Source organism: Phascolarctos cinereus, unplaced genomic scaffold (assembly GCF_003287225.1).
Source record: "Phascolarctos cinereus isolate Bilbo 61053 unplaced genomic scaffold, phaCin_HiC Scaffold_3;HRSCAF=262, whole genome shotgun sequence".
NCBI classification, from domain to species: Eukaryota; Metazoa; Chordata; class Mammalia; order Diprotodontia; family Phascolarctidae; genus Phascolarctos; species Phascolarctos cinereus.
Window position 1 is genome coordinate 42,571,238 of NW_027555736.1, and position 72,089 is coordinate 42,643,326.

Sequence of the window (72,089 nt, forward strand, 5' to 3'; positions counted from 1 at the left end):
TATAACAACATATACTCCTCACAGCTAAATGTGATTCAGGCTGGCTGTTATTAAGGCCAACCTCAAGCAAAGACAAAATGTAGAGCAAGTGTAAAGGACAAGGATCAAACATGACAAATGAAATTGTCATGAATCCTCTGCATTCTCCACCTTCCTCCTCCCTGCTCCCTACAAGCAGCATTCAGGGAATTACAGGGTTCAGGTTCAGACATGGTGGCCACAACATTGAAACTGGATATTATTCAATAAGCTCTATTGCCCTGTGCTCTTTGAGTTACTGAAAAATATGTGCTGTTTACTTGTAGGACCACAGACTTTTCATTGGCTATTTACCTCCACTCCCACTTCACAAAAACAAGTCAGGCATTTTAAGCTTGAGTTTTTGAAGTGGTACCTCTTCTAGCTGTGGCCAGATTGCTGCAATGGACCCCTGGGCAGTCACCACTCTCACCCTTGTGGTTTGTGTCTCTTTCTTGGTCATTTTATCACTGTGGAGAAAAGATTATAAAGGAAGAAAGCTGCCTCCTGGGCCAGCTCCTCTCCCCCTCATTGGAAATTTGCTTCAGCTAGACATGAAGGACTTCTCTACATCTCTCTGCAAGGTAAGGGGACTAAATCTTGTGGTTGGACTCCATTAAGTGGAGCCCTCTAGTAATGACATCTCGTGGCTTATTCTAGGATGTTTGGGGATTAGAAACAAAGATCCCAAAAAGGTTTTCATGACATAATGAGAGATAGTAGTGGCATGATGGCTGGAGCACTAGACCCAGAGTCAGGATGACGTTGCCTTAAAGAATAAGTCAGACAGTTTTTTAAAGAGTATAAATTGTAGACAAAACTGAATACTGACTATGTATGTATGTCTGCATGTATATGTGTGTGTATGTTCATGATTATACTTAAGTCTTTGCAAGTATCTACAGGTTATCTCCAAGAATGAGAGTGTATTCCAAAAATAAGCTCAACTTTGAAAAATTTTGTTTCCAGACATAAAAAAAAAAGCATGGGAAACATGGGAGAAATAGGGATTAGTATTATCAAGCATATTAATTGCACTAGGATATGATAAATACAAATATAAATTTTATTTGTATACTTATTTAAATGCTTATGCCTGTAAATAATACAATAGAACTTTACATGCTTGTTCTACTCTACTTTCTGCCATGAGGCTGTGTTGCTATTGCTTTTAATTGTTTTAGTTGAGGGACCAGGAGGAAAAGAGGATGATAAACTATGGGAAATCCAGCCCTTGTGCCCCCACCACTCATCTTAAACCATTATATCTGAAGCCTGACCAGGTGGTCAAGGAGGTTCAGTACTAATAGCTTTGAAATCAACGAATTACAGAATCTTAGAGTTGGGGGTGCTTAATCTCAGAGGCTATCTAGGCCAACCCACTTTTATCACATAGTCATATAGTCAGAGTAGGAAAGATGTTATAGACCAGGTGTTCTTAACCTGCTGTCTATCGATTTTCATGGGTTAATTGATAGATTTCCAGGGATCCATGAACTTGAAAAGGAAAGAAAACACATCATTTCTATGATGCAATTTGCTATTTCCATCTATCACAAATTTTAAAAATACATTATTCTGAGAAGAGGTTGGTAGGTTTCATCAGATTGTCAGTGGGGTCCATGACACAAAAAGGTTGAAATCCTCTATTAAACAGGTATTAGCACTAGATTTGGAGTCAGAAAATTTGGATTCATATCTTAGATCTGATATTTAAAAATCTGTGTGACCTTGGGCAAGTAATGGAAAGTCTTTATGGTTCAATTCCTTCATGTCCAGAATTGGGATGCTGGACAAGATAATCTCAAATTTCCTTCAAGATACCAAATGAAGAGGAAACTCATTACTTCCTGCGGGATGGTCCATTCTCCTTTAAGATAGATCTAATTGAGAAGAATTTTTTTTCTATCTATCCTGCTGAAAACTGCCTTTTTTCAGCCTCCAACCCAATGTTCTTCCTTCTGGTTTCTGTGGCCTAGAAAAATAAGTCCAGTCCCTACGACATTTGATAGCCCTTCAAAGAACTGGTTATCATATTCCTCTTAAATCTGTTCTTTGAGGCTAAAAATCCTTATTTCCTTCAATTAATCTTTGCACAGCTTGATATTTGAGTCTCCTTATTACTTTAGCTAATCTCTCAATACATGCCAGCTTATGAATGTCCATCCTTAATTTCAACACTCAGAATTGAACACACTTAATCCAAATGTAATCTGACCAGAACAGAGTATAGCAGGACAATCACCTTCCTTAACCAGGATATTTTGCTTCTTTTAATGTCATTTAGTAGTCAACTCTGATTTAAGGCACAGAGAATTGTTACAGAAGTCAGAAAGACCTGAATTCAAATCCTGCCTCTGACACTTAACTGGCTATGTGGCCCTGGGCAGGTAACTTAATCTCTCAGTAACCCAGGCAACTCTTTACAACTGCAAAGTGCAGAAAAGGTACCAATCTACATTGGTAAAGAGTTTCCTTACTGGGAGTTTCTATAGCAGTGAAATCTCAAATCTTTCCCTCCTCCTTTAAAGTATAAAATAAATCAAAAGCACAATGATCTTAATGCTTCTTAAATATACCAATGAAGCTGTGTTCTCATTGATTTAGGCATTTCCCTCAATTGTGTAGGTTGCAACTTTGAAATGTCTTCTCATTCTATGCAAATTCTGTCTGTGTTCTCCTACTCATTAGCCATAGTGTGTCTACCCATGCTAGCAGCCTTCCTCTAGGTCAAGGGCTTTTAACCTGGGTCCCACTGACTTCTTGATTTCAGCAGATTCAACTTGGGTAAGAAAAATATTTTGATAACTATAATTTAATATAATTGGCTTGGTTTATAATTCTACATATTTTATTTTACTAATTTTAAAACATTCACCTCAGGAAAAGGGAACATAGGCTTACTTCATCAGACTGCCAAGGTAATCTATGACAGAGAAGGTTAAGAACTACTGCTCTAAGACTACTTATATTTCACAGTTATTAGTGTAGTACTTTGGAAATCCCTATATTATCCTTTGCTCTATGACTGAACTGCTTTTTTTCTCATCAAGTGTCCTAAATAATATTCTTTGCCATTTTTATGATTAAATAATCACTGGAAATATCCTGAACTCCACTTTTGTCCCACATGCCATTTCTGCTTTAACCTTTGACTCATTGACAATTTTGATTCTTCCAAGGTTGTGAAACTGAAATATTTGTACAAATACACACATTACTCCAAGGAGTATATTTATTTTTAAACATATTTTGCTAAATATAAAATCATATTTTTCAGCAAAGCGCTTTATAACCTGGCCCCCTTCTACCTCACCAGTCTTTGTATACCCAATTCCCTATCTATTTCCTCCATTAAGTACCCAGTGAGTCAATGACATTGGCCTCCTTGCTGTTCTTTGCACAAGACTTCCCTTTCCATACCCCAGGCATCTTCACTGACTAGTCTCCTTACCTAGAAAACTCTCCTTCCTCATCTCTACTTCATGGCTTTCTTGAAGACCCATCTAAAATCCCATTTTCTATTAAAAATCTTTCTCTAAATTCCCCCAACTTAATGCTAGTATTATTTATTTATTATTTCTAATTTATCATATGTATATGTAGATGCATATATAAATATGTATTGTTTTTTCCAATGTTGTTTTCATGTTGTGTCTCCCCCCCCTCATTAGACTGTGAGTGACTTGAAAGCAAGGATTGTCTTTTGCCTTTTTTTTAAAAAATCCCCAGCACATATGGCAATGGTTAGTATGTAGTGGTACTTAATAAATGCTTATTGTTTGACTTGTGGATTACAAAATTCTGGGTCTATCTCACTGCCCATATGCAGGGCTTCTACAAGTTATTTGTACCAAATGTGATAACTCAATGGAACATATGTTGAACCATGTCTTTGTCTGTACAATAAATATTTATTATTAATTTAATTTTTCTTCTATGAATCATTAGGCTAACATCTTGAATAATCATGTATCATACAGAGGTGGCTTTCTAGTGTTCTAGGTTTGATTCAATCAGTGAAATGCCATTAACAAACAGGAGCATCTAGAATTTACAGTGAATCAGTTCCATTTGAATTTAACCTAGAAGTCCTGGGCTTCTATTCAAATGGAAAATCCCAAAAACCAATGGAGAGCATATTTCTCCTTGATGTATGTTTTTTGTCATGAATAATCAAAAGGGAATTGAGCCAATATATTGCTGTATGTGAATTTATAAAGAAATCTTACTTGATCTTAATGTGTGGGTGAGCAAATCCTTACTGTTGTTATTCTTCCCAACGACCTCCCCACCCAACTAGAAGGCAGAGTGAATCAAGTACTGGGGCTGGAGTGAGGAAGACTGGAGTTCAAATCTGGCATCAGAAAAGGATTAACTGTGTGACCTTGGTCAAGTCACTTAATCTTTTTTCCTTCGTTCCCTCAACTGTAAAATCCTATAATAATAGTATCTCTTTCCCAGGGCTGATGTGAAAATAAAGTGAGATACTATTTGCAAAGTGTTTAGCGCAGTTCCTGACACATAATAAGCACTATATAACTGCTAGCAATTATTGTTATTCCCATTAATATCTCTGTAGTCATCATCAATATTATTTTCATGATTCTGCTCACTTTATTTTGTATCACATCTGCTTCTATGGCCTTTCACTATTTATTAAGCATTACTGTTTACCTTCCTCCGCTGTTCTCTTCTATATTGTATTACCACTTACTTTGTATTCTAAACTTCTATTTTCCTATCTGTATATGCAGCAAAAATGTCATGCTTATGGGCTAAGCTGGTATCTCGGCTCTTTGGCTTTGGGGGATCTGCTTTACACCAGTTAAACTTGCATGGAATGTATATATTCAAGGTTAATATCTTTGCCTCTGTCCATTTCCTGTTTTTACAGGCTTGTGGTTTTTTTTTTTTATCATTTTTTATATATTTGAAACTTTAACAGGTTTTACTGTTACAAGCTGTGTCTATTTCTCATTAAACTGCCAAATGATGTTGACTGGTACTGAAATGATTTTATGACCTCATTGCACACATATAGCTTATTCTAAAAATTTCCCATATTGGCAGCTGGACATCTATTACAATGTAGTAAATAAAATTTTTATATAGTTTAGTATTCATTAAATCCATTGCCTTCCTACACTTTTCTTAATAAAATACTCATGATGCATTGGCATGAAGAAGTTTTAACTTTCTTTTATTTTCCTTTACCATCTTCCTTTGTCCCAACCTAGGCATTAAACTCACCAGGTACAAAAATATGTCTTATCATGGTTTGAATGGCCTTGTCACTTTCTTTATGGACTTCTCTACCTATTCTTCTTCTGCAACAGAAAATAATATCTGCAGTTACCCATGCGGCACTAGTTTTACTCTAGCATTAGCATTGCATGATAAGATAATTAAGTATTCCATTTAATTAGCTTCCTTATTGCCTTTGGAAACACAATGAACCTAACTCTGCCAATTTTCTTGCTTTGCTTCCTAAGGAAAACCTGTAGGCCATCATTTCATTCACTTAAAACTTCATCTTCTTGTTTGTTCACTTTAAGAATGTTAATATCAGTATGTCACTGTTCTTCCAGTAGCATAACAGTTAGACAAATATCTCTCATCAAGGACCAACCAAAATTTCATGTTTATAGATGGTCTATATGATTTTACCATGCTTTTTCCCCTTTTCCATTACGACTCTTGCCATTGCTAGTGAAACAAAAGTAGGCCAAAGGAGAATGAAATCCATTTTGATGCTTTTCTTCTTATGGGTTGTCAAAGTCAAAGAATTTATTTCCAAGTACTCACCTTCCCAGTAATGAACTTCTCTGTGTTTAACTGAGTTGGTGCATTAACATCAAAATAAATCTGTTTCTGGAGAGATACTCAGAGACTCTTCTTCATACCAGAAACTGTAGAGCTTACATTCTGTACAACAGGGTTACCTCCATATTACCATGAGACATCAGAGTAGGACTTAGTGGAACATCTACCCATAACGGTCAGATAAGATTTTTTGAGGTTAAACGTATTACACTTTATAAATATTAGTTTATTTTTTCTGATTTCACCTATTCCTGAGGGAGATTTGATTTTTGTGGAGCCAAACTCCAGCAGAGCAGCTGATGGAAAATGAACAGTTAAGGTAGAAAGTTCCATGAAGTATAAATGTTATCTCTACTATACAATCCTAAATTTCTTCACAGCAAGAACTATACAATCCAATATTTCCAGAGATCTGTGAGCTCATTGGGGGAATTGCCTCCACCCACACAGATCACCACTCATTAAGGCCTTAAGTAATACTTTAGCATGCCTGTTGCACCCTCAACATTTTTTTCCCTAGTGTCCAATCTTCTGGAGATGGGTCCCTCTGAACTCACTTAAGCTGATCTTGAGTGAAGAAATAAACAAGTGAACGAATGAAAATGAGGAAAATGTATTAAGAACTTATTATGTGCACAGAACTGTGCTGAATTGGGAATTCAAATAGAAGCACATAAGACTGTCCCTGCCATCAGTGAGATGTGGGGAGGAGAAAACTAAGAATGGGGATTTAGTGAAGCAGAGGAGAGTGATTCTGTGGCATAGTTTTGAGATTACAAAGAAGTGACATGGAAGCTTGTTTCCAAATAAGATAAGTTGAAAAGATACCTGTCAATGCCCAGAATCCTATGGGCAGAGTTCAGGAAGGGTGATAAGGAGGATGACTGAAGTTCATGGGGCACAGTTTGGAAAATGAAATGTAGACCTCATTCCAGGAATATAATAGAGAACTCTTACCTCTCAGAACCAAAATAGGCCCATGTTTCAGTTCAATTTAACAATTATTAAGCTCCTACAGTGTGTGTAAGATACTGGCTTAGGTATTAAAGATTAGAGAGATAAAGAAAAGAGACAATCCTTTTCCTCCAGCAGTTTGAAACCTAAGGGATGAGGGGCATGTATAACACTGCACAATCATGTAAAAACAAAGTACGTGTAAATTAATTAGAGATGGGATAGAAAGAGATAATGGGGGGAGGAAGAAGGGGGAGAGGGAAAGGCAAAGTGAGGGAGAGAGAAAGAGAGAGGTAAAAATATCATGTATGGAAGATGGATTGGAAAGGGATAGATTTGAGGCAGGGAGACTAATCAGGGCTACCAAAATAGGACAGGTAAGAGGTGATGAAGAGTGAAGAAAGATCCAAGAGTGATTCCAATGTTGTGAACCTAGATGACTGGGAGAATGATATTACCAACAACAAAAAAGAAGATGACAAAAAAGTCAGAGGATGGCTAGGTTTAGGGTTAGATAACCACTTTTAGGATATATTACAGGGGGAATCCCTTTAGCTTATAGGTTGGATTGGGTAGACAATGAGTTCCTTTCCAACTCTCAAATTCTGTGATTCTTGGGGAAAATGTTAATCTCATTTAGACATGTTGAATGAGCTGGCTATAGGATATTTTGGTACAAGTGTCCACCAGGCAGTTAGCAACATAAGACTGAAGTTCAGTAAATAGATTAATGATGGATATGTATCTATTTTTGAATTATACACTTGGAGACAACTGAATCCATGGAAGCTGGTAAGATTGCTCAAGGAAAGAGTATAGGGAAAAGAGAAGAAGGCCCAGTATGGTACAGGATGGCCCAAGGAGAGAAAACTAGACTGGCTCAGAGAGAACAGTGTCAGGGAAGGCAAAAAAAGGAGAGTGTGTTTTAAGAAGGAAGTTTCCCATTGTTTCAAAAACTTGCAGACCAGAAATTGAGCAGGATTAAGCCTGAGAAAATTCTATTGAAGCAATCATAGCTTGAGATAAGTGGTGATGCAATGCAAAGAGTACTGAGCCTGAAGTAAGGAAGACCTGAGTTCAAATCCAGACTTAGCCATTTACTAGCAACTGAACCCTGGTTAAGTCACTTAATCCTTGCTTATCTCAGTTTTCTCAACTGTGTAATGGTTATTATAATAATAGCACCTACCTTGCGGGTTTTTGTGAGGATTTAATGAGAAAACTTTTGTAAAAAGCACTTACTGTAGTATCTTACACACAGTAGGCACTATATAAATATTATTCTCTTCACTCCCTTTAAGTCTTTCCATTCTAGTGGCATCCCCTTAAAAAACCCAAGATCAGCATCATGCCCTGATAAGTCATCTCTATAGGATTACACAGAAAGTACTTGATAAAAATATTTTCAGTGGAGTTGAATCCACTCTAAACCCCTTATTTTACAGAGAAGGAAAAATGAAACCTGGGATGGCGCCACGAATTTAACCAAACTACATGTCTGATTTGCAACAGAACTTGGATTAGAACAAGGGTCCCATGCCTCCTAAGCCAATGCTCTTTCTACTTGATGTAATTTCCTAAATGAAAAAAAAACACTTTTATATAACACTTATTGTGTTCCAAGGACAGTTAAAGGTATGGAGAACAGAAGATCAGGAGAGTTCTTTCAAAGAGATCACTTTATATTTGGAATAGTCAATGCATATATGAAGGTTCAGTTGCAGGGCAAACATAGTCATGTGCTTTACATTTCTTAGCACTTGCTAAGAAGGCCAATCATACCCATTATCAGGTTGAGCACTGTTTCTTGAGTTGCTTCTTATATCTCTTATATCTCTTTTCCCAGCTATCTGAAAAGTATGGCCCTGTGATTACTGTGTATGTTGGGTCTCAGCCAATGGTGATTCTACATGGATACAAGGCACTGAAGGAAGCTCTGATTGATCAGGGAGACATTTTTGGAGGCAGGGGAAAAATACCAATATTTGATGACATTTACAAAGGACATGGTAAGTTTCAGATTCTTCCAGGAAAATTGGTGAAGGTGGAAAGGTAAGAAATAGAAGAACAACTTAACAATGATCTTTAACCTAGCTGGATACAATGATAAAAATCAAAATTCTACTTTAAGCAAAATAGAATTGTCAACTTCATGCTTGGTTCATTCTTTTCCTAGGAATTGTTTTCAGCCATGGAGAAAAGTGGAAACAAATCCGCCGATTTTCCCTGATGACACTGAGGAACTTTGGAATGGGGAAGAGGAGCATTGAGGAGCGTATCCAGGAGGAAGCTCAGTTCCTTTTGGAGGAACTGAGGAAAACAAATGGTTATCATTGAATATTTCTTAGAAGCATGGGTCCTGTAAAGTAACATACCAATTCCAAATCCCTCTGTCACTTTATTTACCAATGTCCATCTCTATGAGTAGGTGGAAACTTTATGGAGGGAAGCAGAGCAGCAGATAAGATTTCTCCCTAGTTTTATCATGTTTCATAAACTGTTTCTGTCCTAAATATAGAGAAGGGAAAAAGTCCAGGAGAGATGCATTATATCAGCATTGAGGGAATGCAATGCCATAATCAGATTAGAAGTCTTTTCCTTGCCATCCTAATGTTGGTTGATTAAAAATATTATCATTAAACTTGTTCTTTACCTTATTTGATTGCTTTATCATTAGGTCAACCCTTTGACCCAACCTTCATCCTTGGATGTGCCCCTTGCAATGTTATCAGCTCCATCCTCTTCCATCAGCGTTTCAACTATGACAATGAGGAATTTCTTTCTATGATGAGGATATTAAATGACAATTTTATTCTACTGAACTCACCAGTGGTTCAGGTAAGGCCAGAGTCATCCTTTAGTGGTGCACTTGGTCATCACATTTTTGCAAAGCAAAGGGGAAGAAGGCTCTTCAGCAATGCCTATTACCAGAAAACTTCCACACAAGCATAAGGTCATGCATGGTGTGAAGTCATTGTCTCTTCAACAAAGTCTTATGCAGGACTATATTAATGGGGCTCTAGAAATACTCATGTCATCCATAAAATTATAATCAGTAGAGGTAAAGGAAGCTTTCAAAAAAGAATCTAAAATTCCTGGTGGTGTTATTGGCAGTGGTGGTGGCAGCAGGAGCAGGATCTCAAGTTCATGTAGCAGTCTAAGGGTTATAAAGCAAATTATGTAAACAAAACCAAGGTTAAGTCAATGTAAGCATAATGACACATTTAACATCACAAGTGAGAGCCCCTTCCAAAAAGACAATGAAAAACTATGCCATATTTAAGATCCTATATTCTCTGCTTTTGCATCTACTTAAAATCCTAACTTACAAGTCAAGAATGACACATTTAGTTTTACCAGTTATCCTGAGAACACAATTAATCCAAAATAAAACATTTAATCACAAAAAATGGTGATAAATCTAGCAGAAGAACATTCATTGCATATATCTGAGGCACACTCATCTACAAAAACATATCATCAGTAGAAAGAATGCATGAATAACAATAGTGCATAAGTAGTAGAAATGTAAGGAACACGTGTCACCAGAGCACACATGTAGGGATTCACATGTAGAGCATATGGACAGTCAGGGAACATGCAGGTAACAAGCTTTTGATGCATCAAAATAATTTGTCTTCTAGCAATGTTGGGCATGTTACTCAATTGACCTTGTTTACTGAATGTGTTTTTCTACTATCTTGTGGCTGACTCTGGGTACATAGTTCCGGGTTCACACAGTACACAGCCGCTGATTGATTTTCTTGTGTAGTCTTTTGTGGCAATTGCTCTGATGGCTCCGTCAGGATCACTTGCCAGCCCTTTCAGTTTCTGTCTGCTAACATGTGCTGACCAGAAAGCCTTTCCTTGAAATGGGCAATAGGAAGTTCTTTTATTACATAGTCAAAATTTGGAGTCACCATCCAAATAAGGGCCTCAAAAAAATTCTAGGCAGAGTGTCTCCAACCTAAAATCTGCTTTTTCTTTGCCAGAGCCAGAACCATAATTCAATATAGCTTTATAGTTATCTCACTTAGGGTTAAAAATTACTGAGACTCTTGAATTAGAGACATAACAAAAGTCATTGTACTCCATCTGCCATTCTTTTACAGTGCGTGTGTGTGTGTGTGTGTGTGTGTGTGTGTGTGTGAAAACCTTGCTGTCTCTTTATTTAACCATATTGTTGATAAGGAAATTGAGACTGAGAGAAGTTATGTAAGAGAAGTTTCCACAAGGACAAATATTGGAGTTGCCTAGAAGGCTCTAGATTTCTGCTCCATTTATTATTATAATACATCATATTGCATCACAACATCTCATCATGTTTATAGCTTTGGCAAATTTATCTCAAAGCAGGGTACTACTCCAGCAGTTCTATAGTGCAGTGAAGCAGCTGTTAACAGGAAACAAGTATTTATTTTATTTTAAAATTGTCCAGTTCATGAAAGGGGTCAAAAAGAAGCTTACTTCAAAGGGAACAAACCCTCCTTTCCCCAGAGAATAAACTTTGCCCATTTTACGTAACACTCTGTCATCAGGGCCAGAAATTGACTTTGTGTCCTGGTAAGCTGAGATTGCATCTTGCCTCTCCGTGTCTGTGTGACTCTGAACAAAGCATTTCATCTGTAAAATGTAGATAAAAATAGCCCCCACTTCACAGGTTTATTGTCAACATCAAAGGAGAAAATATGCATCAAGTGCTTTGAAGACCTTACAATTTTGCATGTATGTTAACTATGAGGTTATCTGATGCTAATCCAGTTTGGATTAGGGAAATCTTGGTGAGTGAACAAGCACATCGGTAGCTTCTCTATAATTTAGGGTCTTAGAGAATTATCTGAGGTCACTGGGAGTGTAAGAGACATGGCCAGGGTCATGCCTCCAACCGTACAGTCCAGAAACAGGAATTCAACCCAGATGTTCCTATCAGAATGGCTCTGTACCAATTATTAATTTTACTTTGTTATGATTGTAATTACTATTCTTCTACTCTATCACCTGAATATGTCTAGTCTTTTTTGTATTGTTTTTTTTTCTAGCTAATTTGTGTTTGTAAAACCTAGCTGTTTTGTCAGGCCCTTCAAAGCCAGAATGCTTTGAATACAAACAAAATGTAATCCTTTTATGCCTGTGTTTCTAGTGTCTTGCATAGTACTGGACGGATACATTCAAAATACTGGATGAATCAATAATTGTTTGGGTTGGACAATGATGTTGACTACATAGGGTAGCCCATGGCTTGTCTACAGATTGTGGCGAACAGCCCTTTCCATAGAATGCACAGGAAGCCTGAGCCTACAGAAAAGAGTACTTCTATAGATGACACTGAACCTTTCCCTCCACATGCAGCCAGATTCACCAGGAAGGGGCTGCAGTGAATTTCCTCCCCCAGTGCCTGGGTCAACCTGTGGCAAAACCCTACTTATCCATCCTGGGAGTATAATATCAGGGATATAGAGGAGGATAGGGATAACAACAGAATCTATGATTTCACCAATGTAGTCAACCCCTAGATGAGGAAATTCATTTAACCAAAGCAGTTCAACAACCTTTTAGCAAATTATAATCTTAGAGTGTTACCTAGAACAGTGTTATAAAACTCAAAGAGCAATGGGGAGCCACTAATTCATACATAAAGATCCCTGTCGGCTGCATATTGACTTAGAAAACTACATATATATGTTCTATCATATTTTGTTTATTTTGTTAAATATTTCCCAATTACATTTTAATCTGGCTGGGCCATTGGCCACTTTTGACCCCTCTGACCTAGAACATTGGGAGATTAAGTGACTTGACCAGGCTCACAAAGCTAGTATGTGTCAAAGGTAGCTCTTGAACCCAGGTTTCTTGGCTTTGAGGTCAACTTTAAAGACACTGCTCTGATATGCTATTTACTTTTTTCCTTACATGTGAAAAGGTGCTGAGCTGAGGACTGGATAGCATCTTGCATATTTCTGCACCACTACTTCAGACGTTTGGTGTCACTTCCCTAAATCATAATAAATGCTTTCTTTTTCCTGATCTCCATTCAAAGTATTCCTCTCTAAATATTTCTAGTTACAAGACTCAATAGCTTTCCAAGCAATTACTATTCTAAACTAGCATGTTGTTATAGGAGATAAGTCCTTTTCCCTTCCAAAGAAACAAATATAATTTTAAACAATTGTAAAATTGTAACTATGTAAACGGTTTTTACACAACAAGAGTAAACTCATATATAATACTTTTCTCTCTCCTCTCTCTCCCTGATATATAATACTTTTATAGCTTTATAATAATTTCCCTTGGCTCTTCCGCTACTTTCCTGGACTTCACAAGATATTTTTTTCAAATATCAATATACTTAAAGAGTTTATTTTGGAGAAAACAAAGAAACACCAAGAGATCCTGGATCCTAACAATCTTAAGAATTACATTGACTGCTTCCTCTACAAAATGAAGCAGGTAATGTACACTTGGGAAATGGTTTATGGGAAATAGTCATTTCTGCTCTCTTAATAATAGATTTTATTGACAAGTTTAGTTTTCTCCTCACAGTTATTCTAGAAATCCTTTTCCTTCCCTAGTTAAGCTTTTACATGAACAGAAGGAAAAGAGACAACCATATGAAGTGATCCTGTCTAACAAAGCAGTCTATCCTTTGTTTCTAGTAAATGAGGTGGGAAATGGTTCATTAGCAATACTCGGTGTGATTAGGAACTATTCAGTTGTGTGTTATTCAGCTCCGTTTCAGTGATCTTTTTGTTGAATTTGCTACAGTAATTGTTTCTATTGTTATTTGGGTTCTGCTCATTTCATTCTTTATCAGCTCATACAAATCTTCTCAATGTTCTCTTACTACCCAGTGATATTCTACTACATTTAGACACTAAAATTTATTAATTCATTCTATCATTTCTCAATTGATAGAATTCATGTTTCTAAACTCTCTGCTTTCATGATCTAATGTCGTGATGACTAGAGAGATAATATATCAATCATATACACATATATGTATATTCTATATGAATATACATATCTAATATTTAAATATGTATGTGTATGCATATGTCCATATGTACATGCACGCATGCATGCATACATACATACATAGTATTTTATCTCTTTGAAGTATATGCCCAGCAGTGGAATTCCTGTAACAAAAGAAATGAACAGTTTAGTAACTTGTATAATTACAAAGTGAATTTCATGATGATTGCAACAATATCCCATTTACCAACAGAGTAGTAATGTTCATGTCTTTCAGGTGAAGTGGCAGTATGAGAGTAGAGAAGTAGGAATAATGTTACTAAGTTAAAATTGACAGACTTTGGCAAGAAATTATACATGGGGATGGGGTTAGGGAGAGAGAGAAATTGAGGATAATTTGGAGGATGGTGATGCCATTCACAGTAATAGAGAAGTTTGTAAGGGAGTAGACTTGAGAGGGTGGGGAGAAAAGATAATGAGTTCAGTTTGGGATATATATGGTTTAAGTCTACAGGGCATAAAATTCCAAATATTCAATAAGCAGTTGGCAGTGCGAGAGTGGAAGTTCAAAAGAAATTTAAGGGCTGGGATAAGTAGATCTGATTCATCACCAAAGACATGACAACTGAATTCATGAGAGCTGATTCACCAAATGAAATAATATACAGAAAGAAGAGGAGAGGAGAGGAGAGAATAGAGCTCCCAGGACAAAGCCCTGTGGAATACCCAAGGTTAGTGTACATAAACTGGATGAAGATGCAGCAAAGGAGTCTGAAAAGTGGTCAGATAAGTAGGAGGAGAACTCAGAGAGAGTACTTATGAAAGCCTAGAGGGGAAAAAAAAGAGTTATCAGGAAGAAGAGGGCAAAGAACGATGTCAAAAGCTGCAGAGAGGTTAAGAAAGATCAATTTTGAGGAAAGCCCATTAGATTTGGCAATTAAGTGATCATCAGTATCTTTGGGAATATAATAACTCCTGTGGGAACAATTTCAGTTGGTAAAGGCCAGAATCCGTAGTATTAATCGACCCACTGGTCACATGTCTTTTCTGCTCATGTTGTTATTTAGTTGTTTTTCAGTTGTGTCTGACTGTTTGTGACCATTTTGGAGTTTTCTTGGCAAAGATACTGGAGTGGCTTCCTATTTCCTTCTCTAGCTCATTTTACAAATGAGGAGGCTGGGGCAAATGGGATTAAGGGAATTTCTCAGGTTTACACAGGCAACAAATGTCTGAGGGCAGATTTAAACTCAGGTAGATAATTCTTTCTAACTCCAGGCTTGGTACTCTATCTACTGCACCACCTAGCTGCCCTTCATTGTAGTACACTTTAGATAAATGGTATCAAACTAAAATAGAAATGGGAGCTGCTAAACCATATATAAAGATCCCTGCAGATCATGTGTGCACTTAGAAAACTACATATCAACATTATGTATGGCCTGCTGTATTTTTATTTATTTTGTTAAATATTTCCCAATTACATTTTAATCTTGTGTGGACCTACACTAGGAAGTGTTATGACTGCACACAGTCTGTGGACTACGTATTGAAACCTCTGCTATAAATCACCTGAAAAGAAATAAGTCTCTATTATTTTATTAATGATCATTTAATTGCTAAATCTAACGAACTTTTCTCAAACCTCATCTTTCTTTAACTCTCTACAGCCTTTGACACTGACGTTTACCCTCTTTTACTTGATACTATCTTCTCTCTTGGTTTATGACATTACTATCCCCAGTAATTCTCCTTATGACCACAACTCACTGTTCTTTGCTGGATCTTAACCCAGGTCATGTGAACTAACCTAGGGTATTCCTCAGGGCTCTGTGCTGGACTTCTTCTCTTTTTTTTCCTCTATACTATTTTATTTGGTGATCTCATTACCTGCCATGGATTCAATCATCTCTTTGTTGATGATTCCCAAATTTATTTATCCCCCCTTAACCTCTCTGATGATCTGTAGCATCACGTCTCCAACTTCCTACTGGACATCTTGAAACAGATGTCTCATAAACATCTTACATTCAGCATATCCAAACCTGAAATCATTATTAAAGAAACCCTCCCTTATTAGTGATGTTCCAATTACCATTAAGAGTGCAGCCATCTTCCCAGTCATGCATGCTTGCAACCTCAATGTCATCTTCAAGTACTCACTCTCACCCCTCATACCTATTCAGTTGCCAAGTCCTATCAATTTTACATTCATAGTGCCTCTCAGATACATCCCCTTCTCTCCTCTGATGCTGTTACCTGTCTTCTGCAGGCCCTCATCAATTCATGGCAGTACTATTATAATAGCCTATTAGATGCTCTCCCTGTCGCAAGTTTCCTCCCCCTCCAATCCATTTTCCACTCAGCTGTCACAATGATCTTCCTGAAGTTCAGGTCGGACCATGTCCAATCCCTATTCAATAAATTCTGAGAGCTGTCTGTTTCCTCCAAAATCAACTATAAAGTCTTTTATTGGACATTTAAAGTCCTTTATAGCCTGCCTCTTCTCCAAGGTTTTGTGTGTTGTTGAACTCTCAAAATACCCATATATATTGTGTAATCCAGTGATACTGGGCTACTTGATCTTCCTCAAACATACAAATAACAAAAAAAATCACCTCCAGCTACACATCCATTACATTTTCATTGGTTGTCCTTTATGCCAGGAATGTTCTCTCTCATTATCTCTTCCTCCTGGCTTCCCTGGCTTCTTTCAAGTTACAGATAGAATTCTACATTCTACAGGAAGTTCTTCCCCTCAATACCTTTGAATTCTATTGCCTTCTCTCTGTTGATTATTTCATATGTGTATATATATATATATATATATATATATATATATATATACATACATACATATATATACATATATAAAATTTGTTTGCACAAAATTGTTTCATATTATCTCTCCCATTAGACTATGAGCTTCTTGAAAGCAAGGATCATCTTTTAGACAATACTCCCTAGTGTTTAGCACAGTGTCTGACACATTATAGCCACTTAATAAATGTTTATTGACTGACTCACAAAATAGATGTGTATTTCATGGAACAGACTGCAGACCTGGCATAAAATTAAGAAGTTTAATGAACTCCATGCTCACTAAAAATAAGATTTTTATGTCACCTAAAGAGTTGATGGGCTCTTAGGGTGCATGAAGAGAGACATAATGTCCCAGACTAGAGAGCTAATAATTCAGGGCAAAAAGCATATCTTATGTGCTTCTTAGGAACTCAAAATGGAAGCTCCAAGAGGAACTCATCAATCAGAAGATGGGGCTCCAGGATCTGGGCTATCTTCCAGGGTGAGAGGAACATAAAGGATAAGGGACCTGTAAGAGTAGGAAGGCTACTAGGGCAGGGAGGAGTACAGTCAGGAGTAGATATGGGTGAAGTACTGAGAGAGTGAGTATGGGGATAACCTGATCACTTCCTCAAAATGGTGACTTAAGAAAAAAATAACTAATCAGAGGTTAGGAATGCAGAGGAAGAGACATCTTCCAGGATCTAAGAAGACAACAGAGGTGGCAGTATCTTCTAGGGTGAGAAGCCTGATTCTGCATAGCAGAATGTCCAGAGATTCAAGAGTAGAGCCAGAGGAAGGACTGAGGGGGTGAGATGTGGTTGTCCTGTTGCCGTGTGCTCTTTCCTGCTCATACCATATCGACCTTATTACGGTCATTTTGTAGCAAATTTGAGAAAGGATATTAGCTAGCTATGGAGCATCCAGAAAAGGTCATTCAGGATGGTTAATGGGTCTGACATTATGTCATATGGGAATTGGTTGAAGGAATCAACAATGCTTCACCTGGAGAATGAAAATTTAAATGGAAGAGTACTTGAAAGAATAACAAGTAGAAGAAAAATTGGCCTTCTACTGCTTATCCTAACAGACAGAATTAGGAGTAAAGGTCAAAAGTTGCAGACAGAATGACAGGCTTGATAAAATTAAAAATTTTGTAAGAACTAGAGTGGACCAAAAGGAGACTAGAATGTCTCAGGAAGTAGTAGGTTTTCTCTTCATTAACAAACAAGGGTTCATTAGCCGTTTTCCAGAGGAGAGTCCTCTTGACTTTGGAATTACTACCCTAATATATCTTGATTAGTGAATAAGTAAACACAATATGAACTACATAGCCAGCCCCAGATATTTCACATTCAATTCAATCATCTTCTTTGACCATCTTGCCATCTGTGCTGCTACTTCATAAGTACTCCCACCCAACTTCCCACGTTTTGCTCTGTTGGGTTCCCTATATAGGCCCTCTGACACCAACTGGATGAGGCTTGATATATTCTAGGTGAGCTTCAAGGAAATATTGACAAGTCAAGACAGTTCCTAAGCCAAAGGCCCACAAACCCAGCTAAAATACCAAAAAGATTCTTTTTCAATTTCTCTACAGATACCTTAGTAAGCATTATTGTGCCAGATCCTTTCCAACATCATAGTAGACTAAGAGCAGGTTCTGATGGGGAAGAGGATAGACAAAGAAGTCTAAAACACTGTTTAATAGGGGCAGAACTGTGACCTGACTAGCAAGAAGCATTATGTATGCTCTCATCTCCTCTAGAAAAGAGTGAATTCCAGAAGTAGCTGGGCAAGGAGGAAGGGAACTAAAGTCAAGATTCTTTCCTCTCAACTGTTGTCTATGGCTGGCTTGATGGCCATTACTTCTGTGAACATGGGTTCTGTAATGCCTATTCCATATGTTAGAACTTCCCTTCTTCACAAGGGAGCAGGACATTGGAGTTACACAACAATCAGCCAATTAGAAGGATTTCTGAGGCTCAGAGCTGCTTGACATACCAGTGATCCTTTGCAAGTAAAGTCTAGCCAAATTTGGAGATGCCTGTAGCTGCTAGAAACCAAACATCTCATAGGCAACTTTGAGCAGCAGCTGCAGAGTCAAGACCTTGCTCAGGACTTTATAAATACCCTGGCTTATTGTATCTACCGATGTTCCTAACCCTTAACCCCACCCCCACTCCCTGCCCCAAACCTCGAGAAACCATAAATATCTCACTCTTTTCTTGCTCCCCTTTGAGCAGCTGTGAACTGTCTCTGTCTCTTTGTGCCCCTGTCTCTCTATCTCCGTCTCTGTTCTCTGTCTGTCTGCCTCTCTCTCTCTCTCTCTCTCTCTCTCTCTCTCTCTCTCTCTCTCGCTCGCTCTCGCTCTCTCGCTCTCCCTCCCTTTCTGTGTGTGTGTCTCTCTCCTGTCCTGCAAAGTTTCTTCTTGCAAGTGCTTCTTCTCAGACAATAAATGCATAAATGCTTTGTTATCAGTGATTGGACTCTGTTTAATTTAGGATCCCTCTTTTGGGACCCAGAGGTCTTTTGTTAATACTTCTTACTGCAATTCTACTTTTTATTCATTCATTTCTTTATCTTTTCATTCATTCATTTGTTCTTTCATTCATTTATTTCTGCCTGACCAATCTGTAGGACCAAAAAAATCTAGAATCTGTGTTTGACCTGGAAAATCTGGCAATAACAGCAATGGATTTATTTGACGCTGGAACAGAAACAACCAGTTCCACCTTGAGATATGGACTGCTTCTCATCATGAAGCACCCAGAAGTACAAGGTAATGAGAAAATCCCCGATGTTCTGATAGTAACACACCCAAGACTCCAGCCTGACTTGCCTAACCCAGATTTATGCAGAAACCAGCCCAACACTTTAGCATTATGATTGAATGACTCTCAAACAAGATTCAGCTTAAAGGATAGAGTCCTGTAAAACAGAATGAGCTGAGTAGAAGGGGAAAGGAGAAATAGGAGAGGATGGGCACAATACTCAGGGCACAGCAGCTGACTCTTTCACTTACCACAATCATCAAATTTTCCACCAAAGCAACTATTTCAATTCTCCATGACCACACGAAATGTTAGATCTTTCCTGGAGCAGATGTCCCTATTAAGTGACAGCTCACATTGCAATGGGACCCTTTTTAAATGTTCCATTCAAAATTGAAAAAGCAGAACAGAACATGTCTGGAATGTGCTTCATTCAGAGGAATTAAGGACATTGAATGTTTTCTTTATGTACCCAATCAGTTAATCAGTGAGCATTTATTACCATGTGTCAGGCATTGTGCTAAATTCCGGGGATATAGAAACAAAGAATGAAATAATCTCTTCTCTCAAAGATTTTATAGAGTAATGGGGGTGTCAAGTGCATGTATATTTGTTTTGGTTGTTTAGTCATTTTCAGTCATGTTCAGCTCTTCATGAGTCTTTTTGGGTTCTCTTAGAAAACATGCTCAAGTGGTTTGCCATTTCCTTTTCTGGCTCATTTTAAAGATGAGGAAACTGAAGCAAACAGGGTTAGGCAACTTGCCCAGGGTCACAAAGCTAGTAAGTGTCTGTGGACAGATTTAAGATGAGGTCTTTCTGACTTCAGGCCTAATGGTCTGTCCACTGCACCATGTATGCGCCCCATATTAGTGTATGGAGAATAATTTTAAGGGGCATAGTGACTGTCCTGAGTCTCTCCTCCCTTTTGTGGCTAAGCTCTTTGAAAAGGCCAACTACAATAGGTGTCCCTACTCCCTTTCTGCTCTTTTGTTCTTAATCCTTTGCAGGCTATCTTCTGAAATATACATCCAATCAAAACTACTCACCCCAAAGTTACTAATGATCTCTTAATTACCAAATCTAATGGCTTTTTTCCAGTCCTCACCCTTACTGAGAAGAAAAAAGGCTGTTTCATTTTTCAACTAAGAAAATTTCTTTCTTTGCATCGTCGGACACCATCAATTACCTTCTTTTCCTTGACACTGTCTTCTCTCTATATTTTCCTGACATTGCTGTCTGCTAGTTCTCCAAATGTCAGGCCTTTGTTGGAACTCCATCTGGGTCTCACTCACTAACCATGGGCATCCCACAAAGCTTTGTCCTGAGCCTTCTCTTCTCCCTTTTTAGTGTTGCATTTGGTGATCTCATCAGTTCCCATGGTTTCAACGATTATCTTTATGCAGATGACTCTCATATATCCTTGTTCAAACCTAACTTGTCTCCAATCTTACAACTCCAATTGCCTATTAAACATTTCAAACTGTATGGCCCATAGACATCTTAAACTCAACATGTCCAAAACTAAAACATTATCTTTCTCCAGTAAGTTTTCTCCTTCCTAACTTCTTCACTTCCCTGTAGCTGTCAAGAGTACTATAATCCTACCAGTCACTCTGGCTCACAATGTAGGTGTTGTCTCCAATTCTATATTCTCTCTTACCCCCTATTACTAATCAATTGTCAAGTACTATTATCTTTATCTTTGTGACATTGCTCATGAACACACCCATTCTCTCCTCTGACACTGACATTAACACTGACACTGCTTTGTTTCAGGGCCTCATCACTTTAAGCCTCCACTATTTCAGTATTCTGTCATTTGTTTCCCTGACATAAGTCCCCAAACCAATCAACCCATTCTTCAGTTGTCCAATTGATCTTTGGACAGCACAAGTCTGACCATGTCACCTCCTTATACAACAAACTTGACTGGTGCCCTATTTCCTCCAGGCTCAAATATAAAAATTATCTGTTTGGCTTCTTAAAGGCCTTTACAACCTGGAAACTTACCAGTCTTCTTCCACTTTACTTCCCTTCATGAACTCCATTATCCAGTGACACCAGCCTCTTTGTTATTCCATGAACAAGAAACTCCATCTATTGAGTCTAGGCATTTTGATGGGCTGTCTTCCCATTCCTGAAACCCTCTCCCTCTTCATTTTTGCTTCCTAGTTTTCCTGGCTTCCTTCAAATCAGCTAAAATCTCACTTCTGTAAGAAACTTTTCCCAATTCTCCTTAACCTTAGTCCCTTCTCTCTGAGGTTACCTCCAATTTATCCGGTATATCTCTTGCTTGTACATAATTGTTTACACATTGTTGCCCCTATAATCTATGAGCTCCTTGAGGGCAGAGATTGTCTTTGGCCTTTATTTGTCACCCCAAGACTTAGCACAGCACCTGGGATATAGTATTTACTTAATAAATGCTAGTTGACCGACTGGCTGACTGCTTAAGTGTAAGTAGAACGCAGAAATTGGGGAGGTTCAGGAAAGACATCATATAAAACTTGAGCTCATCTTGAAAGGAGACATTTTATGAAGCAAAGGGAAACAGGTAGCACATTACAAGTATGAGAATGGCAAAAAAAAGGCAAAAAAGTGATAAGAGATGGAGTACCATTCAAAAGGGAAAAAAGGAACACCAGTTTAGCTGGATTTCAGAATTAAGCAATGAAGCTGATAAGATAAGGGGTTTTTCATGAAGGGCTTTAAAAGCTGAGCAGGGGAGTTTCTGTTTTATCCTAAAGGCAATAAGGAGCCACTAGAGTTTATTAAGTACAGGAATAATATGATCAAATATTTTGACCAAATTTTTGACCACTTAAGGACATTTCAGAGGGAATAATAGTGAGGAATAAAAAATACTCTCATTCTTCCTAGAATTGCTAATTCAATGTTCCCAGTTTTTCAGAAAACACAAAATGGGTCATTGTTTCTGTCAATACAGATAAAATTCATGAAGAAATTGATCGAGTGATTGGACAACATAGAACTCCTTCTATTAAAGACAAACTGGAGATGCCCTATACAGAAGCCGTGATGCATGAGATACAGAGATATGTTAATCTTACCCCTTTCAGTTTGCCCCATCAGGTAACCTGTGACACCCAATTCCAACAGTACTTCATACCTAAGGTAAGAAGGCAGGACATGACAGAAATACCCTAGCTGAGTCTGAATCCCAAACCAACTTGATGTACAAATTTTAGCAAGTTCGTAAAGCGTGAACCCAGCACATGCTCTAATGAGTCTGTGATCTATTGTTAATGACTGGGGGCACTCGGAGATTAAGCAATTTATCCTGGATTACACAGCTAATGTATGCCAGAAAGAAACTTTAACTCAAGATCAATTTCATATCCATTGCATCATTTTGCTCTTTGTTGGTTGGAATACATGAGTAAAGTAGTGGTATAAACTTAATAGCGATAGCAGACAACTTTTCCAACTGAAGTGGTCTTTTCAGTTAAGACAAGATCCATTCGGAGCACATCCCTGGCATCTACATCACCCTACTGAATCTTGCCCACAAACTTCTCATTTGTATATCTACCCCATCACCAAAGTGAGTAATATTTTTCAGTAAATGTGAAATAAATATGCATTCCTTTAATCTTCCTTGATTTTCAAAATATTGATGAAGAAATAACAAAAGCCAATATTTTCTCTATACTCTTTAACACCTACAGAGAGGTAGATAATAGGGCATAGCAGGTGGACAGTCTACCTTGGTGTTAGTAATATCTTTGTTCAAGTTTGTCTCTGATTCATAATGGTTGTGTGGCCATTGGAAAATCAGTTTACTCATTTCCCAGGCAATCCTCAGGTCTTATAAAGTACAGCTAAGGTGATGATGACTATTAGTAATTTCTGCAACAAGTGTTCCCTACACAGATGAAATCATAGATCTAGACTCTTCCCCCCACCATAAAAAAATAATAATAATCGCTTATACTCTACCAATCATTTAACTTTGAAACAGCAACCTGATGCTCACAGTCTTCTCTAGCTATAACTAGCTGTACTCATCATTTTAGGCACAAGCCTGCCTGCATGAGAGTCATGACTAGGTATTTGTCTATGTATTGGGGTTTTGTGAATGGAAAAGATATATTAGCTTGAAGTCATTTCCTGAGAGATCAGATGTCAAAACAGAAACCTAACACTTCATTATGGCCTTTGCTGAGAAGAGCACAGAGAACAGTATAGCACTTGAATTTATGGTCAGAAAATTCAATTGGATAATGTCCTCTTATGCTGAGAAAACACAACAAATTAGACTGCTGGGAAGAAGCCGTATTCCTCATTGCAGAAAGACTAGATAATCAGACAAACTTAAAAAAAAAAAACAAAGCAGAAGACAGCAGCAACCTTACAAATATGATGTATCACAAGTATCTGTTACCCATATAGGTTATTGTTGGATTCCCCAGTAACTAGGGGGTTAGGATCATAGAAGAGCCAAGAATGAATGTTCCAAGAACTATCTAGGATATGCAGATGTATGATTGATGATATATGACCTATAACTAGAGCCCCTGAATTAAAATATGGAAAATTCAGAAGGGGAGCTTTCATGCCACTTGAGAGTTGGGGAAGATTACTGCTCCAATCAGAGGGACATAAGCCTGAATACTATAGAGGAACCAGATATGTAGAACATCATTATTCTAACCAATACTCTAGCAGTTGAATTTCCTAAGGAGCAGAGGCCCTCGACAGAGCTTTACTCCTTAGGAAAATGAGACCATGGATTTTTATCTATTATTTCCACCAGCTTAGAATTAGTGATTATAGGTGAATGAACCTTAGGTTATAAGCTTTCACCATGATGAAAATTAATGGCATTTGAGATTCCTTCAAGACTGAATATGATCTCTGCAAACCCAGAGCTCTGGTTATAAGCCTTTGCTCACACATTTAGAAAATATAAAATCAGTGGGACTTTCCTTAATGTGGAGAAAGTGGAAACAGGTTAGCCCATTTTTCTTACAAGTAAATTAGCAAATATGTATAAATAATATCAGACTAATTAATGACATAAATTAAATGAGAAAATACAAATGTATTTTGCCTGCCCAGTTCCACACAAAAAACCACAAATGTCTGGTCACTAGAAAAATGCTCCAAAAAGAAAAATCCTGCTTCTAATCCCAACTTTTAGAATTCTGTTCACCTAGTTAGTAAACCAGACTAACTAGTAAAGATGGAAATACACAGCTGTTTTACTCTGACCCTGAAACAGAAACCTGTGGGGTTCTGATGTGGAGGACATCAATCAATTGTTCAGTTATCCTGTTTTACATCATCTTTTATTTTTATTTTTGTATTTAAAAATACTATATGTGTGGAGGTAGAGCCACAATGGTGGAGTAAAGGCAGGGATTCCTTCAAACTTCTCAAAATACCTTTAAATAATGACTCTAAACAAATTCTAGAGCAGCAGAACAAACCAAAAGAACGAGTGATACAAATTCCCAGTCCAAGACAGCTTAGAAGGTTGTCAGGAAAGATCTGTTGCACCAGGGTGAGAGAAGAACACAGTCCAGCACAGACTGGGCTCTAGTAAACCAAGAGCAGGCCTCAGGGCAACTGAATCAGTGGCAGCAGTTGTGGTTTCCAGACCTCTCAGCCCACAGACCCTAAAGACAAGCTAGAAGGTCAGTGGGAAAGTTCTATTGCACCTTGGTGAGAGTGGAGCACAGTGCAGCACAGGCCACATCAGTGAAGACCAGGCCCCAGCAAACCAGGAGCAGGCCTTGGGAGCCACTGGATCAGAAGCAGCAGCAGTGGCTGCTTCTGGAGCTCTCAACCCACAGATGATAAAAGGATTAAACACCTGGTTACAAGGCCATTACAGAGGTCTCTTTGCTGGAAGTGGGGGCAGAACTCTGCTGCTTTGCCCATGCTCAGACCCAGGCTGCAGTCCTTGGCACAGTCCCAGGGCAAGGAGGAGCACTAGCACACCAGAGCTTGTGACCACAGTGGAGGGAGGACCCCACTCACAGTGACAGGGCATGAAAGAGTACTTGTAGTACTTCACAGACCAGAGCACAGACCAAGAGAGTAGTAAACACACCTCTCCTTAGATCATACCACCCTGGAAAAACTGAAAACTTACAGGTCCCTAGAAGTACCTTTGAAAACAGCTGCAAAAAATTCCTGAAACTTGGGACAGTGCCCCCTCCACCCTGGAAGCAGAGCCTTACTTTAACAAAGAGTTTAAAGTCAAGTAATAGGCTGGGAAAATAAGCAAATAACAGAAAAAAATTCTGACTATAGAAAGTTACTATGGTGACAAGGAAGATCAAAACCCACACTCAGAAGAAGATAACAAAGTCAAAGCTCCTACATCCAAAACCTTCAAGAAAAAAAAATATGAATTGGTCTCAGGCCATAGAAGAACTCAGAAAGGATTTTGAAAATCAAGTAAGAGGGGTAGAAGAAATGGGAGTGATACAAGAAAACCATGAGAAAAGAGTCAACAGCTTGGTAAAGGAGTAACAAAAACTTGTGAAGAAATAACACCTCAAAAAACAGAGTAGGCCAAATGGTAAAAGAGGTACAAAAAACCTATGATGAGAAGAATGCCTTAAAAAGAAGAATTGGCCAAATAGGAAAAAGAGGCACAAAAATTCATTGAAGAAAAAAATTTCTTAAAAAATAGAATTGGCCAAGTGGAAAGGAGTTACAAAACCTCACTGAAGAAAATAATTCCTTAAAAATTAGAGTGGAGCAAATGGAAGCTAATAACTTTGTGAGAAATCAAGAAACAGTAAAACAAAACCAAAAGAATGAAAAAAGAGAAGACAGTGTGAAACATCTCATTGGAAAAATAAATAACCTGGAAAATAGATCCAGGAGAGGTCATTTAAAAACTATTGGACTACTTGAAAGCCATGATCAAAAAAAAGAACCTAGACATCATCTTTCAAGAAATTATCAAGGAAAACTGCCATGATATTCTAGAACCAGAGGATGAAATAGACATTGAAGGAATCTACCAATCACCTCCACACAGAGATCCCAAAATGAAAACTCCCAGGAATACTGTAGCCAAATTTCAGAGTTCCCAGGTCAAGGAGAAAAAATTGCAAGCTGTCAGAAACAAACAATTCAAGTACCATAGAGCCATAGTCAGGATAATATAAAATTTAGCAGTTTCTACATTAAAGGATTGAAGGGCTTGCAATATGATATTCCAGAGGGCAAAGGAGCTAGGATTACAACCAAGAATCACCTACCCAGCAAAACTGGTTATAAATCTTCAGGGGGGAAAATAGACACTCAATGAAATAGAGAACTTTCTAGCATTCTTGATGAAAAGACCAGTTCTGAATAGAAAATTTGACTTTCAAATACAAGACTCAAGAGCAGCATAAAAAGGTAAACAGAAAAGGGAAAGCATAAGGGACTTAATAAGTTTAAACTGTTTATATTCTTACATGGGAAGATGATACTTATAACTCATTAGAACTTTCTCATTATTAGGGCAGTTATAAAGAGTATACGTAGACAGAGGGCACAAGTGTGAGTTGAATATGAAGAATTCTATCTTAAAATATAAAATTAAGGTATGAGAGAGGAATGTGCTGGGAGAAAAGGAAAGGGAGAGGAAGAATGGGATAAATTATCTCACATAAAAGAGCCAAGAGAAAGATTTTACATTGGAGGGGAAGAAAGAGGAAGTGAAGGGGAGTGAGTGAATCTTACTCTAATCAGAATTGGCTAAAAGAGCAGGTAACATAAATACTCAATTGGTTACAGAAATCTATCTTACCCTACAAGAAAGTAGGCTGGGAAGGTTATAAGAGAAGGGGGAGTGATAGAAGAGAAAGCATATTAGGGGAGGGGTTAGTCAAAATCAAAACACTTCTGAGGAGGGACAGAGTGAAAGGAGAGAGACAATAGAATAAATGAGAGGACAGGATGGAGGGAAATACAGTTATCAAAAGTAACAATGAAAAAATTTTGAAGCAAGTTTCTCTGATAAAGACCTCATTTCTCAAACATATGGAGAACTGAGTCAAATTTATAAAAATAAGAGCCATTCCCCAATTGATAAATGATCAAAAGATGTGAACAGTTTTCAGATGAAACAATCAAAGCTATCCATAGCCATATGAACAAATGCTCTAACTCACTAGTGATTAGAGAAATGCAAATTAAAACAATTCTGATGTACTGCCTCATACTTATTAGATTGGCTAATAGGACAAAAAAAGAAAAAGACAAATGTTGGAGAGGATGTGGGAAAAAATAAGACATTAATGCACTGTTGGTGGAGTTGTGAACTGATTCAACTATTCTGTAGAACAATTTGGAATTATGCCCAAAGGGCTATATAACCATGCATACCCTTTGATCTAGCAATGCCACTACTAGGTCTGTATTCAAAAAGAGATTAAAAAAAACAGAAAGGAAAAGGCCCTATATGTACAAAAATGTTTATAGCAGGTCTTTTCTGGTGGCAAAGAATTGGAAATTGAGGGGATGTCCATCAACTGGGGAACAGGTGAACAAATTGTGGTATGTGATTATGATCAAATACTATTATACTATATAAAATGATGAGCAGGATGCTCTCAGAAAAACCTGGAAAGACATACATGAGCTGATGCAAAGTAAAATGTACTGTATACAAAGTAACAGAAATATTTTAGGATGATCAGCTGTGAATGACTTACCTGTTCTCAGCAATACAATGATCCAAGACAACTCTGAAGAACTTACAATGAAAAATGCTATCCATCCCCAGAGAAAGAACTGATGGTTTCTGAATATAGATTGAAACATACTTTTATTATTTTCTTTATTTTTCTTGAGGGTTTTTTTTTGTCTATGTTTTCTTTCACAACATGACTATTGTGGAAATGTTTTGCCTTACTAAAAAAAATACTATTTGTTATGTATAAGACATCTCTCTTGGCAGGCTAGGAGAAGGGTTATAGAGGGAAGCTATAGTGATGTAAAGTAAAAGACAACAAAAACTATTTTAAAATATTATAAATGAAAGAAAAGATCTTTAAGAGGTGCTCTAGGGTCTATAAATAGATCACAATGTATCAATGAACTTAGATGGAAAATATTATATCTTTATTTCAATAAAATTGATTTCTTCTATGTATTGTATTTTATGGATTTAAAAACAATATTCTGAGGTGTCCATAAACATCACAAGACTGCCAAAGTGGCACAAGACAAATAAACAGATTAAGAACCATTGGTCTTGAGGAAAGAATTGGAAAAGGAATGAGTATAGAGACTTACCCAATCACCAAATTCCCTGAAAATTAAATTAGTCAAGAAAATGAAATGATTCCATGAGTCAACAATAAATACCAGAACAAAATTCAAAGATTAAAAAAAATCACAAAATGTTAGATATCCACCATAAAAAAAAAAGTTAGAAAACAGGTTGAGAAGATATCATCTAAGAGTCAGGAGATGACCTGAAAACTTCAAACATGAAAAGGAGCAGATACTCTATTTCAAGAAATCACATATTAAAACAACTGTGAAAAATGGAAAGTAGTTTGGCAGAAATTATGCTTACATTAGTATCTCATACACCACAATAAGTGAATACATGGGAACAAATGAATATGTGGCATAGATTTATAAGGTTGCATTTTAAATACGTCAGTGGAACAAGGGAAAAGATCACTTATATAGTTATGGAATAAAAAAAATTACGATCAGAAAAGAGATAAACAGAATCATAAGATAAAATGTAGAAAAATTAAAAAGGTTATTTACTAATTTTCATCTCCATGTTGATGACTCCTAGATTTATATAGCCAATCCTCATGTGTTTCCTGAGCTCCATCACACAGCTCCAATTGCCAATTGTCTATTTCAAACTGAATAATCCTTAAACATCTCAAACGCAATTACTCCAAAACTGAGGTCATGTCTACGATAGAAGAGCTTATAAAATTGGGCCACTGAGCTCTACCTTTGTCTTTAATGGTACTCAGTGTACCTGGATAGAAAACCTCGTATGTGCTCTCCCATTTGGGCCTCCTAGACAACTAGGATGAGTTTGGCACATGTGTCCTCACACCCTGTGTGTCATGCTATGTTTACTGTTCAATGTTAAAATCTGTGGTGAATTGTTAACATTTTCTCTCTCTTCATTGAAGGCTTAAAGAATTTGGTCGTCAATACTCAGTCACTAAGCACTTAATAAACATCTGCTATGTTCAAAGCACTGTGCTTAGCACTGGACCAAGATATTAATCCACTAACTACTGTTATTTCTTTATTCCAGGGTACAACCGTGCTCCCATTGCTCTCCTCTGTCTTGTTTGACCCAAAAGAATTCCCTAACCCACATGAATTTGACCCAGGGCACTTCCTGAATAAGGATGGCAGTTTTAGGAAGAGTGACTACTTCATGCCTTTTTCTATAGGTATATTTTCTTCCTCATCTTTACCTGTAAATTTGAAATGAATCTGTCTCTACAACACCTTTCCATTTGGCTGCTCTTCAATGTATTCTAAATAACATTTCTGTTTTCTTTCCACATCTGTCACCGATGCTCACAAACTTCTTTTCTTTCTGTAACCAATATGATTGGGTATTACCCCAGAACACTTCAGCAAACTAGCTTGGTCCTGAAGAGTATTTACTGCTTCCTTTCTTTTGCCTTTATATGTAACCTAGCTCTTACAACAGGGCTGCCACAGAATAGGGGCTGAATACATGCTTATTAGGGAACTAACTGACTCATACCACACTATGGAATTAGAGCACATGAGTGGGAAATAGAAAGAGTTGTATAACACTATTTATTTACTCCTTTGCCTAATGATCATAATTGAATTGAGTTTATCTGATACAAGTTGCCTTATATTTTCTCTCATTACCACTATCTTGACATGTTTATCAGTGCTCATCCTAGATCATTTACCTGTTCATTCATTCATCCAAATAACAAAAATATTATAAAGCACTTCATATAGTATATATAAGATCTATGTGCAGAGGGAGTATGGTGGAGGGAAAGAGTCAGCTTTAACATCAACTTAATTCAGTCCTGCCTCTGATACATCCTAGTTGTGCGACTCTAAGCAAGTCATTTAGACTTTAAGGTGCAAAACAGTTACTTATTTGTAGTGATAGAAGAAATTTTCTTATTAGGGAAATCCTCATACTGATAAAATCATGGATGAAGATCAAAAAATTAAAAATAAAAGCCATTGTTCTTGACAAAGAAATGTATTCAAAGACTAATGAGACAGTCTGTAACTTCTAGGAAATTATAAAATAAGTAGAAGAAAGAAAAAATTATACTAAAAAAAGAACAGCATGAATGCATGAAGACTGTACTAATAATACGTAACAACATAATAGCTATTATACAGTGCTTTAAGTTTCAGAGTGCGCTATCTCATTTGACCTTCTCAACACCCCTGGAAAGATAGGTGCTATAATATTCCCCATTTTACAGATGAGAAAATTGAGGCTGAAAGCAGTTAAATGACTTGTACAGAGTCACACAGCTGGAAAGTGCCTAAGGTCAGATGTAAAATCAGTTTTTCCAGGTTCCAAGTCCACCGTACTAGTTCACTGTGGCACCTAGCTTCCTAATTAGGTACTAACAAGGTGCTATTCTATTGGGGTGTGGGGGAGGTGCTTCAGATAAGATTTTCTGGGAAAGGTGGTATAAAAATGGATTTGTACATGAAGGCCTCTGAAGAGAATCTTGTCTTCTTTCAGGAAAAAGGGCCTGTGTAGGAGAGGGCCTGGCTAAGATGGAATTGTTTTTATTCCTGGTCACCATTCTGCAAAACTTTACCCTCAAGAGTACCATTGATACAAAGGAAATCAACATCAAGCCATGTTCTACTGGACTTTTTACTGTTCCTCCAAAGTTCCAGCTGTGCCTTCTTCCCCGCTAAGGATGAAAAAGTCACCTTTCAAATCCAATCCAAATTCTATTCCTTTCTCGCCAAGATCCTAAATCTTTTATCTCTTGAAATTAACCAATCCTATTGAGGGGAAACGTAATACACTCATCATTGTCTTTTAACTGATTCCAATTCTTATACACATATACAAGGAAAGGCAATAGATTAAAGAACTCCTTGTATACCTTCATGAATGGCATGAAGACACCCTAAGCATCTTCAGGCTCTAAATCATGCTGCATATTTGGAAAGTTTTAGTTCAATAAATCTGATTCACTTGTTTTCACTGGAGCTCACTCTGTGCCATGAGTCATTTTTTTTCTTTAAGAATGCTATCTTGATGTTAAAAGGAGAAGATGGTTTAAGGCTGAAGAGACGTGTCAAGAAAAATTCTTAGATAAGTATCAGTTTACTGTTCAGTAGCAAGCTGGCTTTTCAAAACAGAGATAATAGCAATAACTAGTTGTCACTTGATTCAATACAAAAATTGCGAAGATGATTATCAAGTCAAAAAATATCATCCAAGCAACAGTCCTTGTTGGCAGGAAGTATAAAATTGAATTTCTACAAGAAAACCATTGAGTAAAATCTTGTCTCCTTTAAGGAAAACAGGACTTTCTGAGAGACAGCTTGGCTAAGATGGAAATGTTTTTAGCCCTAGTCACCCTTCTGCAAAACTTTCCCCTCAAGTCTATTTTTGACCTAAAGAAAATCAATAGCATGTTCTACTGGAATTAATGTCCCCAGACTGCAAGAGAACTTAGGAAGCGTAACAGTGGATTCCATTGAAACCCCAACATGTCAAGAGTGAGTCTTGCTACCCAGAAATTATGACTAGTAAGCCAAAGAGAGTGACTTTGTTGTGAAAGACCTGGACATTACTAAAAGTGAAATTCCACTTTATATTCTTCTCTCAAAGGTGTTGAAGCCCCTACAATACTTTTTATTTGCTAAAGGTCAATCATAAGTATTAATGATGCCAATTATTCTGTACTGGGTGATTTAAGACTGGGCTGGAATTGAAGAGAAAACCAAAGGAATCAACTTCTGACTCTTCAATATGGAACATGTGGGAACTTCAAGAGCATCAGAATTTTTAACCAAAAGAAAGAAAATAGTTTTGTGGAAGCAGCTCTGTGAACCTGGGTAAATCACTTACAATCCATTAGCCACAGTGTTCCTTGAAGTGTGGCCAGGGGTGAGAGAGTACAGGCAGGGGTGGGGAACCACATAAGGTTTAAGGGATCATGTACAATCTATTTTGGTTAGAGCATATCCTGTATGTAGGGAAGTAAAAGAAGACAAACACATATGAGATACTAAAGTCAACTTAACAAGATACAAAAATAGGTTCTTATTATTTACCAAAGTCAAGCAAGCATTGATAAAGCTGTCTGGCATCTTTAAGAACTTATTAATCAGCAGCAAATAGAGTACACCCTTTTGTATTACTTCTGCTTGAGGATCACTAAAGAGCAAGTAGTATAAAAGGCCTGAATCAGGCCTGGCCTTCCTATAAACACAGCTTATGGCATAGGCCCTAACAAAGGAATCATTTTATTTAATTACTCCTTTAGGAACCACTTACAACATAAAACATTGGACAGTTTTCCCAAATGTCTGCCACAGAGGATGGAGAATCTTTTCACACACCATTACGAATTCAGGATAAAGCTTGCTTAAATGGAGTTGGTAGCCCTCATTGTGCTATATGTACTTATAGGATGTCCTCAGAGTAGAGATGCTATGACATCTATTTTGATTCACAGTTATATATGCTTTTGTATCTAACTGAGGAAAGAACTCAAAGGTTCAGAAACATAGAGGAGTATTATTCAAAGGTAAATATGAATAATTTTGTCAAGATTTCTACTATAGATACATAGAGAAATAATATGAACTCGACATTTTAAATATTAACATTTATGATATAAAATATTTTCATATGTCAGCAAGCATTTGTTTCAAATTACATTAATTTTTAGGGAATTATAAACATATCTCATCAATAAACACATCTAAATAAACCCAAACAAAAAACCAAAATCAATTTATATCACTGGGTTTTATTTCAGATCTTGATAGCAACAGATAGTTGGAGAGTCAGGGTTTTTTTTTTTCTATTTTCTTGTCTCTCTTTCTCATAACTTTGTTCCTGGAATCAGAGTGAGATATAGAGCCATTATGATGTGTTAGAAAGTTTATACCTTGGGAGTCAGGACATCTGGAATGTGACAGTGAGTTCCTCACTGATTCCTCTAGACAAATCTCTGTCTTTCTGGGCTCAGTTTCCTCAAATGTAAAATGAGGTAGATGAAGTAGATGCTAACCCAGGTTCTTTCCAGTTCCAAATCTATGATCCTATGAACCTAGACAACCCCTCCCCTCAACTGCCATCCAGTAGCCATTTGAAGACCACTAGTGATGGGGAAATCACTACATCGAAAAGCAGCTCCTTCCATTTTCAGAAAGCTTGGTAAGGAAATTTTCTCATATTATGAATAGCATAAAAACAATTTTATAAGTGGGTAGATAATGAAATATCACATAGAATAAATTCACTTGTTTCTTGAAAATAGAAAAACCTCACACAGGGCATTCCATAAAGAATAGAAGCACAACAAAATACTCTGATTTGAGAATATTGTGGACACTTTTTTGCTTATCTTTCAGTATGATGAATTAAGGGGAGGAAAGGAAATATTTTTACACTGAAAACTCCCATAGAAATTTGTCTAAGGAAATGTGGGAAACAAAATATTGCTTCTTTTGCTTCTGCCTTTTCATTGCTTGTTTCATTTTATAATTCTCTTTATATATTTTTTTTAGTATTTCTAATAATAATGCAACTCTAATTTGGCAAACTATGCAAATGTAAATTGCCATAGTCTCTGTTACAAATCATTCACAATTAATATTTTTCACGGAGAGTATTCTGGAGGTTATATATGTTGGGTAGTATATCCTTGGGGTCAAAAGTGTATCAATTTGATATTTTTAAAAAAATCTTATTTAGATAGCAAATTATTTTAAAAGAAACAAAATTGGGAAATACAATTCTTGTTCATTTTATGTCTTGAGTAGTGCTCTTTTACTTGTTTGGTCAGTTTTGTTTTTTCTATTCATAGTCAATTGTAATTGGCACTGTAAATTGTAGAGGCAATAGCAGTTTGATTACTGAGCTGGTCTCTGGATCAGAAAATTGTGTGCCTCTGACATATAGCTCACTGAAGAGCAGAGAAGGTACCAATATGAGGATTGAGGAAATTCTTTCACTGGGAATTCCCTATGCCAATGAAATCAAAGGCCTAATACCATCTATTTAGGGTTGATTTCAACCTGTAGAATGATCATACAAAAAGGAAGAAACAGTTCAAATCATGAGAACTTCAAAAAAGTTTTGATTTAATAAATTAAAGTGAACTTTTACTTGTGTTTTAATTAGTCAGATATTGTTGTTTTTAATTATAAAGTTAGTAAATACAAAAAAAGTATTCAAATACACAAATTTAAAAAAAAATGTTATTGTACATAGTAATGTAGAGAGGCAATGTGGAAAACTGGTTTTATGGTCAGAATGACCTGGGTTTAAATTCTAACACATTTGACTTTGGCTAAGAGTTTCATATTCCACAAAGTGATAAATATTTCCTACCCGTTAAATGCTTATTTGTTTGTTTTCTGTGTACTTCTTTACATATGTCTATTAAATCCGGTTTCTTCAATAGTCTCTTTCACTCTATAACTTCATTCTTCTGTATCTTTTGTTTAAATAACTAAAGTTCCTTAGTTAAAATGTCTCATTCATTGCTTTCTATCCAATTTTTAAAAATCAGTAATTATTCCTTCATAAATTTAGTTGCTATATAATTAGGTGCATACATGTTTACCATTGATATTACCCCATTAGTAATGGAAAAGTTAACCCTAATAGTTTATTTTTCTTAATTCTTATTTTAAGTTAAGCTTTGTCCTCTGTAATGATTGCAGTTGTGATTTTATATATTTACTTGAAGAAAAGTTAATTTTAGTCTTTCCTCAGTATGCATTTTGAAAAATATTACATATATTCCCTGTAGTCAACATTATGTTGGCTTACGGTTTTTGTTAGCATTACATTTTTAACACAGTTAAATTCAATCTATTTATATTTGATAATTTATGTTCTTATAATCACTCTACAGATAGAAATCCACCCCCAATAGTCATAATAGTATTTTCTTCATTAAAGAGTATCAGTCAGCTAGCATTCTGTGAGTGCTTTCCAATGTCATCATATATTATTTCTATAGAAGATTAAAATTGATTGATTTAATTAATGCCTCATTATTATTTTTAATTATTTATTTTTGTCAGAGGAAAATGTAAATTTTTCTATTTTTAATTACTAATTCTTTCACAAATTTCACATACAAAACCATAGAAAAATAAACAAATTGCTGAAAATTCAAAAAACTACTTCTGTATGTTTTGAAAAAAAACTTTATTTCACTCTTTCTTTCAAGTATTTAGAATTTATTACCACTATTCTATTCTTATTTACAACCTTTTTCTCTTTGTTTATTTGTAACATCTATAATCAATTGATTCATATATACATATACATATATATACACATATATATACACACATATATATACACATATATATATATATTCATATATATATAGATATGTATGTGTGTATATATATATATATGTTCCTTTCCTATTTTTTCCTCAAGTCACACTGTATAATTCTGCAGTTAATAAAAACAATTTTTTTTATAACTCCTTCATTAGCTATCAAACTAAAGTGACAACTCAAAATCATAGCTGTAAAGGACATTTTACTAAAGTACCTAATTTGATTGCCCATCTTGTTCTTAAGTCTCAACTATCGACAACCAAATCAAAAGTTACTTCTATTTTGGGCAATTTCTCAATGAATTCCTGAAAGTTATTCTTGCTTTCAATGTTCAACTCTTGTTTTCACAAAAGAATTCTTGTATTTACCAGGATACTAATTTTTTCAACATCTCTAAGTTAGAAGAGACATTAGGGATTACCCAGTTTGACTGAAAGCTTCACAGGATTCCTTTCCCTAAAAAGCCTGATTTGAAGATCTGTAGTTAGAAAGAATCCACATCCCCATTCAGTCCATTCCACTTTTGAATGGTTCTAATTGGTAGCTTTTCTTTACATGGCTTTAGTTTTCTTGAAGACAAACCTGTCTCTTTCCACTTCTAACTTATTTCTTACTTCTTGGCCTCTAGCTCCAAGCAGAAAAAAACTGAAATGCATCTTCCAGAGTCACGCAAATTCTAAAAGAAAAATTGCATTCCTCCTTTTCATGAGCACTAATAATTCCAGTTTTTCTACTGTTCTTCCTGAATACAATGTTGTAGGTGTGCTATGAAGAGTAATAGCATTTCCCTCATCCTCAACACTATGCAGCTTAAGCTTAAGTGAGTGTATTTGGTACTTTTATGATCCTATTGACTCATATTTACATTACAATCCACTAAAATTCCCAAATATTTTTCAGATGAACTCCTACATAGACATGCTTCCCTTATCTTCCATGGAACATAAATTAGAGCAGAAATGAATATTAGAGGTCATCTAGTCAAAACATTCATTTTATAGTGAGGAAAATCAAGGACAGATTTAATGACTTCCCCAAAATTACACAAGTATTTTTGTGGCAGAACTAGGATTTAATTCCAGATCTTCTCATTATCAATCTTATACTTATTCAACAATACAACCCTGAATTTTGTTGGTTTTTTGCATTTTTTAACCTGTCACATTTTTAAATATTTCAACATTTCAGATTCAGTATATCATATTCCAAATTTTATGTCATTTCCCTTTGTTATTGAAGCACCTTGTCTTTTTAGCTATGTGATATTAGATATTAGACACCTTAGCTGTTTATTGGATCTTTTCATTCCTAGTGTAATGTTGAAGCTGGACAAAGATCTGTATGAATGAAATGAACTTGGGGTCCCTCCCTGTTGATGTTCTCTGAATTCTTTTATTTCACTAGCTGTTTTACTTTTCATTACTTCCAAGAAATTTCGTTGTACTTTTTTTTTAAATAGAGAATAGAATGACAGATTTCTTCTTGACAGTTTTTACAGGACCTCATACTTCTGACACTTTTCTTGATTTGTGTTCAAGATCTACTTCATGTCATGGCTTCCATTTTTACTTACATGATTGTTTGGGTGTTTTTTTCATTTTTATTTTTCTGTTTCCCCATAATATATTCATACTTAAACTCAAACATATTGTTTTATTTACATTGTCTATAGATACTTGTAAACAATTAAATCTCATCTCTTAATGATGTTTGGTTGCACATTACTTTCTAGCCACTTCCCTAATGAAGCATAAGTCAACACAGGATTTATATACTGTATGTGTATGGAAGGGTGAGCTACATGGGGGATAATACTGATGCAACTGTACCAAAAAATAAAGGCAACAAAAGATAAGAAAACTATGAAATAAATTCACAACCTGAATTTTTTAAAAAATGGCAATGAACAGTCTCAGACCTGTTCTTACTGTATTTATTAAAACTTCTAACAACATGAAAAAAAAACATTTGGTTGCACCTAATTCTTTATTTATATTGTAATATCATTTGCTAATTTTTTTCCTTTCTTAAATTCTTCCAGCATATGTATTATCCGTTCCATTTCATTTCGAGGAAATTCTATCTTTGTTTCTGATGTTACTGTTTTGATTGTTCCAACCATTTTTTCTTGATTTCTGCCTCCATTCTATTAATGTGTAATATTTTTTTCATTGTGTAGGTTCTCTGGTTTATTTCTGTTTATTGTTTAATTGTCAATTTATAGTAGTCTTGCTTCTTTTTAACCTTTCCATTGATTTTAGAAATGGACCTTGAGATTGTCCATGGCATCCTTTGTCTTTGCCACGTACAGTTCATTACTTTTTTGTAAATCCAAGTGAGCAAAAGGAAAATTTAGTGGTCAGACAAAATACCTGAAATCTATATATCCACTAAACAAGACTGTTTCATTTTTAAGAGGTAGCTATGGAAATTACAAAAGGATATTACTGTGCCATGTGAAATGTAATCCAAAAAGTGAGATTATATACTCTATTTATGCAGATACTTGTCCTCTTGAATATATTCTCACCTCAATTCTGAAGCAGAAATATAAGGATTTTCCCCCAAAGTGACCTCAGTTATGAATTGAATGAATCCTAAATTTCATAAAGACCAAAAAGACTTAAAAGAAGTTATGGTTCTTCACAACATAGAATAATCACGAAGATACTACTTTCTCTGTTCAATTATAAATTCAGTGAAGTCAGACTGACTAAATCTTATTTCATCTTTGCAACAGGGTCATATAGTATCAAGTCATGGAACACAATAGCTTCCCAAGAATTAAAAAGAGTATTACTGAGAGCAGATGAGAGTTGCTTCATGGGTGTGGCACAGAATACAACACATTAAAAGGAGGAATAAAAGAAGACCTAAAGTAAAGGATGTCATCAAAGAAATGCATGCTTTAAACAGGAGATGAGCTAATCATGTCTTGAGAGTGAGAAATAATTGATAGCCCAGGTGCTGTACCAAAATGTTTGTGACAGGAAAAGATAAAGAAAGTGTGAGCCCTTCCAGTGAACTTAAGGGAATGAATGAGTGAATGAAACAAGATTTTATTAAGCACTCACAATTTGCTAAACACTGAGCTAAGTGTTGATGATATAAATAGAAAACTGACATAGTCCCGATTCCTCAAGGAACTACATTCTAACTGGGCAGATACAAAGGCACAGTCGCATGATAGATGGAAGGGCACAGTGGTCCTAAGACCACAATTTCAGTGAAGGTGATGAGGGCCAGTAATCCTTAAAAGTACAATGGCACATCAGTTCACATTGCCTAGACAGCAAGTCAGAAAATGTATAGATAATGTATGAGATTCAGCAGGAAGACAGGGATGGATGAGCTGTATGTAATCTGCAATGACATGATGCAGAGCCGTATCTCCAATGCTTGGAACTACATCATATCTATAATAGATATTAAGTAAATGTTTATGGAATTGAAATCATTGAACATGTTGAAAAGAGATGTTTGCTTAAAGTTAAATAAAAGGAATTCTTCTTTGCCCATGACACCATAACCAGTCTTAATAGGCATGGGGATAGAGGACATGCTGTTGAAGACTGGGGCCCAAAATGAGAGAAATAAGGACCCAGGAGGAATTTACAGCTTCAACCAATGTTACAGAAATATGCCTTTATAGATAACTCTTCTAGCTCTGTTTTGTTCACAAAATGTCTATAAACAAAAAGGGAAATCTGTTAGTAAATATAAGAATTAAAAACAAATGAAGGCAAGATGAAAATAAAAATGAGATTTTAGACATTGATTCTGATAACAAAAATAATAACATTATGTAGTATTTTAAGGCATGGAAGGCTATTTCCGTGAATTAACTTGTGGCCCCCAGATTTCCCCTGTAAGTGCCATTTTATAAGTGAAGATAAGGATGTCAAGTTAATGATATGTCCAGAGTCACTAAACTGTAAATATCTGAGACAGGATTTGAAGCCAGACCTTCCCTGACTCCAAGTCCAGTCATCCTTCCACCTACATGCATTCTTTCAAAGGACATTAGTGATTCTAAGCATGAAAGGTGGCATAGTGGATAGAACACCCAGTCTGGAGTTAGGAAGACTCATCATCTTCCTGAGTTCAAATCTGGCCTCAGATACTTACAAGCTATGTGATCATGGGCAAGTCACTTAACCCTATTTGCCTCAGTTTCCTCATCTGTAAAGTGAGCTGGAGAAGGAAATGGAAAAACACTCTAGTGTCTTAGCCAAGAAAACCCAAAATGGGGTTATGAAGATGCAGAGATGAATCAAAATGACTGAAAAGCATGAAGAAAAACTGGATTCTGTTTAATAACTACACTCCAAAATTAGGTTAGTGGACAAATAAAGTCTGCTCCAGTATGTGAGAATATGTGTATGTTACATTGCTCCTGAAATTATCAATTAAGAAAACCTATATTAGTCCTTAATCAAGATCTTTAATTTCTTTCTTCAAGTTCAAATAACACATGCAACTACCCATGGTCTGAGAGCCTCCTGTCTGATCCAGAAAAATCTCCTGGCCCAATGGCCAAAACAAACCGGACACAGGTGACTGAGTTCATCCTCCAAGGCTTCTCTGAGCACCCTGAGCTCTGAATCCCTTTTTACCAGTTTCCTCTCCTTGTATATGGTGGCCTTCATAGGCAATGTCTTGATAATCATAGCCACTGTGCTTAATATAAATCTTCATAGCCCCATGTACTTTTTCTTATTCAATTTGGCCACAATGGACATCATCTGCACTTCCTCCATTCTGCCCAAAGTACTGGAGGGGCTGCTCTCAGAAAAGAACACTATCTCCTATGGAGGCTGTTTGGCCCAGCTGTACTTCCTCACTTGGGCTCTATCCTCTGAATTGCTCTTTTTCACAGCAATGGCATATGACAGGTATGTGGTCATCTGCCACCCCCTACGTTACAGTACCATGATGAGCAAGACTCTGTGTAGTGTGTTGGCAGCTGGAGTGTGGGGAATCTGTGCCTTCAATTCTTCTATACATACTGGGCTGATGACACAACTGTCCTTCTGTGGGCCCAATGTGGTTACTCATTTCTTCTGTGAGATCCCTCCTCTCTTGTTGCTCTCCTGTACCTCCACCTACATAAACAGTGTCATAACTGTCTTGCCAGATGCCTTTTATGGAGTAGTTAACTTCCTACTGACAGTAGTGTCCTATGGCTTTATTATCTCTAGCATCCTTAAAATCAGGTCAGCAGAGGGGAAGAGGAAAGCCTTTTCCACCTGCTTTTCCCACCTCATTGTGGCATCCATGTATTATACTGCTATGTTTTATGCATACATAAGCCCAGTTGCAAGTTACAACCCAGAGAAGAGTAAATTGGCTTGTGTGCTCTATTCTGTGTTGAGCCCGATCTTGAATCCCCTGATCTACACTCTGAGGAACAAGGAGATTAAACAGGCCCTCAGGAAGCTCTTTCCTTTCCATAGAAATTAAATGATACAAAACTTGGAAAGCATAGATATATGAAACTTGACCTTTCTATGCTATAAATATCAGATAACTAAATCTGTCTCTGTCATTCTAACAAAAATGCTTAGATATGTAAAAATGCAATTTAGAGTTGATGAATAGAGAGGTATAAACAAACTATCATGGGAGATAAGAGCAAAGAAAGACCACACTCAGGCTATGGTCATCTAGGAAGTCTAATCTCCAGGTGATCAGAGACAATGAAGTGCTCACTCAAGGAAAATAACCAGGACTCCAAAGATGAAAACATGAGGAAGAATGATCAGAAAAGGTAGATGGAAGCAAAACCTATGTGATAAGATAAAGAGTAGAAGGAAATGATATAGAGAAGGCAAGGTAGAAGGGTTATCTTGGGGGATATGTTATTGATATATGAAATATTTTGAGAAATATTAATTGAAGGGATATAAGGTGAGCCTTTGTCAGTACACTGAAAAGTGGAAAATTGTCACACAAAGATGGAAGGGAGGAAGAAAAAGAACAACTACATACATAAAGATAAAAAAGAAAAAGATGTTCTTCCTGAAGAGTGGTGAGGTGACTACTCTGAGGAGGAAAGATCTGCCTGCCCTTCTTGAAATGATAAAGGAGAAGCACAGAAACTGTCAGATGAAAGATGATTTAGGAAGGATCAGAAAGGGATAGTGGTTCCTATCGACTCCCTGTTAAGGGGTAAGAATTGGCTATTTTTCAAACTGATAACAAAAAGGTTGTTATCAGAGGCCTGTGGCTCTGCGACCAATACAAAACAGAAAATCCTCCAATATTTTTCCAAGGAAATGATTACTAACCACTCCTGATTATTTGCATTATACAAATAAGGTCATTATAATGAAAGCATTACCAAAAATTATAAAGTCTTTGATGAGACACTGAAGATATGAGGCACAATTGTTGTTTTCATCATTTTCATTTCTACCCATTAAAAGTTTGGGATGCTGAAGAAGGAAAAAAACATTACTTGAGAAAGAAGTAGTTGGCTTAGAAGACAGTGGGACTGGGATTTCTGGACCATGGCAGATTCCTGGCCTGGAATGGAGTCCTCCTAATAAACGTTTGCTGTTGTCTGCTGTCTTGGGTATCAGCTTTACTCAAACTACATTAGAGTAATGTTTTCAGTCATAGGTTAGGAAAGATATTGATAGAGAACTTCCAGAGTAAGAAGCCCAGGATGGGGAAGAGCCCGGAATCCATGCCTTATAAAGATTCATTGAAGTAGAGGGCAGTTAGGTGGCTCAGTGGATAAAGCACTGGTCTTGGACTCAGGAGGATCTGAGTTCAAATCTTGCCTCAGACACATAACACTCACTAACCATGTAACTCTGGGCAGGTCACTTAACCTCAATTGCCTCACCAAAAAAAAAGAAGAAGAAGAAGAAGATTCATTGAAGTAGAGATATTTATCTTGCAGAAGAGAAGATGGCAGGATTTATATGATTGCTGTCTTCAAGTGTTTTACTATCTGTCATGTGTATGAGAGATTAGATTTGGCATCTCTGACCTAAAAGGGCATATTAGGGGCAATGTGTAAAAGGTTGGGGAAAAAAAGCAAATTTAGATTTGTTTTTAAAGGGGATTCTAATATTAGACTTATCAAAAAGTAGATTATGTTGCCTTGGGAAATAGTGGATTCCTCCCTATTGAAGGTCTTCAAGAAAAGGTTGGGTGATCATTTTTGAGGGTACCATATAAAAAGGTTACTTTCTCAGGCATGACTTGGATTAGATGGATGTTGGGATTCTTTTTATCTCTAAAATTTCATGATTCTATAATATCAGGCTCTTCCTTCTGTGAAAGGAGTTAGATGTTCTGAGGAGAAATGTTTCTCATGCTCCTTCAATCAGGAAGCACATTTGGAAAGAAACTTTGAGCACACTAGATTTCCATTCATCAGCCTCTCATCCTTCCCTGAAAGCTGGAAACCTGAAACCTAGAGTACAGAGATTCAATATCTGTATTCTCCACCATAAGGAAAGCCCTTACTTGGAGTTATTTTTGAAAGGTAGCCATGCATCCATTCGGCACTCCTTTGTTCCTGCCTTACTTGGTGTTGAGAAACCTAGGACAAAGAGAATTAATATCATGCTCTCCAGCAGGGAGTCACTGCATTATCTAGAGCAGCAACTTCATGGAGGCTCAGTATACCCAATCCTGGGGTTCTAAATTCTCTATCAACTCTTGGAAAAATTAATTGTAAATCTTTGATTATCTTTACTCCAAAAACAAAGCTTGGTACAGTAATTTCTCTCCCATTGTTCTGACTCCTCAATCCTAGCTATCCTATAATTCTGCCTCAGGCACAAATTGTATAGGCATACTACTTCCATTCAAATGCATAATTCTACTCTAAAAATACTCGTCTGTTCCTCCCAGATTCAAGTCTAAATATATTCACAAAAGTCCAGCCCATTTCATTATGCCTTTGCAATATTTTTTCTATTTTCCACATACTCCCATAAATCCTCAGACTTTTGCCTGCCCTTTCACTGGGGCTATCCTGCAATTTAAAAATAACTCTTTAACCTGGCCCTACTCCAGGCTACTTACCATTCCTTAATCCCATTCAAATCTTCCCACAGTCTTTCTGTATAAAATATCAGTCCTGCCCCCATTAAATTGCTCAGATTCTTAAAATCTGGCCCACTTGTATTGGTGTCAAAAATAATGCAGACTCACTGGGAGTCTCACCTAACCTAACCAGTGTTTTAATAAACTACTTGGACTGAAAGAAGGCCTGAGTGGTTGAATTCTTTCAAGGCAACCCAAGCCCTTTGCCCTTGCATTTTGGGGTTCCCAAAACTCCTAGACTGAAACAGAAAGGATGTTAAGAGGCATCTTCCCTGCCCCCTCATTTACTTAGAGGTTAAGTGAATTGCCTGAGGTTGCATAACTAGTAACTGGCAGAGCTAGCATTTGAACTCAAGACCTAGAACTCCAAATTAGAGAAACAAAGCAAGTTAGAATTAAAGGGACCTTGGAGTCTATCTCATCACATTGATGTTTTACTAAGAATCGGCTTCCAACAAACATAACAAGTTGTCATCCAGTCTTTGTTTAAAGAACTTCAATTGGTCAAGTGAAACTTCCACAAAGATGGAGCTCATAATGCTCCTAGCAAAGTCAATTACTTCATTATAATCTTTCTGGGTTCACCCATCATTGAAAGTTAAGCTCTCCCGTTTTTTTTTTGCTCCCATATTTTTTGCTACTATATTAAAGCTCTTATCATCTCAGCATTTCCACAATTCCTGAATCTGGATCCTCTGTTACCAAAGCCAGCCAAAGAATCTGAAAGATTGAATCTCAGAGGGATTCTGATGGAGTAAATATATGTTAACTACATTAGCCTCCTTAGACTGAGAAGATGGTGTAATCAGAAAGAGGGACAGAAGTAGAATGTAGAAAGTTGCCGTCACTGAAAACCACAGAGATCTTGTACTTCTCCAGACACTTCTCGTAATAGAATGGAAGTATGTAGAAAATAATTTAATGCACACACACACATACACCTATTTGTGTTTAATGTAGCCACCTCTAGGAGGGAATTTACATGATAATTTTGTTGTATATTTGGAAGATATAGTAAGTTGTGCATAGTAGATTTAGTTTCATGTATAATCATCTTTTTATTGTACTGTTATGAAAATCTTTGTTTTATTCCATAAATTAAAAAATAAACTTTTATAAAAAGTATTTTTTTTAATTTTTTTCCATATGCTTTTGAGTTGAAAATTTTTTCTCCCTTTTTCTCCCCCCCCCCACCCTCCCCAAGATGGCATACAATCTGACATAGGCTTTACATTTACATACCCATTAAATTTATTTTCACATTAGTGAAGTTGTAAGTAAAAATTAAAACCAATAGGAGGAACCATCAGAAAGATGAAACAAAATTCAACTTAAAGTAAAAATAAGTGACAGCGATTCAACTTCCATAGTTCTTTCTTTGGATGTGGACAGCATTTTCCATCCCGAGGTCTCTGGCAATGTCTTAGATCCTCGTAATGCTGAGAAGGGTTCAGTTTAACATTCTTAGTCATTGCATAACGTGGCTGCTATTGTGTACAAAGTCCTCTGGGTTCTGCTCACTTCACTCATCATCAGACCATAAAAGTCTTTCCAGGTTTTTCTGAAGTCAGCCTGTTCATCATTTCTTATAGAACAATAGTATTCTATTACATTCATATACCACAACTTGCTCAGCCATTCCCCAATTGATGGGCATTCTCTCAATTTCCAATTCTTTGCCCCCACAAAAAGAGCTGCTATGAATATTTTTGTACATGTGGGTCCTTTTCCCATTTGTAAAAAATATTTTTAAAAATTTAAAAGATGAGAAAGAAAAAAGGGTCCAATACTACCAGATCTCAAAGCTTACTACAAAGCTGTAATCATCAAAAATAGTTTGGTACTGGATAAGAAATATACAGGTTGATCAGTGAAACAATAGTCTTGTATGCTTTGTACAAAGGGACATATAAAAGGACACTTCCCCTCTTCAGTTAGCCAAGTAAGAATTATCATCTTATTGTTGCTCTTCCTTCTCAAAGAGGACCAATGACATCAAAAGGGTGATATCTTAACTTGCAAATGAACTGGATGGGAGTAAGGCAGAGCTCCTGTGAAGTCGTCAGCCTCATTCTCTTCTCCAGAGTCTTAGGAGGCCAGTGGTGAGACAAAGGTCATGATTAGATGGCCCAGGATGCAGTGGGTGACCTTGGATTTTCTAATTTAAGGTCTTTCCCAGATCTCAGTTAGTCTGAGGTGCACCCATTCAGTGAGTAAGGGCTAATTTAGAATTGAGACAAAAGATGGCTCAAATTATCATCCTAAAGATCTGTCTGAAAGGAAAAGGCTCAGAGTTTCTGGGTAGAACAGATAGCAATCACTATTTTCACACATTCTAAACCTAGAAAGCCTAAACAATTAGCCTTAAGGGGGAGGAGGTGGAGGGGCAGAAGGAGGAAGGGAGGAAGGGGAAGGAGGAGGGGAGAAGGAAAGAAACAAGAGCCAGAATTTCTCAACTTTTGTTCTAATTGGCATGTTGGGTCCCCAGAGGTCAGCTACTACTATTCTCAGATAACAAGGTAGACAGTTAAAACAAAACCTCCTAAGCACCTGGTCCATTCCTTCCCACAAATACAGCATCCATAGGAGGAGTAGGCTTAAACTTAGACCAGAATAGTAGTGAGGCACAGGAGTAAGAGATAATGTGTGACAAGGTTTAACTCACATCACCTCCCTGGAAGTCCTTCTTTCTTTGCAGAGACCTCATTTAGAATCCTTGTTATTTGTCCTCCCTTCTTGAAGAGGACCAGTGTCATCAAGAGGGTGAAGTCTTGACTTGCCCTTGAATTGGATGTGAGTGAGGCAGAGCTATGTAGAGTTGTTAGCCTTGATTTCTCCTCCTCCAGAGTCAGTAGCAAGACTCCTCTGGAGTCCGGTGGCAAGACAAAAGTCGTCAACTGGCAAGGGCCCAGGCTGCATGGGCAACTTTGTCCCTCAATCAGTCACAACCTGAACCAAATGAACTTATATCAAGTGGCTTAGAGTTTCTACCAGGTAACTTTGATGTTGAAGATTTAGGGGTGGACGTTAGGTCAGTAGTCCTTACAGGACCAGGCCATCTAAGCAACACCTTAGTGGGCAGAAATATGGAAGTCATTCCTTCCATTTTCAGTAAAACTGCTCAGGAACCTTCCTAGATCAAGTGAAAGATGGTTTTTTTGTGCTTGGATTTAGGAATCTGCCTCCTTGACTTCAGCCTTCAAGCAGCCTCCAGAATGTGTTTGGCTATAGTGGGGGCAGGTCTCTCCATTTCTGACACACATCCACAACTTCTTCTACCACTTCCCCAATGAATGCCTTAGAATTGTCTGAAGCAGTGATGAGGACATTGTGAGATACCAAGGTGCCAGTAATAGACCGGGTTAGCTGTTTAATTGCAGCCTTAGGGAATGCTGATTGGCAGTACATTTCATAAGGACTTTTCTTGAGATAAGGAAGAAACCAGAATTTCCTCTTCTGAATTTCATCCTTGTGCTTTTCTCTTTCCTTTCTTTAGTTTCTATCTTCATCTTCTTGCCTGCAAGAGGAAGTGATGACGAATCTTCCCTTCCAGTGTCTGTTAAATCTAGTGCTTCCTGGCCCTGGAGCTCCAAATCTTCAGCTGCATCCTCCTGGGAGGCCCTGTTTCCTTTCCAGTCCTTCTCCCAGGCAACATTGGGAGACTGGGCAGCTCCGGGGACTAGATCAGGGGTGGCAGCAGCAGCAATGACCAGCTCTGTCCAGCCTTGTCCTGGGATGACTCACTGGGCTTCTCCATCTCAGCCCCTTCCTGGCGGAGGACAGTGTGGAGACTTTCCACCAATCCAGGAAAGCAGCTGGATCCAGGTTGCCAAGAGAATAGACTTCCTGCAATGATTGCTCCACAAAGATGACACCCTGAGGAGCCTGTGTGTACATTCTATGTGCTAGGCAGTGTGCTGAGTGTGAGGAGTACAAATAAAAGCAAGAAAGACAGTCCCTGCCCTCAGTGAGCTTACATTCAAATAAGGGAAGAGAGTATATAAAAGGGAGCTGAAAAGTATGAAGTATGTGGGAGGATGGAAGATGTCTGGAACAGAGGCATGATTTTAAGTCCAGAAAAATCAGGAACAGGGACAGGAGGGGAATGAAAACAGGACAACCTGGGCCATTTCACAAAATGGAATCTCCAGGAAGAACTCACCAATGAGAAAAGAGGGTGGGCCTTTCAGAGGGATATTACATGGTGAACAGTATCAAGAAGGAAAGGAAAACCTAGCAGGCAAGGAGGCCCCAGGAGCTGAGGGTAGTTGCTGGATGAGGTAACAGTGAAGACATGATTTTGAAGTCCATAGGGCCAGCAACATGGCTGAGAACGGAATGAACACAGACAAGCTAGGGCTCTTCACAAAATGGTTGCTTTAGGAGGAACTCACCAGGTCATACAGCAAAATTGAGACTGAATCCCATTCCTTTGACTCCTGATTTACCAAACCACAGTGTTTTTTCTCTTATTGATCAAATTTTTGGTGGTGCATCAAATTGAACAGTTATAGCCTTGGATGTAAATATACTGAATTCCTGTCTGTGGGATAGTGGAAATACTGAGAACCAGAATACCTATGTCCAAACCCCAACTGCTTACTATGTGTGTGACTTGGCAAAGTCACTGAATAGCTACAGTCCTAAATTTTCTTATATGATTGGTACTGATGATTACTAAGGGCTTTTGTAGTTTTTAAAGGTATTATACGATTAAATAGATGGATGGATGGATGGATGGGTAGGTGATATTGCCTAGAAGAAAACTTCCAATGCCAAAAAACAAACTTAGATTTAAGTTCAGGATAAACTGTTTGCCATAATTTGGATTTTTAGTACTCAAGTGAATCTATCAGCTCGTTAGTATGGGTACTCTTTCCAATGATGGCACCTACAACTTCTCTCCATGTTCTTCAAACCTGCTCATATTCAATTAAAATGCCAGGGAGCTTTCTATAGATTGATATTTATGTGAGTACTAATTTAACAAACAATCACTTGTTATTCCTTGACCTTAAAACATAGTAGATCACTTTCTTGGGTAGCCATGCCTATTTTTGATGATATCTTTCCCTCCATCTTTTGTATGTATGCTCATTATTCCAACCATGCATCTCTCCATTTTGATTTCCTCAAAGAGTGTAGTATATACCATAACTTTCAAATGTATAGCATCACAGGATGAATATTGATGCCAGAATTTTTTTTTCAGGGAGAGATTAGAGTCATTGAAAGTGCTATATGATTTTCTAAATACAATCCAGTCTATATTGTTCTAGTCATTCAATTCTATACCCCATTCATTGTCCATAAACGTCTGGTTATATCTTAGTATATAGTCAGGGAAGGGTTCCAGGAGGAAGTAGAATTGTGAGTATGCCCTTGAATTTCAGTAGATAGGTGAGGAACCACTGGGGAATATCACAACAGTTACCATCCAAGAGACACAATGTACAACACGCAGCAATGACACAGAGGTATAAATGACCATAGTGTGTTTGGGGTAGGTAAATGAGTAAATTGGACTAGCTGGAGTATAGATTTTATGTAGGAAAATGAGGATTAAGAATGTACAATTTATGTACTAAAGACCAACTGTGAAAGCATAAAATGATGTTTCTTATTACAGGTTATCTAGGAAACATTGGAATGATTGTCAGGCAACTCTAACAGTGGCGAAACAAAAGCAGCTGTCATCAGGCAAAGAGGCTGTAACTGCATCACTCTTTCTCAAGGGTCATTTAGGAACATTTGGCATGTAAGGCCTTCAGGAGAGCAAAGTTTACAGCAGAGGGCCCACCACAAATTTCACTTCTTTTAATTACTCCTTTAGGGCCCACTTATAGTAAAAAATATATATATATATATTGGACAGTTCTCCCAAGTGTCTTCACTGAGGGTGGAGAAATCTGTCACAGATGAATCACAGATTCAGGGGGGGAGATGCTTAAATATGAGTTGGCAGCCTCCTCTATGTCCTATTTATGGACTTTCCTCAAAGTAGTGATGTCATGACATTGACTTCAACTTACAGCTATATCTGCTTTAATGGTTAACAAGGAAAGGTCTTCAGGAATCCAAAATATGGAGGAGACTTATTCAGAGGTACATGTGAGTTTACCTGTCTAGATTCATACTATTGGAAGTATATGTGAGGAAAAAATGTCACCATCCCAGCACATTTAATTTCTGTCATTGTGTAAATCAATCTTTATGTGTCAGAAAGCATTTAGTTCTAATGGTTTGACCAATGTACAAACATTTTAATGGCTTTTGGAGCCATATTGAAATGAAAGCAAAATATTTATGTTTAAAATGCAAATAATAGACCTAATCAGGAAAATTCAAGAGAATTTAGGGTTCTGGGTTTTCATTTCAGACCTCAATGTTAATGAATAGTTGGCAACCACATTGTTTGCTATCTTCTTGTTTCTTCTTGGACTGCCTTTGCCCCTGGGCTCAGTGTAATACATGAATACATTGTGCAACGAAAAGAGGAGATCTAGCCTAGGTATAAGAATATTTCTGATCTAATGTTAGCTCTCAGAATAATTAGCTTGTGACTTTGGACAAGACATTAACTCTCCTCAGATCTCACTTTCTCCATCTGTAAAGTCATTAGGCTGGTCTAAAGTTCCTTCCAGCTCTGAAGATCTATTGGTAAGCCACAAAATATTCTGATCCTGTTTCCTGTTTCTGAAATAACTTACTATAATAATATCCTTCTCATGAAAATAAAAGAATAGTTTACAGATTAATCACAAGATATCTGTGGAAGAACTCCAGACTCCTTAAAGGCAAAGGTAAGCATTTGTCATTGTCATAGAATCACAGAATTACCAAAGTTAGGGGAAAGGTTACCAGAGGTTATCCAGCCCCATCACAGTTGAATCTGGAATACCCTCTGCACCATCCGTGAGAGATTGTCATCATCCACTTTCCACTTAAAGATCTCCAGTGATAAGGAACTTACTCTCTCCAGAGCAGTCCATGTCATTGTTGGGCAGATTTAATTACTAACAGGTTTTATTTTATATAAATAATGGCACAAAGATATATTTGATGACAAATGGGTGAAATGAATTGTTGGTACAATAAACTATTATTCAAATTAATCCCTTTTTTAAATGATATTAAAAATAAACTCTCCAGGGAAAGTCCCTTCCAAAATAGATTCCTCATTTCAGAACAATGGGAATATAGCTTCTGCAGCAGGAATGATGATACAAGAAAAGATGGATTTTCTTGCATTTGTAATAAGTATTTTCACTGGCTGACCCCCATGCCAGAAATCCTCATTGTCCTCATCTCCATCTCCTAGCTTCCCACAGCCCTAGAGCTTCAGGTCTCAGCTAAAGTGCCACCTTCTGCAAAAAGCCTTTCCTAGTCTTGTTCAATCTTAGTGCCTTCCCTCTGAAACTGGCCTCCAGTTTCTGCTGTCTGTACCTTGTTCATATATAGTTATGTGTGTGCTGTCTCCCCTGTTAGACTGTGAGCTTTGCAAGCAGGGGCTTTTTGCTATTCTCCTAGCATTTGGCACATAGTGCCATGGTGCCTGGCGCATAGTAGGTGTTTACTAAATGCTAGTGACTGACTGGAATGAAGAAATGTGGAAAACACAGTTTATTTCTGCCTTGTCATCTCTCCTTGAATTTTTTTTAGCAGTTGTATTCATTATATATTTCTTCAGTATTTCTATTTGTAATGTAGGCATATATTATTAAACTACAAAGGTAAAATGTGAATTGTATCTTGCTTACCATTGTATTTGTTAATTCTGGTTAACAGTGTTGGGGGAAAATAATGCATTGTAGAGTAAAAGAGATTAATTCGAGTATGCCTTAAATTTTTTTTGAGTCAAAACAAAATTTATTAATATGTTAAAATTTTTTAATATTTACATAGTACCTTTCAAAAGGAAAAATGCGATTATAAATTAAAATGTCTTTCTTCACTAGTAGCAGAACAATATATTGGTACCTGGAAAGATTTAATGCCAATTCCCTTCATATCTCTAAAGAGAAAGATGTGTGTTATTTTCTGAAGGAGAAATGACTGGCCAAGAGACAGCAGAGTTTCTGTGGTCCTTGCATTTTGATCTTTTTCTTAATCAGGATATCCAAGGCTATTTGAACCTTTCCATGCTATCACAGTGAATTGGTTATTTTTCAAACTAATTGTTCCCTGGATAGGGACACCTTCCTGTCAATTTGTTCATTAATGGTTTCCTTTGTTCCATACTCCTAAGTCCCTTTAGGACAAGATTCCTTGCATTTACATCATAGATCTAAGTGAGATCTTAAAGAAAGATGTCTTTTGAAGGATAGTTCATAACCAAAAAAAATTGTTTTATTGTAGTTATATTGTATTTAGTATATTCACACACATATTTATATATTTTATATGTGTATATAAACTATTAATATGTACATACATATATGTATGAAACGTATATATGATAGATGTATTATATACATGACAGAGGGAGAGAAAGGGAAGGAGGGGAAGGAAAGAGGGGTTAGGGGACAGAGAGGAAGGGAGGGAAGGAGAGGGAGGAGAGACAGTGAGATGAGGGGAAAGGAGAGAGAGAGAGACAGAGAAAGATGGAGAGAGAGTTGGGGGGGAAAGAGATGGGGAGAGACAGAGAGAAGGATTTTTTTTTTTTGCAGAAGGAAATGAGAAGAGCCAGAGTTTTATTTCATCTAGGTCCTGCCATATTTCTTTTTATGTTTCATTTTCTTATTTCTCATGATGCTATGATTTTTATTACATTTATATGTCACAGTTTCTTCAAACATTTCACAATCATTGGATGTATAGGAGAGTTATAGAACTGTTAGCATTTACAGAGCATCTTAAGGCTTGCAAAGTGCTTGACATACTGTCTCTTATGATCTCATGGTTTATCCCCTCACCTTTTTTTTTGCTACAATTAATAAGGTTCATAGAACTATTTCTGTACAGAAAGATCTTCCTCCCCACCCCCATTTCTAATTTGATGTATAGGACCTGATCCTGATAGAAACTAGGTCAAAGGGCATGAAGAGTATTATGAGTCTTGTTCAGTATTTCCAGATTGCTTTGCAAAAAGATTGAACCAATTCAGATGCTCCACAGAAGGATAATAGAGGATCTGTCTATCCATAGACCTACCAATTTGGAATTTTATCATTTTTAGTACCAATTCCCTGCATATACTGTTGTTCTAATTTTTATTACTAAGTTGTTTTAATTTTTATTATTAAGATTCTATGCACATGACTTCTTGTGGTCACTGATGATTTATATTTTATTAAAACATATGTATCTTTTTATGATTTTTCTTGATACGACTATACCAGTTTCACTATTCTGACTCTTACAAACCTGGTTGTTCACAATAAATAATTATAGCATTTTATTTGCTTTTGTTTTGCATCTATTTGTGGGGGAGATTTTTGATTTTGTCCTGTGACTCCCCTATTACTTTGTTTTATTGGGGAGCAGAATTACACATTGAAATAATGAGGGCTTTTCTTATAGTCCATCTTTAAGCTCTATTTTTGGAAATATTTTATATACGACACGGTTTTATCTGTTCTTTGAATGCTTATATGTTCAGTTTTCAATTCCCTGACTCTGCGTTTTTATATGAAATCATATTAGTGTCATATTTAATTTCTTCTTCTTAAAGAGTTTCTTTAAGGCTTTCTATTTCTAGCTTTCCCTGTTTGGATATTTTTAAAAATTTTGTGGTTTAGTGAAAAGAATACTTTGAGTCAAAAGACCTGGGTTCATATCTTGCCTCTGACATTTGATACCAGTATGACATTGAGCAAGTCAGTGGTTTCATGGAAATCATTATTGGTCACAGTTGTAAAGGACAATTGATAAAGAGACAGAGTTTGATGGCTTACTTTTAATCCAGACACTCTATGCTCTCTTCGTTATTGATATTTAACCCTTCTCTGATAATAGTCTTGGTTATCTAAATTTTTAAATGTCCATCCTTTTAATTTCTTGTTTTCAGAAACTTCATTTTGTCTAGAAGCTGATTTTTTTCAGATTACAGAATCTGAGAACTGGGTCAGACCTTAGAGGCTACTTCAGAACACCCAGCACAGTGTTTCGTAGTAGGTATTTGATAAATGCTTGTTAGTGGATTAAGAGTTGAAATTTTCGTTGTTGTTCAGTCATTTGAGTCATGTCTGACTCTTCATGACCCCATTTGGGGTTTTCTTGGCAAAGACACTGGAGTGATTTGCCATTTCCTTCTCCACCTCACTTTACAGATAACGAACTGAGGCAAACAGGATTAAGTGACTTGCCCAGGGTCACACAGCTGGTAAGTGTCTGAGGCCAGATTGGAACTCAGGAAGATGAGTCTTTCTGACGCTAGGCCTGGGACTCCATCCACTGTACCACCTAGAAGCCCGATAGTTGACTAGCATCTGATTAAAACATTCCATGTACAATATCCCTGACCTGTGGTCAGGGACCTTTAGGGAAAGACCCCTAGTAAGGGAGTGAAGCTGAAAAATATTATGAAATAAGTCTGGAAAGGTGGTAAGAGTCCAATTGTTCAACATCATAAACACCAGGCTTAATAAAGAGATTTATTTTCTCCTCAAAGCAAAGGGTAAGCACCGAAGGTTTTCAAGTAGGACAATAACATGGAGAAGGTCGTAGAGATGTGATGTGCATATATAATGATCATATATTCTTAATTAGCTTGAGGCTGTCACGAAAGTAAACACTGATTAGAAAGTCCTTTGCCTAAAAAAATTCACAAGTGTCTGAAAATCATTGTTTAGTCTTAACTGGCTCAAGTATTTGAACTAAATAAAATAAACCCAACAAAGCAATCAGTACTTGAAAGAAAACTCATCAAACTAATCAGTTTGGTCAGTGATGAAATGACTGTATACATAATCACTGCCTCAGGCTTGTAAATTTTTTGAGAGTAGGAATTAACTTCATTCTTTGTATATGTATCACCACCACTTAGGAAAGTACCTGGCACACAGCAGGTGCTCAATAAATGCTTGATTGACTGATTAAAGTAATTTAGTAGCTTTGACCTCCCCTTTCTTTGGTTTTCTTGGGCATTTGATTTGTATAGAAATTAAAAGTGGACTCCAATCTCAATTTCAACCTTTACTAGCTGTTTGAGCACAGGCAAGTTCATCTCTCTTTGGCCTGCAGCTTCCTTATCTGGAAAACAGGAATAAGAACAATATATGTGTTACTAATATGTGGCACCCAGCTTGTGAGATTTGAATAAAATAATTTTTATGGACTTTAAAACTCTATATGAATGTCAACCTATTACTAAGAATGGATATTACTTCAGTTACATGCCGTATTCTTTGTCATGTATATGTAAGAAGTAAAAGGAATGAGAGGGATATCGCTGGTAAATGCAGATGGACAAAATGCCAAGTTAGAGGAACAAATGGGAAATGCAGCTTAAAACTTTTTTCTTATAGAAGTGAACTTTTTTTTTCCTTTTAGTTATGGCTATTTCAATTATAGAGAAGTGGTTACTATAAACAAGGGTGTTTTTTTAAAGCCAAAAGAGAAAATATGCTTTATTTAGTCTTACATGAGTTCTCCTTTAAGCCAGAAAGAAAGATATATTATTATATATTACACATTTATTATGAATAATTTTCCTCAAGATGCCTATCAGAAGAGCAAGTCCTTATTCTTATTAAGAAGAAAAAACCCAGCATAAGCAGTTATAAATTTTCACAAAATAAAATTGGAATGCCACTTTCCTCATTTGGTCGTGAACATCATGAAAGCAGTGACTATATCTCATTTTGCCTTTGTATCTCCTATGCCTAGCATGGAGTTTTGCTCAAAATGGATGCAAATTAAATGTTGAATTGAACAGAGAAATTGAAGTATGAACAGTATGTAATTAAAAGCTATTCCCAAAAAATTAAATGGAAGAAGGTAATAATTATCCACAGATCTGTAACTACTTTTCAGAGTTAGAGAATTATACTTCTGCAAACAGAAGACAACTTGGGTGGGAAGAAGGGAATGGAAAGGTAGGTATGTGTAGTGGTTACTGTCAGGATTGAGCAATGCTACAAAGATATCACTGGACAGATTCTCCTCCAATCTCTCTTTAATGACAAAGTAGCCATGAACAAAAGAGGAAATTATGTGGGTTAATATAGTAAGAATTTAAAAGAGAATGCAAAAGAGGCTCAAAAATCTTAATTGTTAGATATTTTAATACTATAATAATAATAATAATAATAATAATAATAGTTCACATCTATAGAGTATTTTAAGATTTGCAAAGTCCTTTTCATACATCATCTCATTTGACCCTCATAGTAACCATGTAAAGTAGGTCTTAATATCATTCCCATTTTACAGATGTGAAAAGTCAGGCTTAAAGAAGTTAAGTAAATAATTCTAGCTCACAAAAATAATAAGTGTCTGAAGTGGGATTTGATGATAAGTCTCCTAAACCTAGTATTCCACCATGCAGTCTTTCAAAAGATAGCAGTGACACTAAGCATGTCTGAAAATCATGTTAAAATTAACCATCACAATATGAAGTTAAGAGGTATTCTATGGGAAGATAAGCACAACTACAGTTGCTGAGAATATTCCAACTCTATAATGTTCCTAAAACAATGACACATATAAAATAAAAACAGCATTAGCCTTAAGTCAACATTTTTAATTTCCTTTTCCAGTTCAAATGCCAAATATTTGTAGTTCAGAGACAAAGCCAGACCAGGATTCACAAATATCTGAGTTTGTATCCAGATTTAGACATTTACCAGCTGTGTTACCCTGGTCAAGTAACTTAACCTCTGTTTGTCTCAGTTTCCTCACATGTAAAATAGGGAGAGTAATAGCACCTACTTCCCAAGGTGGTTGTGAGGATCAAATAGGATGATAATTGTAAAGTGCTTAGCACAGTGCTTGGCACATAATAAGCAATATGCAAATGTTAGTTCTTTATTGTCTTCATAATCATCATTGCTGTCATCATTATTATTATTTATATAGCTCATGAAGCTACCCAAAGTTCAAGGATCTCCTGCCTCATTCAGAACTCTACCATATGGATGGCTATGATCAACGAGACACAGGCAGTTCAGTTCATCCTCCAGGGATTCTCTGAACACCCTGAACTCCAGATCCCCTTATTCGTTTGTTTCTTCTCCTTGTATATTGTGGCCCTCACAGGCAATGTCCTGATCATCGCAGCCATCATATTCAACTCAAGCCTCCATAGCCCCATGTACTTTTTCCTTTTTAACTTGGCTGCAATGGACATCATCTGCACCTCCTCTGTTCTTCCCAAAGTACTGAAGGGGCTGCTCTCAGAAGAGAACACCATCTCCTATGGGGGCTGCATGGCCCAGCTCTACTTTCTCACTTGGTCTGCATCATCTGAGTTGCTTCTGCTCACTGTCATGGCTTATGACCGTTATGTGGCCATCTGCCATCCCCTACATTATGGCACCATGATGAGCAAGACGCTCTGTAGTGTATTGGCATCTGGAGTGTGGGGTCTTTGTGCCTTCAATACTGCAATACATACAGGTCTGATGATTCGCCTGTCTTTTTGTGGACCCAAAACTGTTACTCATTTCTTTTGTGAGGTTCCCCCTCTCTTGCTTCTGTCTTGCAGTTCTACATATGTAAACACAATCATGATAGTCCTGGCAGATGCCTTCTATGGAATATTGAACTTCGGGCTGACATTGGTTTCCTACTGTTTAATTATCTCCAGCATTCTAAAAATAAGGACAACAGAAGGAAAGAAGAAAGCATTCTCTACCTGCTCTTCCCATCTTATTGTGGTGTGCATGTATTATACTGCTGTGTTCTATGCCTACATAAGCCCAGTCTCAAGCTACAGCCCAGAAAAGAGTAAACTGGCTGGTGTGCTATACACCATGTTGAGCCCCACCTTGAATCCTCTGATCTATACTCTGAGAAACAAGGAAGTCAAACAAGCCCTCAGAAAAATCCTCTCTTTCTTCAAAAACTAAATGATGCTGTAAGAAATGACAAAAGGGATGGTTTCAGAGAAACTGTGGAAGGCTTGTATCAACTAATGCAGAGTGAAATAAGCAGAATCAGGAGGATACTTTAGACAATAACAGCATTTTAGGGACAACAACTTTAGTAGATTTAAGAATTCTAATCTATGTCATGACCAACCATGATTCCAAAGGATTAATAAAGGAACCATGCTACCTACCTCTTGAAAAAGAGAAGATGGATTCAGGATACAGAATGAGGCATATAGCTTTGGACAAGGACAATCTGGATATTTATTTTGTTTGGCAATGAATATTTACTACAAACATTTTGCTTTTTTCCCCTAAAACTGAGGGGTGGGTGAGAGGAAGAGCAGATAAATTATTTTTAATTGAAAAATTAAATGAAAGAGTGAAAAAATCAAATAACTATAATCTTCTTCTTCTTTGATGATTGTAAACTCCTTGAGGGTAGACTATCTTTATTCTTGTCTTTGTATACCTAGTCCCTTTCATAGAGTCTACCAGTTAATAGGTGATTAATAAATTTTCATGAATTGAATTGAGATAAAGGGACTAATATGAAAATGGATATTCCCATCCAAGTCCTTACATAGATAAGTCTATCTTTCACTTCCTGAGAAAAAAAATATGGGAGCAGTTAGGTGGCCCAGTGGATAGAGCACTGGCCCTGAAATCAGGAGGACCCGAGTTCAAATCCAGCCTCAGACCAAACACTTGACAGTGGCTGTGTGACCCTGGGCAAGTCACTTAACCTCAACTGCCTAAAAAAAAATAAAAATACACTAATATAAATGGAATTCAGGGATAGAACATATGAGAAGTGCAAGCAAACACCTGTGGAAAAGTGGAGCCAAGAAAGACAATACTCAGTTTCAGGGAATTGGGAGTGACTACTTACTCTCCAGAGGAATAAAGATTTCCTTGAAATAAAAGAATAAGTGCCTCAGAGAGAAAACAAAGCAACGATAAGGAATCTGGAGAGACTAAGGGGGAATCACAAACCACATTAAAACATTGGAAGTTGGAAAAAATATGATAAAGACAAAGAATGGAAGGACCATTGAATCTTCAGAAACTTTTTATAAAGGAAAGGTCTAGAACTTTTGGAAGGTCAGTCAGTCAGTCAAATAATATTTACTAATTCCCTACTATATGTTAGGCATTATTCTAAGTGTTGAGGAGTTTCTTGTATTCTAAGGAATTACGATGTGTTCTTTTAATTATGGACAATGTTGGAAATGAAACCTCAGTAAGTCAGACCTCCATTTAATAGACTTTCACCCTTTCTCCAAACTCCTGTAATCTGGAAATCATAAGCAAAGAGACACATGGCTTATTCCTTCAAACAAGCAGCCAAAGCCTACCTGGGGAGGAAACTATGTAGAACTCAGTAATCCATTCATCATCTTTGCCTTATGTCTTCATTTCATGCCCAGAAGCCAAGAGAAATGAGTTCTGTCTCTATCAAGGAGTCAGTGACCTTGTAGAGTCATAGAATCCAAATCAACAAGGTTATGAATTACAGCTTAAACTCAGGGGAGAAATAATTTAATCTATTACTAATTTAGGTCTAGAGATAGAACATGCTATAGCAATGTATCTCCTGTTATATTGGCTCCTCAGGTCTAGTCATCAATTATTCCTGCATATAGTGCAAATAGAATGATAAAACTCCCTCCTCCCCACACTCTCATCCCTAGTCTTTTCAAACCTACTCCTACCCAGTTAAACTACAAACAGTGACTCACCGATAGCCTTGCCTATTCAATTATGCATATACTGAACTATTATCTTTAGCTCCCCATATATATCCTCAAACTTTTCAGTCAATAATTCTTCCACATCTCACCTTGACAAAAATGTGGCTCTACTACTGAAGACACTGCATCTTTTTCAACCTATTACACAAGTGGTCATTCTTCATTCCTCTAAACTGACAGGGTCAAGAGGGACATGATATATTTAGGCCTGGAAGGGATACTGAGGGTCATATAGTCCATCTACTAATTTCAAAAATTATGGCCAAATAACTGACTTGACCAAAGTAAAAAATCCATTAAGCAACAGAGCTAGGATATAAATATTCAACAATATTTCCACTGCAGAGCGACACACCTGGTCTTTACTCCCTGATTCCTCTTTCAGACTATGTGACAGCATGATTCTCAATGACCTTCCTTCTACTGAGGTTCATTAAAAAGTTTTACCATACTTCCTTCTTGATTCTTATTTTTACCTATTAACTCCACATTCGTTCTCAACTTTTTATAGAATTTTGTTTGTGGTTTATATTCTCTGTCTCTATAACTACCAAAACAATCTCAAGGCGTATGAATTCTCCGCTGTACGTAATCTTGGCAGCATCCCCTATCTTTTCTGTCACCCAGTATGACATGCCTCTCACCAGCATCCCCACCACGGTACAGAAGAAATGGGGTAGCAAACAGTTACTGTTTTTTACTTTCTCAAATACCCCAATTTACTTCTGTATAGTTCCAATTGAGGGTTTTCCCCTTTGATTATGTCAAGCATAAATTTATCTTTTGGTAACTTCCAGTCATTTGTTTGCCCTATGATGTCAAAAAGATGACCTCCCTGATTTCCTTCTCAGGAAATAATCAACTGAACTGGATCCCAAATTGACCAGTTTCTTGAATTGAGTATAGAAGTATTCAACAGAAAAACTACCTGATCATACCTAAGCAGAAAATATGAGTTATATGCTATAAAAGATTTCCTTTTATTTGAAAATCATTGGGTGTGTTTTTTAATAAAGGGTGATAATGGCATACCTACATATAGGAAATGTTTAAAGAGACTGAATAAATTATAGAGAAAAAAGACTAAGAGTACTTCTCTCCTGAGTGACTGAATTTAATTCTAATCTTGTGAAGAAATATTATGAAGAGAATTCTTTAGAAGAAATTTTGGCTGCTATATGAGAAAACTAAATGGCTATACTTTTTGTCAGGACTGAGGAGAATTAGTAATATCAGGATAATTACAGATGATATTTCTCGCATATAATATATTGTAAATCATTATAAATACATTTGATTTATTGCTTATGAGACAAATTTTATAGCCCATAACCTTAGCATTTAAATGTCAAGACATATATGTCCCAGCCACAACGTGTTCCATATATGTGTGCCACTATACATGTAGGCATAAGCTACACGAATGGCTGTTTCCTTCATATACCCATGTTTCCCAATATGGTGCACGTATTTGTGAGAGAATATGCCCTGGGTTTATATTGGAAATGTTTTATTCCTACTTTTATTTCAATAAATTCTTTTTCATTGATCTAAGGGTGTCTTCTGGCTGACTAGTACAGATAAGCACATTTGTGGAGGCTCATAAATTGTCATTATGAGTGGATACACACCTATAAAATTCCTCAAATCAAAGTAGAACTTTCCAGGGGGATTTATGTGCAACACAGGGAGGGTAGGTTGGGAGGACCCAAGTGGTACAGGACTAATAATAACATTCTCCACTTCGTAAAAAAGTTATGAAGATTAAGAGCAATTAAGTATGAAAAAGGGGGAGTCAGAGCCAAGGTGGTGGAGTAAGGGGAGGGACTCACCTGAGCTATCTCAAATTCCATCCAAACAACTTTAAATAATGCCACAAAAGGAATTCTGGAACAGCAGAACTCATAGAAGAATGGGATGGAAAAAAATTACAGCAGAAGACAACTTAGAAGGTCAACAGGAAAGGTCTGTCACACAAAGCTGAGAGTGGAGCACAATTCAGTGCAGGCTGAAAAACAGCAGGCTGCACCCCAGCAAGCTGGCATGAGGCTTTGGGGGTGCTTACCTTGGTGGCAGTAGCTTCCAGAGCCCACATAAAATATCCCTGTCACACAAGTGGTCAGAAGGAGATTACAGAGGATGATTTGTTGAAATCACATGAAGGACTCTCTTGCATTACCCTTACACAGTTCTGGGTCACAGTCCCAGGGTGAGGAGAGGCAGTAGTAAAAGGGAGACCTTGGTCTTTGTTCCAGAGTAGAAAAGTGTATTTGGGGTCATTCACAGATCAGAGCACAGGCCAGGAGAATAATTGCCACTTTGGAAGAACTGAAAGCTTACAGACCTGAAGAACTAGCTCTGAAAACAGCTGCAGGAAAAAAAAATAAAAATAAAAACTTGAAGCTTGGGACAGTGGGCTTCTACCCCTTGAGCAGAACCCAATGTTAGCATAAAGTTAAAAGTCAAGAAATAGGCTAGAAAAATGACCAACCCCCCCAAAAAAAACCCCAAAGTTACTATGTCTTCAAAGGAAGATGAAAACACAAACAGAAGAAGATAGCAATGTCAAAACAGCCACGTGTAAAGAAAAATGTAAATCGGTCTCCACCCTCCAAAAAGAAGTCTTGGAAGAGCTCAAAAAAAGGGTAGTAAAAATCAAATAAGAGAAGTAGAGGTAAAATTGGCTAAAGAAATTATAAAAATGCAGGAAATGATGAAAAGGGAGTCAACAGCTTAGTAAAAAATAAAAGGGCATAAAACATACTGAAGAAAATAACAGCTTAAAAAACAGAATAGTCCAGATGGTAAAAGAAGCACAAAAATCCAATGAAGAGAAGAACTGTTTAAAAAGCAAGATTGTTCATATGGAAAAATATTTACAAAAATTCACTGAAGAAAATAACTCCTTTAAAAGTAGAATTGGACAAACAGAAAAGCAGATACAAAAAGTCACTAAAGAAAATAATTCCTAAAAATTAGAATTGGGCAAGTGGAAGCTAATGACTGCATGAGACATCAAGAAATAATAAAACAAAAACAAAATAATGAAAAAGTAGAAGAAACTTTGGAATATCTCATTGAAAATTGAAATTGAAAGATCACCTCTTGAAAGAGATCCCATAATGGAAACTCACTGAAATATTATAGCCAAATGCCAGAGTTCCCAGGTCAAGGAGAAAATATTGCAAGCAGCCAGAAAGATATAATTCAAGTATTGTGGAGCCACAGTCAAGATAACAGAAGATTTGACCACTTCTACATTAAAAATCAGAGGGCTTAGAATATGGTATTCCAGAGGGCAAAGGAGCTTGGATTACAACTAAGAATCACCTACCCAGAAAAACTGGATAATCCTTCAGGGAAAAATAATTTGTTATTTAATGAAACAGAGAATATTCGGAGCCAAGATGGCAGAGTGAAAGCAGTGACTTGCTTGAGCTCTCCCCCAAACCCCTCCAAATACTCATAAAAAATGGCTCTAAACAAATTCTGAAGCAGCAGAACCCACAAAAAGACAGAGTGAAACAAATTTCTAGCCCAAGACAACCTGGATGATTGATCAGAAAGGTGTATCCTACTGGGCTGGGAACGCAGCACAGAGAAGCGTGGGCAAGTGGGCCGCAGCAAACCTGGAGCAGGCCTCAGAGGACTGAATCTCGGGCATCTGTGGAGGTTTCCAGACTCCTCAATCCACCAATGCCAAAGCCAACTTAGAAGGTCAGTGGGAAAAGTCTGTTTCTGCCAGTGCTGAGACAGGAAGGCGGGGTTTCAGCTCCATTCCCCACGCGTGGCCCTGGGGAGAGCAGCTGCTTCCCAAGCTTCCAGCCCACAGACTGAGGGGGAATCCAGTGTCTGATCAGAGAGGGATTGCAGGGATCTCTTTGCCAGTGCTGAGGCAGGAATCTCTTGCTTTGCCCTTTGTGTGGATCTGGGTCACAGTTCTGGGTGGCGGTCCTGGGGTGAGGATGAGTGCTGGCATGGTGGAGCTTGTAATGGCTGTGGAGAGGAACCCCTCCTCACAGGATAGAAAGGAATACTTGTGGTCACAGGCCAGGAAAGGAATAAACACCTCACCCCTTATCATACCATCTTGGAAGAACTGAAAATTTACAGGTCCCTACAAGTATCTCTGAAAACAGCTATACAAACCCCTGAAGCTTGGGACAGTACACTCTCCACATTGGAAGCAGACTCTTACCTTAACAAAGAGTTTAAAACTCAAGTAATTGGCCAGGATCATGAGCAAGCAGCACAAAAAGAGTCAGACTATATTATCTTACTTTGGTGAAAAAGAAGACCAAAATATACAACCAGAAGAAGACAACAAAGTCAAAGCTCCTACATCCAAAGCCTCCAAGAAAAATATGAATCAGTCCCAGGCCTTGGAAGAGCTCAAAAGGGATTTTGAGAAGCAAGGAAGGACAGTAGAGGAAAAACTGGGAAGAGAAATGAGAGTGATGCAAGAAAATCATGAAAAACAAGTCAACAGCTTGCTAAAGGAGACCCAAAAAAATACTGAAGAAAATAACACCTTAAAAAATAGCCTAACCCAAATGGCAAAAGAGGTCCAAAAAGCCAATGAGGAGAAAAATGCCCTAAAAAGAAAAATTGGCCAAATGGAAAAGGAAGTCCAAAAGATTACTGAAGAAAATACTTCCTTAAAAATTAGAATAGAGCAATTGGAAGTAGTGACTTTATGAGAAATCAAGACACTGTAAAACAAATCCAAAAGAATGAAAAATTAGAAAACAATGTGAAATATCTCATTGGAAAAACAACTGACCTGGAAAATAGATCCAGGAGAGAGAATTTAAAAATTATTGGACTATCTGAAAGTCATGATCAAAAAAAGAGCCTAGACATCATCTTTCAAGAAATTATCAAGGAAAACTGCCCTGATATATTAGAACTAGAGGGCAAAATAGAAATTGAAAGAATCCACAGATCTCCTCCTGAAAGAGATCCCCAAAGGAAAACTCCTAGGAATATTGTAGCCAAATTCCAGAGTTCCCAGGTCAAGGAGAAAATATTACAAGCTACCAGAAGGAAACAATTCAAGTACTGTGGAAACACAATCAGGATAACACAAGATTTAGCAGCTTCTACATTAAAGGACCACAGGGCATGGAATGTAATATTCCAGAGGGCAAAGGAGATAGGATTACAAGCAAGAATCACCTACCCAGCAAAACTGAGTATAATCCTTCAGGGGAAAAAATGGTCATTCATTGAAATAGAGGACTTTCAAGCATTCCTTGAAAGACCAGAGCTAAATAGAAAATTTGACTTTCAAATACAGGACTCCAGTGGAACATGAAGAGGTAAACAGGAAAGAGAAATCATAAAAGACTCATTAAGATTGAACTGTTTACATTCCTGCATGGAAAGATGATATTTATAACTCATGAGAGCTTTGTCAGTATTAGGGTAGTTGAAGGAAAAAAATTATATGTATGTATGTATGTATAGTATAGATAGATAGATAGATAGATAGATAGATAGATAGAGGGCACAGGGTGAGTTGAAGATTAAGGGGTCATATCTGGACAATAAAATTAAGGGATGAGAGAGGATGATACTTGGAGAAGAAAGGGAGAGGTAGAATGGGGTAAATTATCTCACACACAAAAAAAAAAAACCAGAAAAAAAGATTCCTGATGAAAAGACCAGACCTGAATAGAAAATCTGACATTCAAATACAAGACTCAAAAGAAGCAATAAAAGGAAAAAGAAATAAGGGATTCATGTTTGTGTCCTACATGGGAAGATGATACTTGCACCTCCTAAGAACTTTAGCATTAATAGGCCAGGCTGAGGGAGTGTACATAGGGGGCTTGGATGTGATTTGAATATTATGGGATGATGTTCCCAAGAAAATAAATTGAGGTTGAGAAAGAAGGATGCACTGGGAGAAGGGGGAAGGGAGAGGTAGAATTGACCAAATTATCTCACATAAAAGAGGGACAAAAGAGCTTTAACAATGGAGGGAAACATAGGGGTAGCAAGCAACACTTGAATCTTACTCTCACCTAAATTGGCCCAAAGAGGGAATAACCTATATATTCAGTTGAGTGGGTATAGAAATGTATCTTATCCTACAGGGATGTGGGAGGTGGGGGACAAAAGTAGGAGGATTGATAGAAGTGTGGGTAGATTGAAGAGGGACAGGGTGAAATGAGAGAGGAGGGGCAGCTAGAAGTCCCAGTGGGTAGAGCACTGGCCCTGGAGTCAAGAAGAAATTAGTTCAAATCCAGCCTCAGACACATAACACTCACTAGCTGTGTGACCCTAGGCAATTCATTTAACTCCAATTGCCTCACCAAAAAAGAGAGAGAGAAAGAAAGAGAAAGAGGGGGATAACAGAAAGGAAAAACAAGATACGTCATCCCCCAATTGATAAATGGTCAAATGATTTTCACAGGCAGTTGTCAGATGATGAAATCAGAGGTATCTATAATCACTATTGATTACAGAAATGTAAATTAAAACAACCCTGAGGCACCAAATCACACATTTGCTAATATGACAGAAATGGAAAATGACAAATGTTGGAGAGGATATGGGAAAACAGGGATACTAATACACTGTTGGTGGAGTTGTGAACTGATCTGACCACTCTGGAGAGTGGAACTATCCCCAAAGGGCTATAAAACTGCATGTACCCTTTGACTCAGCAATGCTACTATTAGGTCTATATCCCAATAAAAGAAAAAGTCCTATATGTAAAAATAATACGTATTTTTAGCACCTTTTTTTGTGGTGGCAAAGTGTTTGAAAATCAAGGGGATGCCCATTAATTGAGGAAGGCTGAACAAGTTATGATATATAACTGTGATAGGAGGTATATATTGTGATAGAAGATATATATTGTGATAGAAGGAATGACAAGAAATCTGCTTTCAGGAAAACCTGGAAAGAGTTAACTGGAATGAGGGAAAGTGAAATGAACAGAACCCCGAGATCATTGTACACAGTAACAGCAATACTGTATGATGATCAACTGTCAATGACTTAGCTATTCTTATCAATACAACGATCTAAGACAATTCCTAAGGACTTATGAAAAAAAAACTGTCATCCATCTCCAGAGAAAAAACTGATGGAGTCTGAATGCGTAACAAAGCTTACCTTAAAAAAAAAACAAACTTTATTCACTTTTATTGGTTTTTTTAAGTCTGTGTTTTGTTTCACAACATGATTAACATAGAAATATGTTTTACATGACTGCATGTACAACCTATATCAAATTGCTTGCCTTCTCAGCAGGGAGGCGGAAAGGAGAAGTAGAGGAGGAGAATTTGGAATTTGAAATTTTAAGAAATGAATGCTAAAAATATTTTTGTATGTAATTGGGGAAAAATGAAATATTTGAAGGATGAAAAGCATTTTGAAAACCTTAAAACTGTATAATAATCAGCCAAGCTTCTTAGTCATGAATTAATTTTATTTAACTTGCTCTCTGTCAAGTAGAGAAATTGGAAACATTGATTTACAATCAAACAAATGTGACTGGAAACCTTATCTCTGGATTGTGAACTCCATACAAGTGATATACTACATTTGAGACTTTAACTATTCCCAAAAAAACTACACCATTTTCATTTTGTTAAGATCTTGTAAACAATAAAAGGATAAATATGGTCTTGGTGTACTTCCAAAAGTGACCAATTAACTGTTTTAAAGTAATTCCCCACTGACCATACTTTGTTCTAACTCATCCTAATTGTGTCAGACTGTGTCTGGGGTTTCCCATGGGGCTTTTCTGTTTCATCATAATAAATAATCAAATGGGTAACATATCAAAAAAGCTGTTGGTCTTCAAAGTGGATCAATCTTCATCTCTACAAACAATGGGGTAAGGCCCTAATTATAGATACATGGGAAATGAGGTCAGAAATTGTAATATGATGGTTTGGTTCCTTGAGAAACACTGTAGCAGTCTAGCTGAGGAAACAAGAGTCTGATTATAACAAAGGCATGGTACCTAAGGTCTCCTCATTTCAAGCCCATGCAAGGGATTCACAGGGCTTTGCCCTAAGTAGGCAGGATTTGAAGGAGGAGAACCCATCATTTCTGCCAAATCCCCAAAACATCTTGATACTTTGGAGCCAGCCTGGGAATTCAAAAGCCAAGGTTATCGTGGAGCTAAAATCCTGAAATCTGGACTTTCTCAATGAAAAGCTCTGGCTGTGTTGAGAAGAAAATCAAATGCAAAACAAAAAAGGAAACTAAGAAAAGTCTCGAGGCCATATTAAGTCCTGGCTGCTGAAAAAATGATTTTCATATTTTTTTGTCCTTCTCTCAAACCAAAATCCCAACTGTAAGAACTTGCTCCCCTTGTCTATACCTCAGCCAGGAGAAAGTACTTGACTTGGCAGAAGTTCACAACTGCCCAAGGACAAAGGTGGCACTTCTGAAAACAGCACCTGTGAGAATATCTTCCCTTGGGCTTCTTGCTCATATAATGGTTTCCTAGCTGATCCATCACCCCCAATCCTGCTTATCCTGAAGTAGAATAATAGAGTTGATGTAAAGGAACCTGTGAGGAGGGCTTCATTCTGGTTAGTCTTTTCAGTCGTGTCTGACTCTTTGTGACCCCAGTTGGGGCTTTCTTGGCAGAGATACCAGAGAGGTTTATTTCTTTCTCTAGGTCATTTTACAGATGAGGAAACTGAGGAAAATAGGGTTAAGTGATTTGCCTAGGGTCACACAGCTAGCAAGTGTTTGAGGCCAGATTTGAACTCTGAAAGATAAGTCTTCCTAACTCTAGATCTGGTGCTCTATCGATTGAGCCTCCTAGCTACTCCAAGGGCTTCACAGGCAAGGAATAATGGGTGTAATGAATGATGGTAGATTAGACAGCCTGTTGAGAGAATGGAGCCCAAACCAATTTGTTCCAAACAGCTTTGTTTCTACACAGAGGACAACTCAACCTAATATTTAATGTAAGATGGCTGAAGGTAAAGTTGAGAAAAGGAGATCTGAACAAAACAAAACAAAACAAAAAAGAGACAAAGGTTACTACTGCTTGGGGAGAAGAGAAAAATGTAAAGAAAATTGAAAACTATCAGGCAAACTAAGTCAGAAGAGAAATACTACAAGGCATCTGAATCTGCATATCAACTCCAATATCAGTTTTATTTTAATTTTTTGTTAATAATTCATTCAGTAAGTCAGTCAACAAACATTTAATAAGTATTTATTGTGTACTATGCATGGTGCTAAACACTGCGGGTAAAAGGAAAGGCAAAAAACAGTCTCTCGAGGGGCTCATATCCTAATGGGGGAGACAATGTGCAAATAACTATGCGTATACAGCATATATACCATGTAAATGGAAAGTAATCTCAGAGGGAAGACATTAGCAGTTGTCTGTTTACACTTGTCCTCTTAAAATTACACTTTCATTTGGTGCGACATTCAGAGCCAGAATCTATGCAATCAGGGTAGCCATGATGGATATGTAATGGGGGCGGTGTGGGCAGGGGACGCTAGACTGGGAGTCAAGTTGGGTTCTTCTGGCAGCTGTGCAATTAACAAGCTGTGTGCCTTTGGACAAGTCACTTAACTGCTGAATTTCCCATCATGAAACAAGGAAGGCTTTGATAAGTAAAGCTCCCTTCAATCTCTATATTTCAGTGGTTCTCCCCAGTACATAACAATGACTATCCACTTCTTCATTCCTTCCAGAGAGTTAAAGCCAGATCATAAAAGGTTTCTCTATAATGTATCTGATGAACTTAATAACTGCGGAGACTAAAGATATGCCAAAGAAAAACCCTGTGCGGACTTAAGAAGTTCCATCCCCCTGCACATTTACCTAAAGGAGGTGTGGTCATTTTGGTTTTCTGATCTTAATTCCTCTTGCTTAGGATATACATGGAATAATAATAATAGTGATTACAACAACATTCATTTAGTGCTTTAATTGTGAAGTGCTTTACAAATGTTATCTCATTTTACACTTAGAACTAGGAGATAGGTATTATTGTTATTCCCATATTACAGATAAGGAAACTGAGACAGAGGTTGAGTGACTTGCACAAGGTTACTACAGCAAGTAGCTGTGAGCAAATTTGAACTGAGTCTTCCTGACTGTGTGTCTAACATTCTATACATTAGCTCCCTGATCCTAGGCGAATGAATTATTCTGTATGAACTCCAGCTCCTTAATTGTTTAAAAGGGGGAGAGAAGGGAATGGTACCTTTCTAGCCCACCCACATAGTTTTGAAAGACCAAATGAAATTGAATTTTATTATTTCATGAAAGCATTTTTTAAAAAATCTATTGTTACTTTCATATTTATTCTTTTGTATTTGTGACCCCAGCACCTATCAGAGTATTTGTAACATAGTAGACACTTAAGAAATATTTGTGAATTGGCTGATATAATAAAAAATATATTTTTGAACATTGTGAGATCTCTGTGACACGCTAAGTATTATTATTTAATGTATTTCTAGCTTGCATTTGTTATAAGCTTTAACATTTCAAAGCTCTTTACAAATGTTCCCATTTAATCCTCACAACAGCCCTAGGAGGCAGGTGCTATTAGTATTCCCATTTTACAGGTGAGGAAACTGAGGCAGAGGTTAAGTGATTCATCCAGGAGCACACATCTATTAAGGATTTAAGATCACATTTGCATTCAGGTCTTCCTGACTAAAGATTCAGTAATCAATCTAAGTCACCTAGTTGCCAACCACAATCTGTCAAAGTTTCATTGCCATAGTCAGTGAATTCTGGTAATGTGCGTCACTACTAGCTGGGTTGATGCTCACATGACAGATGCATAGCTATAATGAAATATCAGGTTCATTATCCAAACATTAATTGAATAAATATTTTACACATGAATTTATCACCAATCAAACTTATAAGCACACAGATCATTTTAAAAACTAAATATTGAAATAATGAAATTTAAGATAGGGGTATACTCATTTTTATCTTCGTGGTTTAGATAACTTATCAGTTTATATATAGTAACCCCTCAGTAGAATGTAATCTCTCTGAGGGCAGGAATTGTTTTTTATTTTATCTTTGTATCTTCAGTGCATTGCATACAGTGAGTACTTAATAAATGTTTGTTGGATTAAATCAGATTAGATTTATTAATTTACATGAGACAAACTATCCCCATGTATATAAAAGCATCCGGTCTGAAGATACACAAATGGATTCAATGAATTGGAAACTCTTTATTTAGATTTGAGTCCTGGTTTTGCTCCAATAAACCTTTATCCTATGATTTCATAAGATGCCCCTTTGTACTCTTCTACAGATTGCCAAAGAGGTTTTTACTTATTATACTCCTGATGTCAAGGACTGTCTTTTGCCTTTCTTTGTGTCCTCAGTGTTTTGTACAGTACCTGGCACATGGTAGGTGCTTAATAAATGCTTATTAATTTATTGGCTGATCCCTATGTCATACTACTGATTTCATCCTATACCTTCCTATGTTTAGACATTTATTCCTTCTATCCCCCATGGCTAGAACAACCTCATCCCATATACTCTCTTTTTGTCCTAGTGCAGAGATTCTTAATGTGTGTGTTTGTGTGTGTGTGTGTGTGTGTGTGTGTGTGTGTGTGTGTGTGTGTGTATGTTTCATATTCCTTCAAGGTTCACCTCAATTGCAATGCTGCTCATCCATGTTGGCAGCCTTATCTCCTTCTCCCACTCCCTTCCCCCAAATAGGAAGGGTAATTCCTACATTGAATCTCTCAAGGCACCCTATCTGACTATGCCTGAAAACTTAATACTTGTTCAACTGCATAAATTTTTTGAGCATATTTTCCACCCCATCACCCAATTTAAGTAGCCCAACTACTTTCATGCATGATGCATATTAGTTGCCCCGTGCAATGAGAATGGCACTTTAAAGATCCCTCTTCAATTATAAGCTTTTTGAGACCAAAGACTGAATAGCAATAAACCTGTGCACACTTGTACCTAGTATAGTCCAATGCACACAATTTGGGGAAATTAAATATATGCTGAACCAAAAGGTCCTTTCTGTTTTTTAGATATAAGATGGTGAAAATGGGAAATAAGACAAATGTTGAAGAATTCATCTTAGAGGGATTTCCTGCTGTTCAGCACCTTAGGAAACTCCTCTTTGTGGTCCTTCTACTGTTATATCTTGTGTCTGTCATAGGAAATACAGTCATCATCACGATCATGTGTATGGACCATCGCCTGCAAATACCAATGTACCTTTTTCTCAGTGGTTTCTCTTTCCTGGAATGCTGTTTTACAACAAGTATTATTCCCAAATTGCTGGCAATCTTTCTCTCAGGTATGCAAACCATTTCCTTTGCTGCCTGCCTCACTCAAGCCTTTGTCT

The 72,089-nt window shown here is 37.1% G+C and overlaps 3 protein-coding genes and 2 pseudogenes across 3 annotated transcripts in view; 4 read left to right on the top strand and 1 right to left on the bottom strand.

The window, feature by feature from the left end:
* The first annotated feature begins 422 nt into the window (after positions 1–422).
* LOC110213986 (cytochrome P450 2C44-like) lies at positions 423–31,250 on the top strand. Its single transcript, XM_020994565.2, has 9 exons — positions 423–602; positions 8,645–8,807; positions 8,975–9,124; positions 9,476–9,636; positions 13,069–13,245; positions 19,210–19,351; positions 22,291–22,478; positions 29,617–29,758; positions 31,069–31,250. The coding sequence occupies exons 1-9, from the start codon at positions 423–425 to the stop codon at positions 31,248–31,250; spliced, it is 1,485 nt and encodes a 494-aa protein (XP_020850224.1).
* A 9,167-nt stretch (positions 31,251–40,417) lies between these two features.
* Positions 40,418–41,348, top strand: LOC110213987 (olfactory receptor 13A1-like; annotated as a pseudogene).
* Positions 41,349–47,085: 5,737 nt separating this feature from the next.
* Positions 47,086–49,263, bottom strand: LOC110213959 (transcription initiation factor TFIID subunit 11 pseudogene; annotated as a pseudogene).
* Positions 49,264–57,016: 7,753 nt separating this feature from the next.
* On the top strand, positions 57,017–57,964 carry LOC110213989 (olfactory receptor 13A1-like). Its single transcript, XM_020994568.1, has one exon. The coding sequence runs from the start codon at positions 57,032–57,034 to the stop codon at positions 57,962–57,964; it is 933 nt and encodes a 310-aa protein (XP_020850227.1). The 5' UTR covers positions 57,017–57,031.
* Positions 57,965–71,776: 13,812 nt separating this feature from the next.
* The window catches only part of LOC110213990 (olfactory receptor 6C75-like), a 940-nt gene continuing 627 nt past the window's right edge, over positions 71,777–72,089 (top strand). The window contains 1 exon segment of the mRNA XM_078150613.1: positions 71,777–72,089. This exon segment is cut by the window's right edge and continues 405 nt beyond it. Coding sequence (XP_078006739.1) covers positions 71,777–72,089 — 313 coding nt within the window.

Coding starts and splice junctions, on each gene's coding strand:
- LOC110213986 (XM_020994565.2), top strand. CDS start 423: ATGGACCCCTGGGCAGTCACCACTCTCACCCTTGTGGTTTGTGTCTCT. Junction 603..8,644: donor TCTCTACATCTCTCTGCAAG/GTAAGGGGACTA, acceptor CTCTTTTCCCAG/CTATCTGAAAAGTATGGCCC. Junction 8,808..8,974: donor TGACATTTACAAAGGACATG/GTAAGTTTCAGA, acceptor TTCTTTTCCTAG/GAATTGTTTTCAGCCATGGA.
- LOC110213989 (XM_020994568.1), top strand. CDS start 57,032: ATGGCTATGATCAACGAGACACAGGCAGTTCAGTTCATCCTCCAGGGA.